At 43.7% G+C, this 60,948-nt stretch overlaps 2 protein-coding genes across 8 annotated transcripts; both read right to left on the bottom strand.

The window, feature by feature from the left end:
* Positions 1-2,825: 2,825 nt before the first annotated feature.
* zgc:77486 (uncharacterized protein LOC405808 homolog) lies at positions 2,826-18,730 on the bottom strand. Of its 2 annotated transcripts, none has more exons than XM_064935250.1 (6): positions 18,576-18,730; positions 13,046-13,251; positions 12,743-12,857; positions 12,419-12,537; positions 12,133-12,237; positions 2,826-9,858 (listed from the first exon to the last, which is right to left on the bottom strand). In XM_064935250.1, exons 1-6 carry the CDS (start codon positions 18,620-18,622, stop codon positions 9,710-9,712), a joined length of 741 nt encoding a protein of 246 aa, XP_064791322.1. In that variant the 5' UTR covers positions 18,623-18,730; the 3' UTR covers positions 2,826-9,709. The 2 variants fall into 2 exon arrangements, with proteins under 2 accessions (XP_064791322.1, XP_064791323.1); XM_064935251.1 differs by having other exon boundaries at positions 13,055-13,251; positions 18,576-18,729.
* A 320-nt stretch (positions 18,731-19,050) lies between these two features.
* Positions 19,051-30,128, bottom strand: plin3 (perilipin 3). 6 transcript variants are annotated; one of them, XM_064935249.1, is made up of 8 exons: positions 30,079-30,128; positions 23,674-23,778; positions 23,180-23,375; positions 22,993-23,072; positions 22,578-22,854; positions 20,369-20,715; positions 20,035-20,253; positions 19,051-19,855 (listed from the first exon to the last, which is right to left on the bottom strand). In XM_064935249.1, the coding sequence occupies exons 2-8, from the start codon at positions 23,740-23,742 to the stop codon at positions 19,715-19,717; spliced, it is 1,329 nt and encodes a 442-aa protein (XP_064791321.1). In that variant the 5' UTR covers positions 23,743-23,778; positions 30,079-30,128; the 3' UTR covers positions 19,051-19,714. The 6 variants fall into 6 exon arrangements, with proteins under 6 accessions (XP_064791321.1, XP_064791319.1, XP_064791318.1 ...); XM_064935247.1 differs by lacking the exon at positions 30,079-30,128 and adding an exon at positions 29,447-29,697; XM_064935246.1 differs by lacking the exon at positions 30,079-30,128 and adding an exon at positions 29,519-29,697.
* Positions 30,129-60,948: the final 30,820 nt, after the last annotated feature.

Below are 60,948 nucleotides of genomic sequence, written 5' to 3'. Positions count from 1 at the left end.
CTTATGCGACTAGCCCTGACGCTTCTCCTTTTTCCCCTGCCCCACTACAAAGTTTCTCCCTGCAGGCAGTCACTGAGTCCGTGGTGCTAAATGAGCTCCGGAAACTTAACCCCCAAAAAACATCTGGGTCAGATGGACCCTTTCTTCTTTAAGGTTGCTACCCCTATCATCGCCAAGCCTGTCTCTCCTTTCTGGGGAGGTTCCCATTGCTTGGAAGGCAGACACGGTTCGTCCTTTATTTCAAAGGGGGAGATTAAGCTGATCCTAACTGTTATAGGTCTATTTCTATTTTGCCCTGTTTATCAAAAAAGTGTTGGAAAAACTTGTCAATAATCAACTGACTGGCTTTCTTGATGTCTGTAGTATTCTCTCTGGTATGCAATCTGGTTTTCACTCAGGTTATGGATGTGTCACTGCAAGGTCCTCAATGATGTCACCATTGCCCTTGATTCTAAACAATGTTGTGCTGCTATTTTTATTGACTTGGCCAAAGCTTTTGATACAGTAGACCATTCCATTCTTAGTTAAATCTAGACTTGGTTTCCTCTATTGTAATCACTCTCTTTCACCCCATCTGCCAAACTAAGCCTGATTCAGATGACCATGCTACCAATGCTAGATTACGAAGACATCATTTATAGTAAGGGTGCTCTCGAGCGGCTAGATGTGCTTTACCATTCGGCCATCAGATTTGCCACCAATGCTCCTTAAAGGACACATCACTGCACTCTATACTCTTCTGTAAACTGGTCACCTCTGTACTCATCGCTAGACCCACTGGTTGATACTTATTTGTAAAACCCTTAGGCCTCATTCCCCCCATGCTGAGATATCTACTGCGGCCCTCATCCTCCACATACAACACCCATTCTGCCAGTCACATTCTGTTAAAGGTCCCCAAAGAACACATCCATGTGTTGCTCATCTTTTCAGTTCGCTGCAGCTAGCGACTGGAACGAGCTGCAACAAACACTCAAACTGGACATTCTCAATCTCTTCATTCAAAGACAATCATGGACACTCTTACTGACAGTTGTGGCTGCTTGACCTGATGTATTGTCTCTGCCTTCTTGCCCTTTGTGCTGTTGTCTGTGCCCAATGTTGCTACCATGTTGTGTTACTGCCTTGCTATGTTGTCTTAGGTCTCTCTCTATGTAGTGTTTCTCTTATCGTGATTTGTCCTACATATTTTAACATTTTTGTATTTTTAATCGCAGCCCCCATTCCCACAGGTCTTTTTCCTTTTGGTAGGCAGTCCTTGTAAATAAGAATTTGTTCTTAACTGACTTGCTTCGTTAAATAAAAGGTTCAATACATTTAACGTGAGTAGATTGTTTTTTTTTTTTACAATACAATTATTTAGCATCTAGCTAACAGATGTTTGGCTGATGTCACGAAAACGATGTGCACTATTCTATGGGGTATAAGTCAGTCTTGTGATTCTGGATGGCCAGATTGCTAGCAAGAATGACACTGCCATGTGGGGACTCATAAATGGCTTGTTTCATTATGTTATTGATTAATTTCATGTCAATGCCACTATTGCTAAAATTCGCTAGATAGCTAACCAAAAACGAACAATGTTTCAAATACAAGTGGTCATTGTGCAAATGTATGTTTTCAATAAACATTGGAGACAAAATAAGTGGCGGTTAAGACAGTTGAATGTTAATCAAGTTTAAGATTGACAGAACTGCTTATAAATTAAGGAATAGGGGAAATTATCCCGGATTTAACCTTTAGCTCAATTTAGGTAAAAAATTATGCCTGTTGTTCAAAGTGTGTGTGTTGGTCTGTTCGGAATACTCCATATTGCTACTGCAGATAGTATGCCATCTCTGTAATAATGTAGGAGATCCAGGAAAGGAGAACTTCAGACAGCAAGGAAGAGAGCGGAGCAGACAGGACCAAGTGAGTACATAGAGAGAGGGGAGGCCCACACAAGAAAAACATGGCATACGTTCCTGAACTCACCTTTCATCTCATTTAACTAGGCAAGTCGGTTACGAACAAATTCTTATTTACAATGACGGCCTACACCGGCCAAACCGGGAAAACGCTGGGCCAATTGTGCACCGCCCTATGGGACTCCCAATCATGACCGGTTGCGATACAGCCTGGATTCGAACCAGGGTGTCTTTAGTGACGCCTCTAGCACTGAGATTTAGTGCCTTAGACCGCTGTGCCACTCATTAACCTCGTTCATCTATGACAAACGGAAAGTGTTTTGTTTAAAATATAATCTAGTTTAGGTTAATGACTATAAATCGATCTCTGAATGTGCTACCATGATAAAACCACTACGATATAAGGATTGCAGGCATATGATTTGCCTGTGATGTAGGGTTCAGCCAGGACTTTATCAGTCGGAAGAGCATGAAGTGGTTTCAGGTCTAACGTCCTACATCACACAGGCTCAGAAAACAAAGTGTTTCTGTGAGAACCAGGGCTGTCGCTCAATTCAAGCCATTCCGATGTACGGTATCCACAGATCAATTTATAAGAACATGTCAGTCAGAACCGGTGCCAGAACCACGCAGCTGGAGACCATATATCTAAGCTTTTTTCTGAGTCAGAGAAACACAGCAGAAAAAAGTTAAGGTACGGCTGTAAAACAATAGGCTACTGTATTAAGTGTTGTCCATTGAATGTACTGCAGTACATTGGGAGGTAGTGATGTTTGACTTTTTATAGGATTAACCTGTCTCGAGAGGAAAGTCTGAACCCATGCGAGAAAATTGCTTTTGGCATCCCAGGGCTGCCTCTGCTTTACCAGATTTGTACTGCTTAACCTCAGTTGTACAAATAAATACAAAAGTCAGGTGTCAATTTAAAATAAACGTTTATTTTTTATACTTACTCTTACAGATCATACAGTCCTACATTTTAAAAACAAAAAATATCTGGTGGTGTTTCTGAGCCAAAGGACTTGACTGCACTTCTGCAATTTCCTGCAGGACAGATCTACTACTTGGAACATTCTGGAACTCAATTATTGTCCACGCTATCATTTCTCATACATCAGTGAAATGAGTAAAGTTCTTCACTGTCAGTTATGGTAAATCAGTTCTGCAGTGACATAGTAAAATATTGCCAGATTTGGTCAATCATCATCACAGATCAAATGCTTTGTAGGAATGGCCTCAAAATGCAGACAATGATTATGTTGTGCTACAAACAAGCTTAATGACAATGTTAAAAGGGTCGGACCCTTTTTCCCCAATTTTAGCCTAAAATGACATACAGGCAGTTAGATTTGGGTAGCTCAGGACCTGAAGCAAGGATATGCATATTCTTGATACCATTTGAATGGAAACACTTTAGGGTTCAAACTGTAGAACCCAGTTCCTACATTTTAATATAAAAATTGTTTTGAGGAAACAAAACTATGCTATTTTCTCTTTGGGAACCTCAGGATGACACATTAGAGGAAGATTACTGAATGCAAGTACATTATTTACCTTCAGAGGTGAATGTATCAAATCAGTTGCTGTGATAAGTTTTGTTGTGCACTCTCCTCAAACAATAGCATGGTCTTTTTTCACTGTAATAGCTACTGTAAGTTGGACAGTGCAGTTAGATTAACAAGAATTGAAGCTCTCTGTCCATATAAGACATGTCTGTCTTGAGCATGACATTGTAAGTAACAAGGAAATTTCCCAACGGGAAGACACCGATCCTGTAGATGTTTGAAATTGAAATTGTAGTGGATGTTTTCATAACATCAAGCGCTGATTCTGAGCTAGTTAAGTTGATTAATTTACATACAATTGCAACAATCCAACAGGGGCTCCTGAGTGGCGCAGCACATCTAAGGCACTGCATCTCAGTGCTCGAGGCATCACTAGACACCCTGGTTCCATTCCAGACTATATCACAACCGGCCATGATTGGGAGTCCCATAGGGCGGCGCACAATTAGCCCAGTGTCATCCGGGTTTGGCCATCATTGTAAATAAGAATTTGTTCTTAACTGGCTTGCCTAGTTAAATACAGGTTTATTTTAAAGAAATCTTGTTTGGTCAATTCCATCGCTAAAAAAAATAGCTTCATAACCTTGTTGGTAACATTCAAATTGCTCACCTTTTTAAATGCTGGGGTAGTTCGAGTAGTCAAGGTAACTATCAACCTGCGAAACATAATTGCAAAGAAGACAAAAATCAGCCAAACTGAAGGACAAGCCAACTCTGTTCCCTTGGCCTAAAACAGGGTATACTCATCAGGTAACCCCGGTGCCACATCTTTGCCCACTTTAAAGCCAGTTTACTGCATGCCCTTAAAACAGTAACATCACAATAGGGAATAAAACCTACAGCAAAGTAATATATATATATATATTTCTCTCACAGACAGGAGTCTAATCCATCATACTCGTGCCCTTCTTACATGGTATCACATGCACTGCACCATCTCCACTTAGATACTTTATATAGTGGGAACCTAAAGATCCAAGTGCCTAAATTCCAAATGAGAACCAAGAGGACTCATCTCTTGCCACAGGGGCTTTGAGCTCCTGGCTTGGCTCAGCAACAGGCAACCTTGGTGTTTGCATGCCAAGACTGAGCCATTTTAGACCTTTCCTTCACTAAGCCGTTCTTTAACTGGCAACACAACCCAGGCTAATGCTCAAATCACACACACACACACACACACATACATACATATGCGCAAATAAAGGTGATATCATTAAATATGCTCATATTTGCATAAGACAAATACATTTTTCTGGACAGTGGACGAAGTCCGAATAAATATTTTTGTTAAAGATACCCACGACCGGACTTGGCCAGAGAAGATTGTGGATAAATACTTTATCCATCTTTCTCTGTAAAATAATAAAGACATGTAGATAAATGTATTTTTGGAACATTCTTCCAAATTAAAAGGTTAACTAGATGTTGTTGTTTTTTTTTAAACGACAGCATATAAACAATTCCCTTTGGGCATGTCTGGAGAATATACACTATATTTACACAAAAGTATGTGGACACCACTTCAAATTAATGGATTCGGCTATTTCAGCCACCTTCCAACAAGTCAGTTTGTCAAATTTCTGCCCTGGTCAACTGTAAGTGCTGTCATTGTGAAGTGGAAACATCTAGGAGCAACAACTGCTCAGCCGTGAAGTGGTAGGCCACACAAGCTCACAGAACAGGACCGCCGAGTGCTGAAGCTCATAAAAATAGTCTGTCCTCGGTTGCGAAACTCAATACTGAATTCTAAACTGCCTCTGGAAGCAACTTCTGCACAACTGTTAGTCGAGAGCTTCATGAAATGGGTTTCCATGGGCGAGCAACCAAACACAAGCCTAAGATCACCATGTGCAATCCCAAGCGTCGGCCGGAGTGGTGTAAAGCTCGCCACCATTGGAAGCACGTTCTCTGGCGTGATGAATCATGCTTCACCATCTGGCAGTCCGATGGACGAATCTAAGTTTGACAGATGCCAGGAGAACACTACTTGCCCCAATGTATAGTGCCAACAGGAATGGTTGGTGGATGAATAATTGTCTGGGGCTGTTTTTCATGTTTCCCAGTGAAGGGAAATTAATGCTACAGCATACAATTATATTCTAGACAATTCTGTGCTTCCAACTTTGTGGCAACAGTTTGGGGAAGACCCTTTCCTGTTTCAGCATGACAATGACCCGTGCACAATGCGAGGTCCATACAGAAATGTTTTGTCAAGATCAGGGTGGAAGAACTTCACTGCAAAGAGCCCTGACCTCAACCCCATCCAAAACCTTTGGGATGAATTGGAATGCCAACTGCGGGCCAGGCCTAATCGCCCAACATCAGTGTCTGACCTCACAATGGTAGCAAGTCCCTGCAGCAATGTTCCAACATCTAGTGGAATGCCTTCCCAGACGAGTGGAGGCTGTTATAGCAGCAAAGAGGGGACCAACTCCATATTAATGCCCATGATTTTGGAATAAGATATTCGCAGAGCAAGTACCCACATATATTTGGTCATGTAATCTAAGGATAACCACACAACATTTGGTGAACGCAGATGCTTCTGAAGCTGAGAAATTTGTTGGCGTGTGGGAAAAGTGACTTTTGGGAAATGACAGTTAAAGGCAAATACACTGAAGACTACCAAACACCAAAAGTCTATTTAAACCCACTCAACAGTCCTTGAAAGTCCATTTTGTAAATCTCTTATGAAATGGGCTTAGAAATTAATGATGCGTGCTCATTTTAGTGGTTAAAATTAATAACAATTTTGAGGACAGTAGTATGACAAACTAAAGAAATTATACGTTTTCAGCAAGTTTGAAATTGTTTACTTTGTGAAAATACAAATAATAAATGGACCAAAAATACCAACAAATCTCAATCAGTAGATGCAAAAATGTAATTTCAACCTGTGCTGCCTGGCGTCAAGTCCCGATGTTTTCCTGTTCATATAAGAGAGCTCATTCAATTCAGACTTTCTCTCAAAAGGGCCACGTTGTTTTGCCAGGTGTCACACGTGACGTTTTTCAGTATTTGCTTTTTTCCACACAACTCTTTTTCAATGACATTCGCTATGAAACGTTTGATTCACCTAAAAATGCAAAACTGCCACTAATTATTTGGAACCAAACTAGTGTGGCCAATCCTGAAAACAACCACAGGGACACGAAGGCCCTTGGCCGAGGATTGAGACATGTCCAAATGACTGGTACTAAGGGTTGTGTATGTCTGTCTATTAATTCACCGAATGTGGGCAGTCAGGAGGAACAGGAAAGCAACCTAGAATGACACTTTAGAATAAATGTCATCCAGAGTGATTTTAGCCCTATGACTAAAATTCCACCCCCTGTTCAAAGACACAGGAATTACCTGTGGGTGAAAGAAAATACAAGGAAAAGAAAGCAGTGCCACGGCAGTTCTTTCTTTTGGGTAGTTATGAAAACATTACTACACACACATATACAAATTATTGGACTAATTGCCAACCAGTTCTGTTATCATTCAGCATATATCAGTGGTCTGCTGGTGGTTAGGGAACAAGGTGGTTCACTGTTGGCTTTATGGAACAGAAGAGGGCGTTCAAGGAGAACACTAAATTATGTCCTGCCTGGACAGGCAGAACATGCTTTATTCTCAGTAGCAAACCTGCAGAGAGAGAGAGAGAGATCAAGCTAAACTACACTGCTCAAAAAAAACAAAGGGAACTCTTAAACAACACAATGTAACTCCAAGTCAATCACTCTTCTGTGAAATCAAACTGTCCACTTAGGAAGCAACACTGACAATAAATGTCACATGCTGTTGTGCAAATGGAATAGACAACAGGTGGAAATTATAGGCAAGTAGCAAGACAACCCCAATAAAGGAGTGGTTCTACAGGTGGTGACCACAGACCACTTCTCAGTTCCTATGCTTCCTGGCTGATGTTTTGGTCACTTTTGAATGCTGGCGGTGCTTTCACTCTAGTGGTAGCATGAGACGGAGTCTACAACCCACACAAGTGGCTCAGGTAGTGCAGCTCATCCAGGATGGCACATCAATGCGAGCTGTGGCAAGAAGGTTTGTTGTATCTGTCAGCGTAGTGTCCAGAGCATGGAGGCGCAACCAGGAGACAGGACAGTACATCAGAAGATGTGGAGGAAGCCGTAGGAGGGCAACAACCCAGCAGCAGGACCGCTACCTCCGCATTTGTGCAAGGAGGAGCACTGCCAGAGCCCTGCAAAATGATCTCCAGCAGGCCACAAATGTGTGTGTGTCTGCTCAAACGGTCAGAAACAGACTCCATGAGGGTGGTATGAGGTCCCGACGTCCACAGGAGGGGGTTGTGCTTACAGCCCAACACCGTGCAGGACGTTTGGCATTTGCCAGAGAACACCAAGATTGGCAAATTTGCCACTGGCGCCCTGTGCTCTTCACAGATGAAAGCAGGTTCACACTGAGCACATGTGACAGACGTGACAGAGTCTGGAGACGCCGTGGAGAATGTTCTGCTGCCTGCAACATCCTCCAGCATGACCGGTTTGGCGGTGGGTCAGTCATGGTGTGGGGTGGCATTTCTTTGGGGGCCCGCACAGCCCTCCATCTGCTCGCCAGAGGTAGCCTGACCGCCATTAGGTACCGAGATGAGATCCTCAGACCCCTTTTGAGACCATATGCTGGTGCGGTTGGCCCTGGGTTCCTCCTAATGTAAGACAATGCTAGACCTCATGTGGCTGGAGTGTGTCAGCAGTTCCTGCAAGAGGAAGGCATTGATGCTATGGACTGGCCCGCCCATTCCCCAGACCTGAATCCAATTGAGCACATCTGGGACATGTCTCGCTCCATCCACCAACGCCACATTGCTCCACAGACTGTCCAGGAGTTGGCAGATGCTTTACTCCAGGTCTGGGAGGAGATCCCTCAGGAGACCATCCGCCACCTCATCAGGAGCATGCCCAGGCGTTGTAGGGAGGTCATACAGGCACGTGGAGGCCACACACACTACTGAGCCTCATTTTGACTTGTTTTAAAGGACATTACATCAAAGTTGGATCAGCCTGTAGTGTGGTTTTCCATTTTGATTTTGAGTGCGACTCCAAATCCAGACCTCCATGGGTTGATAAATTTGATTTCCATTGATAATTTGTGTGATTTTGTTGTCAGCACATTCAACTATGTAAAGAAAAAAGTATTTAATAAGAATATTTCATTCATTCAGATCTAGGATGTGTTATTTTAGTGTTCCCTTTATTTTTTTGAGCAGTGTATAAAGACCCGGATGCTGAAGAAAACTGAGTAAGTTAACTTGCACATTCAATATCTTATGCTCTGCAGTTAACTTTCATTGTTGTGCTTTGATTCCATAATAAATTGCATTTTCTGCACGGTCCTAATCTGAACATATTAACAGGACTCTACTCCATCACATATCAGAAGTTGTATTTTTTAAATGGTTACATAAATCAGATGGAAATGCTAAAATATCATTGAAAGGTTCAGTACAAAACAAGTGATTTTCTGACATGCTGCCAATCCTCCAGTACAAACCAACCAAATTATATAAAAAACTTCAATATTCAAAAAAACTTCAAGCTAAGGACAATATATTAATATAGATCTGATGTCATACACTCAAACAATATCAATCACTCATATCGAGGCTCTTTCATGCACCCAATATCAGTAAGTCAAAGAACATTTCTTGAAAAAATGTTGCCATGTTGTGAACTATTCATCTAAGGGTCAGAAGGGAAAGAAAAGTTACAACAAAAAGGCCCATTTGTCAGAAACTGGACAAGGGTTTTTCTCTGGGAGTAAATTAATCTCTAGCCCTCATAAGATATTGCTGATACACAGAAACTCCCAGCATGGATCTTAACTTGACCTCCTGATGTCCTTATCGGAGATGTAAGCATGCTCTTCAACATGTTACTTCCAGCTCATTTTAACCACCACACAGGGGTAATATAAAAACTAACTCAAGTCCACCCAAGTTAAGAAACAATAAAAAGGTTAAAAATGAAATGTCTTCCTTCCCCACAGTAGACTTCTAATGCCCACCAAACCATACTGCACACACACAGACCATCGCACCACAGGCATTCACTCAAGCGGTCACCCTAGGAGAGAGGGAGATGTTAAAGGAAGTGGCTGGGCAGGGGCTGTGACACCGCCACCCCACCCACCTTATCCTACCATGAAACCATTTTATCTGGTATTATTCCATGCCGCCATTGTTTCACAATTTGCACATCAGACCTTTCTACTCAGTCCTCATAACTTCTGGATCTTCTCAGCCACCACGATAGGGTTCTCCTTGCGTATGCGTGCTGCGGCAGCACCTCGATAGTCGTAAGGACAGTCATGTTTGTCAGAGTAGCGGTGAATGGCGCAGAACAGGTTACCACAGCGACAAGCGAAGCCTAGTGAGTGAGGAGATAGACAAAGTTAAATTAAAATGGCTTCTTAGCAAAGAGCAATTTCTCAAGCAAGTATTTTGCTAGGACTCCCTGGGAGTGGTTTGAGTAGAAAGGGGAAAACTGAACATGAGCTGTTACTGGTAGAGCGGTTTGGAATTCTTTATTAGTCTATTGACTAATTCACCGCATGAGGATGTCGACATGGAAGGCTAAAACTCACTCTCACCAAAACAGGCTGAAACTTCAGGCGGTCTTTTCAATCAGCTCTTACACTAAAAAGGGCATTATAACAATTTTCACAGTATTATTCAAACCTCAGTGTGGAAATACAGCACCAATCAAAGGTTTAGACACACCTACTCATTCAAGGGTTCTTCTCAATTTACCATTTTCTACATTGTAAAATAGTGAAGACATCAAAACTATGAAATAACACATACGGAATCATGTAGTATTTTTTTTAACAGATCAAAATAATGTTTTCCATTTTAGATTCTTCAAAGTAGCTACCCTTTGCCTAGACAGCTTTGCACTCTTGGCATTATCTCAACCAGCTTCATGAAGAATGCTTTTCCAACAGTCTTGAAGGAGTTCCCACATATGCTGAGCATTTGTTGGCTGCTTTTCGCTTTTAAGCATTTATTTGGGCTGCAATCTGAGGTGCAGTTAACGCTAATGAACTTAACCGCTGCAGCAGAGGTAACTTTGGGTCTTCCTTTGCTGTGGCGGGCCTCGTGAGAGCCAAATTCATCATAGCACTTTATGGTTTTTGCGACTGCACATGAAGAAACTTTAAAAGTTATTGAAATGTTCTGGACTAGCTGGCCTTCATGTCTTAAAGTAATGGACTGTCGTTTCTCTTTGCTTATTTGAAGCTGTTCTTGCCATTACTTGGTATTTTACCAAATAGGGCCATCTTCTGAATTCCACCCCTACCTTGTCTCAACACAACAGATTGGCTCAAACGCATTAAGGAAAGAAATTATACAAATTAACAAGGCACAACTGTTAATGCATTCCAGGTGACTACCTCATGAAGCTGGTTGAGAGAATGCCAAGAGTGTGCAAAGTTCTCATCAAGGCAAATGGTGGCTACTTCGAAGAATCTCAAAATATATATTTTGATACTTGATTCCATGTGTTATTTCATAGTTGATGTCTTCACTATTATTCTACAATGTAGAAAATAGTAAATATAAAGAAACTCATTCCAGGGTTTAAGTATGTCCAAACTTTTGAATGGTACTGTACATTGTACAATTATCAAACAATAGGTTTAGGCTATATTATTTGGGTACCAACTTTCATTGACGTAATTATATATATATATATATATATATTTTAAGAGTTCTGGCAAAATGTATTTTATATACCGTGTGCCCACTCTGGTCTTGGCAAGTGCACTCTAGTTGTATCTGCGTGCTATTGGCTCGAGTGCACGTACAGCCTACATGAGATTATTATGGACAAAAGAGCAAGATTTCTATTTGTCTAACGGCAGCCAAGCATTGATGACCATGTCATCAGAATAAGACCCTTGATATTTATTGAAAAGGAACATCAAGCTCATCACCTTGCACTTCCACCACCCTGTGAAGTTCATCACTTATTTTATTTGTAATAAACTGCATAAACTAATAAACTGCATGCTTTCCTGGTGAGTCGTGAGGGACCACACATGGCATTGCGTGACTCCACCTTTACTTCGATATGATGGTTTATTAATAATTGCTCATAAAAGCATTTCCACCGGCATTTCTCGCAGAATTCATTTTCCTGGCAAAAAGATTCCACCTTGTCCAGCGTATTTTGTTTTGACATTTGCAAAGTTCGGTGAAAAATGTTCCGTTTCCATCAGGGCTGTCATAGCATTATTTTTATCCGACATGTACTTTACTTGCATAAAAAGGTTGGACGAAATATGGTTAGAGATGAACTTGTAATGTAGGTGAAGAGAACAATTTATTGTCCCGAGTAGCTGCTATTGGCTGGTGGTGAGAAATGTCTCGCATCTGCTCTGAGCATTGTTCACACTTGGAGACAATGGTCGATTTGAAGGAGAATATATTCAACATGTTAAATTATTGGGAACGCGCAGGTACCCGGGAGCCTATTACAGCAATCAAACGCAATGCAAGTATTTGCTTACACTTTTACAGGCTGCAGCTCTAAGTTTTACTCCAATTTGGAAAAATGTGTCAGTAGCCGATCAGGAGCCTGTAGATCAGACTAAAAACGTGTAGTGTCCACCTAGCTTAAAACCCTCTTCAGTCTTACCCGTGAGGCCCACTTTCTTCCGGCAAGTGAAGCATCGGTTCTTCTTATTTTTGTCAGGGGTCTGATCACCATCAGACAAGGTCTGGTCTGCCTCACCCACTGGCTCTGTTAAAATACAACATCTGACTGAACTTCAAACATAGATACCCATTTAGGACTGTTGCTGCAGTGTAGTTATGTATTACAAGACAAGGCAGGAGGCATGCCACATAATGTTACTGATGATATAGACATGGGAAACAGTTTGGAAACCAAGAAAGTATTGAGCCCCCCCAGTTGTTCTAACCTGTGTTTTTGGATGTCCCCTCCTCTTCCCCATTAGCCTGGTCTGAGTCAGTGGCTCCAGTATCCTGGGAGATACTCATGGCTGTCATTTGCTGGGTTACTGGGCTGGGGGAGCTGGGACTAAAGACACACACACACTCAGACCAATAATGAGTTGATCAACTGAAACCATAACCCAATATTAAGCTCAGGAGGAAGACTAGGGAACTCCAAAACACGATGATAAACCAAAGCCTCTTGAGCAACAGCTTACTGTCAATTGAATGGCTTCCATTTAGCAGTCTGTGTTTGTTTGCAGAGACAAGCTGATTCTCTGGCAGCATACCTGGATGTCCTTTCCTCGGGCAGAGTGACCGCTTCCGCGCTGGGTTCCGCTGTCTGGCGCTTCACTGACACACCAGCTGCTCCCAGGGACCCCACTGGCGATGAAGCAACCGAGCCTGTAGACAAACCACATGTTCATTGATTGTGACTATGACTGACCTTTTACTTATGTTGAATCATGGCTTCAATAAAATAAAGTGTTTCACAAACTGATAAATCACTATTGCTTTATAATGCCAAGGTTTTGGTAGCGATTGCTACCTCCTTCTCCAGCCCCCCCCCCATTTTGTGTCCCTCTCCCTACCTTTCTCACCTGGGGGGCTGGAACAGCCCACACCCTGTTGTCTCTGCAGGTGTTCCTTGTAGCAGACTGAGCACATGCCGTTGGTGCGGGGATTACCATAGAAACCGCAGCCCATAGTGCAAAGCATTGGCACATGCGTCTGATTGGTCTCCTGAGCCATGCTCTCTGACAAAGGGAGGGGAGAGGGGGACGGGGACAGGATATTCCTGAAATGAGGTTGAAGAGTTAGTCAAACTAGTGGCCATTTGTGTACATTAACATTCTTAACGGGCTAAAGGAGCTTGGAGACCAACAGGGGAGCGGTTCTGCTAAGAGTAGGTACGAATGATTGATAAATGGTTTAGTTTATGAGTGATCAATTTGTTAGATACAATACAAATACCGTTTCTTGTTACTAGCAGGGAGGCTACCCAATCCAGAGGATGTCCTTATTCTGTTAAATTAGGTTTAGAATTTGACACCCATAACATACATTAACTTTGAAAACACAATCAACTTATTCACTTCACTTGAGTGGTCTGATATCATTGACAGTTGGAAAACCAGTAGCTACAGTGCATTTGGAAATAATTCAGAACCTTTAACTTTTTCCACTTTGACGTTACTTTGTTGAAGCAACTTTGGCAGCGATTACAGCCTTGAGTCTCCTTGGGTATGACGCTACAAGCTTGGCATGCCTGTATTTGGGGAGCTTCTCCCATTCTTATCTGCAGATCCTCTCAAGCTCTGTTAGATCTCTCCAGAGATGTTCAATCGGGTTCAAGTCCAGGCCACTCAAGGTCGTTGAGACTTGTCCCAATGCCACTCCTGCTTGGTCTGGCTTTGTGCTTAGGGTTGTTGTCCTGTTGGAAGGTGAACCTTCACCCCCAGTCTGAGGTCCTGAGCAGGTTTCCATCAAGGATCTCTCTGTACTTTGCTCTGTTCATCTTTCCCCTTGATCTTGACAAGTCTCCCAGTCCCTGCCACTGAAAAACATCCCACAGCATGATGCTGCCACCACCATGCTTCACTGTAGGGATGGTAACACGGTCCCCAAAGACACAACGCTTGGCATTCAGGACAAATAGTTAAATCTTGGTTTCATCAGATCAGAGAATCTTGTTTCTCATGGTCTGAGGCTCCTTTAGGTGCCGTTTGGCAAACTCCAAGCGGGCTGTTGAGTGGCTTCCGTCTGGCCACTCTACAATAAAGACCTAATTGCTGGAGTGCTGCAAAGATGGTTGTTGTTTTGGAAGGTTCTCGCATCTCCACAGAGACCAAGGCCCTTCTCCTCTGATTGCTCAGTTTGGCCAGCCCTAGGAAGAGTCCTGGTGGTTCCAAACCTCTTCCATTTAAGAATGATGGAGGCCACTGTGTTCTTGGGGACCTTCAATGCTGCAGAAATATTTTGGTACCCTTCCCCAGATCTGTGCCCCAACACAATCCTGTCTCGGTGCTCTACGGACAATTCCTTCGACCTCATGGCTTGGTTTTTGCTCTGGCATGCACCGTTAACTGTGGGACCTTACATAGACAGCCTTTCCAAATCATATCCAATCAATTGAATTTACCACAGGTAGACTCCAATCATGTTGTAGAAACATCTCAAGGATGATTAAAAAAAAAACAGGATGCACCTGAGCTCAATATCAAGTCTCATAGTGAAGGGTCTGAATACTTATGTAAATAACCTGCTCATAAAAATAAAGGGAACACTTAAACAACACAATGTAACTCCAAGTCAATCACACTTCTGTGAAATCAAACTGTCCACTTAGGAAGCAACACTGATTGACAATAAATGTCACATGCTGTTGTGCAAATGGAATAGACAACAGGTGGAAATTATAGGCAATTAGCAAGACACCCCCAATAAAGGAGTGGTTCTGCAGGTGGTGACAACAGACCACTTTTCAGTTCCTATGCTTCCTGGGTGATGTTTTGGTTACTTTTGAATGCTGGCGGTGCTTTCACTCTAGTGGTAGCATGAGACGGAGTCTACAACCCACACAAGTGGCTCAGGTAGTGCAGCTCATCCAGGATGACACATCAATGCGAGCTGTGGCAAGGTTTGCTGTGTCTGTCAGCGCAGTGTCCAGAGCATGGAGGCGCTACCAGGAGACAGGCCAGTACATCAGGAGATGTGGAGGAGGTCGTAGGAGGGCAACAACCCAGCAGCAGGACCGCTACATCCGCCTTTGTGCAAGGAGGAGCACTGCCAGAGCCCTGCAAAATGACCTCCAGCAGGCCACAAATGTGCATGTGTCTGCTCAAACGGTCAAAAACAGACTCCATGAGGGTGGTATGAGGTCCCGACGTCCACAGGAGGGGGTTGTGCTTAAAGCCCAACACCGTGCAGGACGTTTGGCATTTGCCAGAGAACACCAAGATTGGCAAATTCGCCACTGGCACCCTGTGCTCTTCACAGATGAAAGCAGGTTCACACTGAGCACATGACAGAGTCTGGAGACGCCGTGGAGAACGTTCTGCTGCCTGCAACATCCTCCAGCATGACCGGTTTGGCGGTGGGTCAGTCATGGTGTGGCATTTCTTTGGGGGGCCGCACAGCCCTCCATGTGCTCGCCAGAGGTAGCCTGACTGCCATTAGGTACCGAGGTGAGAGCCTCAGACCCCTTGTGAGACCATATGCTGGTGCGGTTGGCCCTGGGTTCCTCCTAATGTAAGACAATGCTAGACCTCATGTGGCTGGAGTGTGTCAGCAGTTCCTGCAAGAGGAAGGCATTGATGCTATGGACTGGGCCGCCCATTCCCCAGACGTGAATCAATTGAGCACATCTGGGACATCATGGATGCTTTAGTCCAGGTCTGGGAGGAGATCCCTCAGGAGACCATCCGCCACCTCATCCGGAGAATGCCCAGGCGTTGTAGGGAGGTCATACAGGCACGTGGAGGCCACACACACTACTGAGCCTCATTTTGACTTGTTTTAAGGACATTACATCAAAGTTGGATCAGCCTGCAGTGTGGTTTTCCACTTTAATGTTGAGTGTGACTCCAAATCCAGACCTCCATGGGTTGATAAATTTGATTTCCATTGAGAATTTGTGTGTGATTTTGTTGTCAGCACATTCAACTAAGTAAAGAAAAAATGTAATAAGAATATTTAATTCATTCAGATCTAGGATGTGTTATTTTTTTGAGCAGTGTGTTTTTTTTGTATTTAAGACATTTTCAAAAAATGAACCTGTTTTCGCTTCGACATTATGTGATATTGTGTGTAGATTGATGAAATTAAAATGTTCCTCAATTTGAGAACAAGGGTTGTAACGTAACAAAATGTGGAAAGGGGGAAGGGGTCCGAATACTTTCCCGAATGCACTGTACATATCGCAATACCCCTCTTCATCTTCTATCGAATACAACCAACTTCTTCCTCATTTGTGTCTTTGCTTGTCCAAAAATATATGCATCAATTAAGACTAGTTGACATGTCAATTAACATTATTTGACATGTTACAAGCTTGTTGACCAATCAGGACCTGAAGACACAATTTAACAAGTTCATAGATTTTTTTACATAGATATTACACATTGATTACAATACCACTCAAGTTTAATATGTCACAACGATTCACTGCTGTGATGCTGGTAAAGTTGTCTGACACCTACAGTGCTGGTCATAAAAAAAAGCTAGTTAGCTCATGAATGCAAACAATGTTCTTTCCAAAAAACGACACTGTTTCAGTAGCTATTGTTTGCTAGCTAAATATATAGCTCGGTGTCATCTAAAATAACCCTAATTTATAAGACAGTTCTTATTTGATTAATGGTGGTCAGACCATTCTATGTGAAGCTAGCCACAATAAGGATTAGCCACAAGTGGACTTTGCGGTTAGCCTTCAAAATAAGTGTCATTGACAGTGATGCGAATGAACACTAGAACTATGCCATAACTGAATAGATCATGCTAAACGAGGATGGAATGTTACACAAAATAAAACAATTTGTTAATTTGACAAATCTGTTGAAATTATGCTGGCTGTATTAGACTAGAATTGCATTGGGGGCATACTTATTTCACTATACAACCTTACCCATGGATTGTGGATCAATGACATGGGGTATCGGTCTACTCAGTGACATCCAGAGAACATCCGCGTCGTAGCCCTTATTGTGGGACTCAAACAACTGAAATGAGCCACATTTACTGTCAACCTATATGTATTGAACACTATTTCAAAGAAAAAACAATACTGTGTGGATATTTTGGAGTCTGATAACTGAGGACATTGGGGGGGGGGGGGAATACTGTTGGTGTCACCGATACCCCATTTCATTGACTCACAATCCAACCTTGTTTAACATTCTAAATATGGCATGAGTCAACCAATTAACCTTCACTTTCAAAGAGTTACTTTTATTTTGAAGCAAGACCGCATATTCCACTATGGTGCCTAAATCCTTATTGTGGCTACCTTCACAACCATTAACCCAGTCTGGTCGAGCCCCATGAAGCTAACTGGCTGCTTATAAGGTTAGCTTTGGGCAACACGGTTTAGTAGCTGGCTATCTATTTATTTTAATTAACTAAAATTCATTTCAGTAAGCAAAAAACAAGTGGCTACCAGGCTAATACTTACAAGGATTCCTAAACCATTGCTAAGAATAATGATGACTGCAGTTTCTACTGGTCATTGTTTTCAGGCTGGTTGTATTGGTGCTAGCTAGATACCAAGCTAAAGCTAACTCTACAACTAAAAGGTGTTATTTAACGTGTATCTTTGACACTCAAAGACCCAAACGACGTTCCATACTGGAGTGCCAATTGAATGTTTACATTGTATGAACAAAACAGGAGGAAAAAGTCGGTGGTTGTATTCGCTACGTTTATTAAAAAGTATGAATTTCAGCACACCGCGGAAGGACTGCAGTTCTACAGAACAAACATAGGTACAGGTAAGGGTCTTCAGAATTGACATTTTTACAAGAAACGACTAATGGTGACTTCCGGCGACCAGTTATCAAAACTCAACACTTCCTCCATAGAACGGAGTTGAGCTGTCCATAACTAGGTCTGGACAAGCAAAATTGAAAACACAAAATGTCTGCATTATTACATTTACATTTAAGTCATTTAGCAGACGCTCTTATCCAGAGCAACTTACAAATTCTTGCCAACTAGTTAGCTAGCTAGACTTGCCATAAACTGACAAAAATAGCTCTGGCTAGTAAAATTAACTAGCTAGCTAAATTAGTAACTACAGCTGACTGTCATTAACGCAGTTCGGGGTTCGTTCAAAACAATTCCTTCCTCTCAGCTCATAACGACGTCGGCCTACAAATAACTTTAGCCTGCCCTAGAGACCTGCTAACGTTAGCTGATTGAAAACAATTACAAGCGAAGTAATTTGTCCTAGTTTACTTGGGTAATGTCTGAAATGAATTAGACAGATTACCCTTAAAATATAACGACTTTCGAACGTTGCGTTAGCTGGCTAGCTATCATGAAGCTCTAAGCTAGTCGGAGAATGCATCGAATCGGTTTACATTAACGAAACCTTCCATTTTTTTTACGACGGCAAAGCAGTACCTGAAATACGAAGTGCTGTAGATGTCGACGACCTTGTTCTCCAGCATGTAGTAATACTCCTTCCCTTCTGTGCGCGCGGCCTCTTAACAAGCGCTAGCTCCCGACATTCGAGACAACGACCGTGACGTCATTATAAGCGTTATTTTTCCTCACATAAATGGCCCCCGAAATGTATCACAAAAATAGAGATTTCACACAAAACAAATATAAAGGAATGGCCCTTTCTTATATCCAAAATGCTTGTTAATGAGTCTTGTGAAATTGAACATTGGTGTCAATATCAGCAATGACAACAGGGTTATAATAAGTTACAGGTTCTTGGAAACATGTTTGAGTTACAGGAATAACGAAAAATGACAGCAAAGTACAACATAACTAATTCTAAATATTCACTAGGCAGTATGAACTATAATGAGTCTAAGATGCAGGTAAATTAAATCCTGTATAACTAAAATAATGGAATGGAAGCCCAGGACCAGAGCCAAAATGACTTTATTTAGCCTACTGTATCAGTACTCAGAAACAACAGCAAGACCCTGCTGGAGCTTACACATACAGCAGAGAGGACATACAAATGTCACACACCAATTTGTAAACTTCAGAGGACTAAAGATCAGTTGCATGTGAGGTTTATACTGCATTTCATACAGTTACAGAAACAAAATTACTGTTTGTTTTTAAATCGTTTCTCAACATTTACAGATTGGAGTGTGAGCTAGACGCCAAATATGGCAGTTTTATGTTATAGATTCCCCTTATAACACAGTATTGTGATTTCCATGTGTTACCATCAGGGCATCAGGTAGCCTAGTGCTTAGAGCATTGGGCCAGTAACCAAAAGGTTGCTAGATCGAATCCCCGAGCTGACAAGGTAAAAAAAAAAAAAAAAATCTGTAGTTCTGCCCCTGAACAAGGCAGTTAACCCACTGTTCCTAGGCTATCATTATAAATAAGAAATTGTTCTTAACTGATTTGCCTAGTTAAATAAAGTTTCAAAAAAATCAGCATAGCTTATGGATGTGGGCAGTAAGTTCTTAGAAAGCACATTTACTGCACTGTACAAAAAAATGTAGGCATGCCAGGCCTCGGAGATGCCTTTTAGGACTAATCTACTCCAACCTCTCGGTCCTCCTCTAAATCTAGTTCTGGGGGGCCCCCTTATTTGCAGCCCACCCGCCCTCCCCCTTCTCTGTGATCTGGGGTGCAAAGGGTCCCACCAGCCAGTTGAGAGGAGTGTTATTGAGCAGATACTCTACGACACCATCCAGAGACTGTCGCACCTGTGAACATTTAAAATGTGTCAATCAATACAAATAACAGATAATTATGAATCACTGAGGTGATGTACAGACAATGCGTTTGTTGAAATATTGAAACTGAATAAATAATGAGAAACCAGCAGCTGGTGTATTCATAATGAATGCACACAGGTGAAATGGAGCAACAAAGTTTGGTATACCTGTGTTAGATGGTGACGGGTCTGCTCCAGGAGGGGGGGTGTGAGGGTGCTAGTGTTGCCCAGGGAGGAGTGCAGTTCTTCAGCCGCTTTCCGTGCGTTTGCCAGCTGGTCCTGGACAGCACCGGGTAAGCCCTGGGCGCTGGACACCACCCCAGAGCATGCAGACCGCAACTGGTCACTGAGACCACGCACCATCGAGAGGGTTCGCCACTCCAACTGCTACACAAACATAGGCATTTACAGGTATCTGTGGAAACTATAAGTGTTTATAAAGTTCAAGTACATTCATTCACATGGCTACTTGGACAGAAAATACTAACTCAGGACTCCCTACCTCAGTCTGGTCTTTGGGACCATCCACCTCCCCCATCTCTACCCCTCCATCTTTAGGTTGTTTCTCCTGCCACTCCTTCCAACGCTGCAGCAGCTGCTCTGGTGCCCCTCCCAGCTGGTGGTTGGCAGTGGCCAGGGTGGAGCGGGCTTTCTCCAGCAGGTCAAGGGTGCTGGTGATCTGTGCCAAAGTTGCGTATGTGGCATCTCTGGCGTGCCGGGCTCTCACCAGGGACTGCTCCAGGGCCCGCTCCTGCACCTTGGAGGACAGCTTGCCCAGACGGACAAAGTAGCTAGAGCTCACCACTGGTGCAGTAGTCACCTCACCTGTTGCAGGCTCCGCCAAAGCAGCTGTATGCAGAAAAAAATAACGATAATCTATAAACGATAATTCACGGTCTGAGATCAGAGCTATTGATTTTAGTGTCGCCTTGTCTACATATACAGTTGAAGTCAGAAGTTTACATACACCTTAGACAAATACGTTTAAACTCAGTTTTTCACAATTCCTGACATTAAATCCTGGTAAAGATTACCTGTCTTAGGTCAGTTAGGATCACCACTTTATTTCAAGAATGTGAAATGTCAGAATAATAGTAGAGATTTTTCAGCTTTTATTTCTTTCATCACATTCCCAGTGGGTCAGAAGTTTACATACACTCAATTAGTATTTGGTAACGTTGCCTTTAAAATTGTTTAACCTGGGTCAAACCGTTTTGGGTAGCCTTCCACAAGCTTCCTAAAATAAGTTTAGTGAATTTTGGCCCATTCCTCCTGACAGAGCAGATGTAACTGAGTCAGGTTTGTAGGCCCCCTTGCTCACACACGCTTTTTCATTTCTGCCCACAAAATTTCTATAGGATTGAGGTCAGAGCTTTGTGATGGCCACTCCAATACCTTGACTTTGTTGTCCTTAAGCCATTTTACCAGAACTTTAGAAGTATGCTTGGGGACATTGTCCATTTGGAAGACCCATTTCGGACCAAGCTTCAACTTCCTGACTGATGTCTTGATGTTGCTTCAATATATCCACATAATTTTCCTTCCTCAACATGCCATCTATTTTGTGAAGTGCACCAGTCCTTCCTGCAGCAAAGCACCCCCACACCATGACGCTGCCACCCCATGCTTCACGGTTGGGATGGTGTTCTTTGGCTTGCAAGCCTCCCTTTTTCCTCCAAACATAACAATGGTCATCATGGCCAAACAATTCCAGTTTTGTTTCATCAGACCAGAGGACATTTCTCCAAAAAGTACAATCTTTGTCCCCATGTACAGTTGAAAACCGTAGTCTGGATTTTTTATGGCGGGTTTGGAGCAATGGCTTCTTCCTTGCCGAGTGGCCTTTCAGGTTATGTTAATATAGGACTCGTTTTACTGTGGATATAGATACTTTTGTACCCGTTTCCTCCAGCATCTTCACAAGGTCCTTTGCTGTTGTTCTAGGATTGACTTGCACTTTTTGCAGCAAATTATGTTCATCTCAAGGAGACAGAACGCGCCTCCTTCCTGAGCGGTATGACGGCTGCGTGGTCCAATGGTGTTTATACTAATTATCCATACTATTGTTTGTACAGATGAACATGGTACCTTCAGGTGTTTGGAAATTTCTCCCAAGGATGAACCAGACTTGTGGAGGTCTACAATTGTTTTTCTGTGGTCTTGGCTGATTTATTCTGATTTTCCCATGATGTCAAGCAAAGAGGCACCAAGTTTGAAAGTAGGGCTTGAAATGCATCCACAGGTACACTTCCAATTGATTCACATTATGTCAATTAGCCTATCAGAAGCTTCCAAAGCCATGACATAATTTTCTGGAATTTTCCAAGCTGTTTAAAGGCACAGTCAACTTAGTGTATGTCAACTTCTGACCCACTGGAATTGTGATACAGTGAATAATAATAATAATAATAAGTCAAATAATCTGTCTAAAACAATTGTTGGAAAAATGACTTTCGTCATGCACAAAGTAGATATCCTAACCGACTTGCCAGAACTATAGTTTGTTAACAAATTTGTGGAGTGGTTGAAAAAGGAGTTAATGACTCCAACCTAATTTTATGTAAACTTCCAACTGTGCATAGCTACACATAAATTAACCATCTTGCAGCTCTAGACCTGACTCAGCAGCACCCACACCAGGGATGGGTTAAACTCCATTTAAGTACAGTCCATTCAGAGGTTATTAGTTTTATTTTCTCATTCATACTGACCAAGCTCTCTGTCGCTGAGAGGCAGGTTATGGTCCACCCAGTTCTCAGAATGGCTGAGAGCCAGGCCCACCCCACTGCTGACCATCTGGCCCACACCGGTCACCATGAATGAGCTGAACAATCCACTGGCTGCTGCTTGGGTCATCTCCACACCCCCGAACACTGCCGACATTACAGCCCCAGTCATGGTTTCCTTGGCCCCGGTTACAGCCCCAGTCATGGCCTCCTTTGTCCCACTCACAGACTGATACATTATGCCTATTGTATCTGAAACTAGCTGAGGGAGAAACAATTAAAAAGCTGTTATGAATATACAAGGTATTACATCAAGTAAAGTGTTTTCTTGGGGACTTTAGTTGAATTGGATGCACGAGGCAGTATTGTTGACTAGTCAACACCAGATTTGGAGACTCACCTTATCAGCTGGCTGCTGGAGGATTTGCAGTTTTTCCACCTTGTCCAGTCCCATCATAGCATAATGATTCACCACAGAAACTGCAACAAATCATTCATTAACTCAGAACAGAAACGTTATCCACTAAAATAAATAAATATAGTTTTTTTGTGATGTCCCTCTGTGGTCACTATGCAGTAGAACTCACTCTGTGGCTCCAGTCTGTCCAGGAGTGGCTTGGAGCCGGTTGTGGCGGCTGCCCCAAGAGTGCGCACCCCGCTCTCGGCAGCCTCCATGACCCCCTTCAGCAGGGGCACGCTGTCCTTAGTGCTGCTGTAGGCGTTGGACACTACACCACACGCAGAGCTCACCAGGGGGATGCTGCCCACGCGGGACACAACACTCTGGAAACAAAACACAATGGTTATTATTTAGCCTGAGTTACTAGAGGAGAAACAGCCTTTGTGTTGCCAATTTCAGCAATTGCATGTTGCATATTTTGTTTGATTTGTACTGATCACTCAATCTGCACCTGGAGTTTGTTTGTGTACATGCACATATTATCCTTGAGTGCTTGCATATTTCCAATTTATCCACTTGAGTGAAATACTGAATGCTGGTTTCAATGTTATTTGTGTATCAGACCCTTCATCAGAGCTGTGTTGTCGGGTAAACTAATGTCGTAGTGATGGTGCTCCTCACCTGCTGGTCTCCATTAGTTGGCTGGGCTGTGGCTGTACTGGGATCATCAGTCTTCCCGCTGTCGGCCATTGTGCAGGATGTGTTTAAGAATATCTCTTTAAATTTCTGACATGAAAAATAGGAGATTCACCTCAAATTACATGGCTTATGAGACAACTTTTACTTGCTTCATAAGACAGATATTCATTATGCAGCTGAACAGCAGTGAGGGGATTTATTGCGCTGTCCCTCCATCTATCCGTTTGTAGACAACCCAGTCACGTCTGCTTCATTTGTCAAGCAACAGGATACAGCCAGGATGGAACTGGATAGGGCTGAATTATAGAATGATTCACTTCACTGGACAGAAGTAGGACTGAACAAGGACTTCCTGTCCCATCTGGACAAGAGGCATACCTATGTAAGAATGCTGTTCATTGACTATAGCTCATCATCAAGTTCGAGGCCCTGGGTCTGAACCCCACCCTGTGCAACTGGGTCCTGGACATCCTGACTGGTCGCCCCCAGGTGGTGAAGGTAGGAAACAACACCTCTTCACTGATCCTCAACACGGGAGCCCATGACCGCGTGGCCAAGCACACCTCCAACTCAATCATCAAGTTTGCAGACGACACAACAGTAGTAGGCTTGATTACCAACAACGATGAGACAGCCTAACGGGAGGAGGTGAGGGCTCTGGGAGTGTGGTTCCAGGAAAATGACCTCTCACTCAACAAAACTAAGGAGATGATCAGGGACTTCAGGAAACAGCACAGGGAGCACCCTATCCACATTGATGGAACCATAGTGGAGAAGGTGGAAAGCTTCAAGTTCCTTGGCGTACACATCACTGACAAACTGAAAATGGTCCACCGACACATATAGTGTGGTGAAGGCACAACAGTGCCTCTTCAACCTCAGGAGGCTAAATAAATTTGACTTAACACCTAAAACCCTCAAACTTTTACAGATGCACAATTGAGAGCATCCTGTCGGGCTGTATCACCGCTTGGTATGGCAACTGCACCGCCCACAACCACAAAGCTCTCCAGTGGGTGGTGCGGTCTGCCCAACGCATTACCGGGGGCAAACTTCCCACCATCCTGGACACCTACAGCACCTGATGCCATAGGAAGGCCAAAAAAACATAGCCAAAATATATCATTATGATGGCGGCAGATACAATAATTGCTAATATTACAAACAGTAGCACTAGGAGCTCCTCCACTACACATTTGTCTGGGCCCTGGCTCTGTTTCACTGCAGACCAAATTTACTCATGTAGGCCATCAATTTGATGTTTGTCTTTATAATAATGTGGCATTTTGATCATGTGATTTTCAGTACCTTAAACTAAATGCTTGGCAAAATTGTATTTTATTATGAAGATTCTGAAAAATGTTGGCAAAAAAGTCAATTGGATGACATCACAATTGAACATTTAAATCCTGTAGAACTTAATGTTATGGTAATTCTGAATGTGATCATTATTCAAATATAAAATTGGATGACATAACAATTTAATGTTTGGGCCAAGAATGTGCTGATTGATTTTGAACTCAGTTTTGGTGGTAACAAATTTGAAACCAAACTTGCTTGCTTATATATATATATATATATATATATATAGAGATCTTCCAGCAAGACCATCTACTTTCATCCATAATGCCATTTTATTCCTCTGGAGGGCAGGGCCATTGCTCATTTTTGTGTGCTGCTCAATATTCCATGTAAAAGAAATTGTATGATGATGCTGTTGCTTTGTCTAGTCTTAGGATTGTGGAATGGCAGAAGTCATTGACGTGTCATTAAGACGTAATTGGTATACAACAACCACGTTTCCATCCACAGTTTTTATGCGAGTAAAGTCATACTGTAAAAAAACTGCTATGATGGAAACTGGATGTTTCGGTACAATTTTATAAATGCTGACAGATAATTAGTTTGACATGTTGGCATCTTTTGTGTCAGTAAAATTTATTATGCGAGAAATGGCAGTGGAAACACCTTTATGCGCAAATATTGATACACTACGTAACCAAAAGTATGTGGACACCCGCTCGTCAAACATCTCATTCCAAAATCACAGGCATTAATATGGAGTTGGTCCCCCCTATGCTGCTATAACAGCCTCTACTCTTCTGGGAAGGCTTTCCACTAGATGTTGGAACATTGCAGCAGGGACAAGCGCATTAGTGAGGTTGGCCAGTGATTTTGAGCAAATAGGCCTAGCTCTCAGCTGGCGTCAACTAATCCCAAAGTTGTTAGATGGGGTTGAGGTCAGGGTTCAGTGCAGGCCAGTCAAGTTCTTCCAAACTGATCTCAACAAACTATTTCTGTATGGACCTGGTTGTGCATGGGGCATTGTCATGCTGAAACAGGAAAGGGCCTTCCCCAAACTGTTGCCTCAAAGTTTGTAAGCACAGAATGATCTAGAATGTCATGTATGCTGTAGCGTTACGACTTCCATTCACTGGACCTAAAGGGCCTAGCCCGAAACATGAAAAACAGCTCCAAACCATTATTCCTCCTCCACCAAACTTTACAGTTGGCACTAGGCATTTGGGAAGGTAGCTTTGTCCGTCGGACTGCCAGATGGTGAAGCATGATTCATCACTCCAGAGAACTCGTTTCCACTGCCCCAGAGTCCAATGGCGGCGACCTTTACACCACTCCAGCCGACACTTGGCATTGTGCATGGTGATCTTAGGCTTATGTGCGGCTGCTCAGCCATGGAAAACCATTTCATGAAGCTGCCGACGAACAGTTCTGGTGCCGATGTTGCTTCCAGAGGCAGTTTGGAACTCGGTAGTGAGTGTTGCAACCAAGAACAGACAACAGCTACATCACTCAGCGGTCCCGGTCTGTGAGCTTGTGTGGCCTACCACTTTGCGGCTGAGCCATTTATGCTAAAGCCCTTCTACTGCCAATGTTTGTCAATGAAGATTGCATGGCTGTGTGCTTCATTTTTAACACCTATCAGCAACGGTGTTGCTAAAATTGCCAAATCCACTAATTTGAGTTGTTGTCCACATACTTTTGTATACATAGTGTATAATAACCATCATATCGCAATAAACTTGGAGTTACGTGATGATATGGTGCGTGGTCCTTCTACTGCGACTCGGGAAACCACGCAGTTTGAAGCTACAGTTTAAATTATGACTTCACAAAGTGGTGAAAGTGCACGGTAATCTTGATGCTCCTGTACAATAAATATCAAGGGTCTTATTCTGGTGACATGATTACTGATGCTTGACTGCCGTTTGACAAATAAAAATATTCTCACTCTTTATAATCTCATGTAGACTAGCCTACCTGCAAGCTGTTGGCTAGAGAGCACGTGCCAAGACCAGAGTATGCACAACAGTTAACAGCATTTTTTTTGTGAGAAATCTATCAGTAAAGTTAAAAATGCAATGGAAACATATTGAACTTTAGATATTTGTTTGGTACATGAAAACTTAAGTGAAAAGTATATTTTGTGTGCACTACATTTACAAGCTGATTTTTATCCGCAACAAATCCATTTGGTGGAAATATCACCAATGGACAGTTGAAAAACGTATTCTAATGTCACCAAAATCTTAGATCTTCAAAGCAATTTGAAATCCCTACTGTCTAGATGTGTTTTTTATTTTATAGCAACAGCAATATGGATGTGTCATTTTCAGGTCAAACCAATACTGTGGCAGCAACCAGCCCCGTGGCTCTGGTACTGACCCTGTTCACCAGGCCTCACTGGTGGATGCCCTGACTTACATGGGACAGGCAAACTGCCCCCCACCTCAGAGCAGGCCCCAAAGGTAAAGGAGACCCATTCAGACACCCATATTCGATATGTGGTCATCATGAAGGATCTTCCACATGCCTCCTCTCTCTCTCATCAGTCGTCTGAGCTCACTATAGGGTCTGAAGGTCCAGCCGGATGAGCCTCTGACACTGACCTACCTGGGAACCGTAAACCTCCCTCAGGCTCCACAGCAGCCCAAGAACAGCCCTCTGCTGAGCCCACTCAAGGCCGTTTCTGACGTAGGGGAAGGAAGCAGTTGGACATCCCCAGCTCATGACCTCAGCAGGCCCCTCTCCTGGTCCATGGCAGGCCCCTTCATTCAGTCACCCAGGGTGCTATAGCCAGGAGTACAGGCAGAGGTGCATGCAGTACTACCAGCAGCTGTCTGGCCAGAGGAGGTAGAAACAGATATGCTACTACATGGACATGAGCAGAGCTCTCTACTAGGAAGTTCTACATGTGCATACTGATGCAGCTGCCTGCACTTGGCCATGCTGAGGATAGTGTAGCGGAGCCTTCTACCAGCAAGCAGCGTGGTAACCACTTTAAATAATAAATTCGACATGGATGGTGGGGTATGCAAAAATGCATACACCCCACCAAATATGGGTCAACCTTGAACACCTTTGTGTCTTGTATGTTTTTCCATTCAGGTAAAAAAAAAATACATACACATACACATATATATATATATATATATAAATTCTGAACACTGGATTTACAATGGATTTACCCTTCTGTGTGTGACCCCTGAAGCCAGTAGAGCAGGCCTAGATGGCAGTAGGTTGGTATGCAAGCAATGACTGACTGTATGAAGACAGACTTGGGTCACAGCCATATAAATGAATGGTCCCAGCAGCCTACAACGTTCCAATTCCAGTCAAATCATTTACAGTTATGACAGGTGAAAGTGTGAAAAATACTACTTCACAAAGAAGCAAAGAGGTCTGAGTGCCCAAATGACAATTTGAAAATAAGCCATCGTTAAAAGTGTTTTGAAAAATTGGGCCATAGTTCTGCTGAACTTTACCCCACAAAAGTGATTTTCCCAGTACCGTAAAATGAATAGCTTCTCTGGTAGAGAACGTGAGCAACTAGTCTACAGTAGTTTGATTAACTTCTTTCTAAATAGACATTAAAACAGGCACTGAAAACAGACATCTAGAATAACAACAAACAACAGTTTGTTAGCAAGCCTGGTCAAAGACGAAGCTCGAAGGTTACAAGTTGTTATTCTAATGTTACCGCATTATACAGCTCCGCATGCTTTTCCAAATATTAGTTTCCAGACAGGTTGTCAATTTAGTCACTGACCTCGCTGATAATAAAAATAATATATTTGGCATGCTCCTGTCCTCCGTTGACTTGGCTGCGAAGTTTAACCCAGATAGCCGTGACCCGATCAAACCCTGACAGCACACTTGGCAAAACATGGGCAGAGCAAAGGCGGGGTTGTCAAATTGTTCCTGAAAGTTAACCAATCACTGTAAACTGAAACGAAACTAGCTATACACAACAGTAGCCAATGAATGTAGTTAGGTTACATGAAACCATGTAGCCTAACAATTATGATATCAATAGTTGTGCCTGTATGATTATACATTTAGGAATATCCAGCGTTATCTATAATGTCTGTGGATTTCTATTTATGTTAGTGTTGTGTTCATGTCATATTTGATGATGAGACTGATTATTAGTATAGGCTAATACATTTAGATTATAAATAGATGGGGAACACAACCTCGCATTGCATCATCAGGTGTTGAAAAATATCACACAAACGTGAGTTTTACTGATTTCATAAAGCCGGTTAAAATCACAGAACATCTGTTGTAATTATTAGGCCTACCCTTCAATGCAATCAGGTGCCTTACATCTTCAATGAAATCTGGTAAGGGTCAATAAATGATTTAGACAAAGCAATATTTAATCATTTACATCTTGAGGACCCATAAACTGTTACCCTACAACGTTTACAAACATTGCAGTTGTGATTCTTACCTCAATTCACGTTGTATGGTATTTTGTTCTATGCAAAGTAGCTGTATATATAATTTATGTTTTATAGCCTACCTGCAATAAATACGAACATCGGCCAACCAAATATGTTACCCCTATGTCTTGAAAGCCAATTGCCTATGGGGACCGTTTATTTTACGCCTGCTACATTTAGGTTAATGTTGACGCCTTATGAACAACTTTCAACCTGCACCAATGACGGATATCGCCATTGCAGGTGGGCTAAATGCCTCGTTCAAATATTAGGCTGAACAAGGAAACTCGGACTTCCTGAATCGTTGAACGCGGCCCGTGTACAACTACAAGCGGTTAGTAAATCGGAAATGTCCGATTTTCCTAGTTCTGACTAGCATGCAATCTTAGTAATTAAGTAAGTAATTTAAGTATTTGTTTTTATGACCGTGTTTTCCTTTCTGCTTATATTTTGTATTTATACGTTGATGTGTGTACTTTTAGTATTGTATGTAATTCAGCACTCATCTGTAAAAAAAAAGTTTAAAAAAGACAGTGATCTTAATATGACTCCCTGATAAAATAAAGGTTAAAGAAAATCTAAATAAATACAATCTATCGTGGAAAGTCTGACGTGGTAGACAACGTTTCGTATTTCTCACCTCTTCCCTGCCTTGAACCTAATCTCGTAGTTAAGGTGATATTTTGCTTTGGGTTGCCGTGATTAAAATTCAAGCAAAGATTTGTATAACTAAACCAAGATAGACCACAGCATGTCGTTTCCAATGGGAACAAATGAGTCATAGTGGGCAGAACAAGTAAGAAGGTGGGCAGAGCCAAGCACGAAATAGCGAGATCCTATTTTCCTGTTCTAGTAAACATTTGCATATTTCCGTTCGGGAACGCCTACTCTGAAATGCGCGTGTGCATTAACTCAATTCGCCTTTGCACTTCTAAACAACGCGATTTTTAAAAACTTTGTCAAGAGCCAAAGTCTACAAAACTTAGTCCACTCGGTTCAAAACATATTCTAGTTATGTGAACAGAAAACTGTATTTGAGATCAAATATTTCATTGATGAGAAAAAATTCAGGGCCAAAATCCATCTCCTTTCATAATTTTCCTACCAAATTTGGTAGTGAGTTGAAACCCCAAGCGGATGCTTCACATTTATACATCTGGTGAAATATCTGTCTCATTGTTCTATCTGTGACGCAAGTAATAATTACTACAGCAACAAGAGTGGCTTTGTACAGTATTTCTGTGTAATGCAGTGTAACTGCAATGGGTAGCTACACCTGAAGAGGGCATTCTTTACCCACAAAGCGAGGCCAATGTGCTGCAGCCTCACTCGCTGTATGTGGCTGAACCTCTGCAAGGTCTTTCAAGTCTGCTTGGCACCCATATTGAAGACTTGTTTGAGAGGATCCTTTTAAACAAATTATAACTACAAGTTTATTTTTATATTTTAGAACAGAGAGTAAATCCACTATGAAGCCGATGAAAGAGAAGGGCATGTGGATGCATTTATAAATGCAAGTGTGAGGCTTACAGAAAATGTATGGGATACATATGTAGAATATCTTTTTAAAATACATCTAGTGAGGATTGTCCATAGGTAGATAAAAAGGATATGATTCCCTGACATGTGGAGTTCATATGATATAAGCTCTTCCTATTGTTTTAAATGCTAGAACAATGTGTCTCTCTGTTTGGCTGGCAGTGGAGTGTATCCATGGATGCCAAGGGAAGCCAGGTTTCCACATTTTTTTTAAAGCTTTCGTCACTCTGTGTTTTCAGAATTTTCTTCAATTCGCAAGAGGCTTAATATAACTCACTTGAGAAAGCGTCCGAGCAAGAGAAACAGCACACCTCTGTTTCTGTGTTTGTAGGCCATCTATCTGATGCTGTCTGGTCATAAAGATTATGACATTGTTGCCACTTGTAGCGTTGAATGCAAGGGAAGCCAGCGAGCATTTGGCCTCCCTTAATAAGAAAAAAATATATAAAATAATAGCCAATCAGAGTTGAGCTAAACTGAGCGAGCTCAACTGTGAATAGTCCTGGCTCACCAACAAAATGTGTCAAGGGAAGCCAGTTTGGATTTGGCTTCACTCCAATCACATCCAATCAATTGACAGAAACAACTTGAATTGTTGCACCTTGTTGTGTTGTTGTTCTCCTGTGGCTAGCTAGCTAGCTAAAATTGTCCCTTTTCTAAATTAGCCGTGGATAGAGATAGGGATTTGGACTTAATTCTCCTTAATGGAATTACTTAATTCTCCTTACTGGCCAATGATTATAACAGCGACTCTGATCAAACCATAAATTCATACACTGTGCCCCTGGATTGAGAGGATGGACGTTTAATATGTACAGTTGAAGTCGGAAGTTTACATACACTTAGGTTGGAGTCATTAAAACTTGTTTTTCAACCACTCCACAAATGTCGAGTTTTGGCAAGTCGGTTAGGACATCTATTTTGTGCATGACACGAGTAATTTTTCCAACAATTGTTTTAGACAGATTATTTCACTTACAATTCACTGTATCACAATTCCATTGGGTCAGAAGTTTACATACACTAAGTTGACTGTGCCTTTAAACAGCTTGGAAAATTCCAGAAAATGATGTCATGGCTTTAGAAGCTTCTGATAGGCTAATTGACATAATTTCAGTCAATTGGAGGTGTACCTGTGGATGTATTTCAGGGCCTACTTTCAAGCGTAGTGCCTCTTTGCTCGGCATTATTGGAAAATCAAAAGAAATCAGCCAAGACCTCAGAAAAACAAATTGTAGACCTCCACAAGTCTGGTTCATCCTTGGGAGCAATTTCCAAACGCCTGAAGGTACCACGTTCATCTGTACAAACAATAGTAGGCAAGTATAAATACCATGGGACCACACAGCCGTCATACCACTCAGGAAGGAGATGTGTTCTATCTCCTAGAGATGAACGTACTTTGGTGTGAAAATTGCAAATCAATCCCAGAACAACAGCAATGGACCTTGTGAAGAAACTGGGGGAAACAGGTACAAAAGTATCTATATCCACAGTAAAACGAGTCCTATATCGGCATAACTTGAAAGGCCGCTCAGCAAAAAAAGAAGCCACTGCTCCAAACCCGCCATAAAAAAGCTAGACTACGGTTTGCAACTGTACATGGGGACAAAGATCATACCTTTTGGAGAAATGTCCTCTGGTCTGATGAAATAAAACTGGAACTGTTTGGCCATGATGACCATCATTATGTTTGGAGGAAAAAGGGGGAGGCTTGCAAGCCAAAGAATACCATCCCAACCGTGAAGCATGGGGGTGGCAGCATCATGTTGTGGGGTGCTTTGCTGCAGTAGGGACTGGTGCACTTCACAAAACCGATGGCATCATGAGGCAGAAAAATTGTGGCTATGTTGAATCAACATCTCAAGACCTCAGTCAGGAAGTTAAAGCTTGGTCGCAAATGGGTCTTCCAAATGGACAATGACCCCAAACATACTTCCAAAGTTGTGGCAAAATGGCTTATGGACAACAATGTCAAGGTATTGGAGTGGCCAGCGCAAAGCTGGTGGCCAGCACAAAGCTAGGATTAAATGTCAGGAATTGTGAAAAACTGAGATCAAATGCATTTGGCTAAGGTGTATGTAAACTTTCGACTTCAACTGTAGCTAGATGTAGAAGTCTAATGTTAACTAGCTAACGTTGCCCATGAAAGGAAGTTAGGATAGCGAGCAAGCAATTTAGCCAGGTAGCCTAGAACAACAAAAAATAAAAGTGTGTACTGTATGACAATCATCAACTGTTTCGTCAACATGATAGAGAGGAGGATCACATTGGAATTTCTCTACAAGTAAGGTGAGTCAGCATGTTTTTCTACTTGCACATACACAAGCACACAAATCGGAATCATGGACAGCCACATCATATTTGGGAGCTCCCGAGTGACGCAGTGGTCTAAGGCACTGCATCTCAGTGCTAGAAACGTCACTACAGACCCTGGGTCAATATATATTACAACTGGCTGTGATTAGGAGTCCCATAGGGCAGCACACAATTGGTCCAGTATCGTCCGGGTTTGGCCAGAGTAGGCGGTTATTGTAAATAAGAATTTGTTCTTAACTGACTTGCCTAGTTAAATAAAGGTTAAATTAAAAAAAATATATATCCATATAGCTTACAATGATTGACTAAATTGTTTTTATCTTTTAGTTGTCACTGTATTAGACTAAGCATACAGTAGGTGATTTGATGATGTTGAAATGTTGAAGTTGAAATGGTGCTGTTTTCTTTGCAACTCGCCGTGGTTCTAAATCAATATTTGTTTAGTAGTCCGAAGATGTCAGAAATATTAACTTACTTGACCTGCTGTAGGTCATGTAACTGTTTGTTACATTGCAGCATGCTTTGTGAACTTCACTGGACAGCGGTTGCTCTCCGGTTTTGTGATGAAACAAATGTGTGGTTGAATTTATTCTGCCACTGTCTTCTTATTGTCTCGGCCTTAGGCCTATATATCACGGTTTCAATGCATATGAACTAACAAGTTTTAGAGCAAACAATGCAATTATCACAACACATATATTGTAATATGTTTTTTTTCTGGCTTGGCTTCCCCAGTGATTTTACCCACGCACGGCTACTGGTGGCTGGTAATATGTTATCCCAGCATGCCAAGCACAATCATTTCCATTACCATTATTTGTTATGCAGGATTCCATTTCCACAAAAACCCTCCATTTCATTAGGAGATTCTAATCACGATAAAATATGACCCATTATAATTTTCATTATCTGCCCTTTTATATTTTCACAGCTATTAGGCCAAAATGCAGAGAGAGATTACTTTAATATTGCTATCAGAGATGCTCTGAATGGCTTCCGCAGTTACATTTTGCTTCATGTTTGAAGTGAAATTAATTCTGTGGTTACATTTATAATCACCAACCCTTCTGAAAGTAAACATTCACACAGCATGCAGACATATTAAGGAATGAGAAATTAAACAAGTCTGATAGCTGGAGAACAGTGGGGTGTCTGTGTTCCTACTCCTCTATCATATATTTTTCAGTTATTAGTTTGTGTGTTTTTGGAGAGTGTGGGGATTTAATGTTCCCCAGTGTCCCCCTACTTCCACCTCCTTCAATTTCCCCAGACGGGGGTTACCAGCATGTGCCCTGGAGGCCCATAGTGTCATCTGTTTCTGCTTAACTCTGACTCTGCTCCATTGGATCAATTGATTGTGGGCCAAATTGTTCTGGATATTGAGTAATTGAAGATTAGGAGATAACAAGAAAATGACTGATCCCTTAGGACAATTAGAACTTTCCCTGTGTCTGAGAACAAACCATTCTAGATGAGCAGACTAAATTGGCAACATAGCCAGGTTGCTAGGGTTGTATGGTACAGCAGCTGTTAGTTTTATCAGCAAGATTGTATATTACTTTAGCATTACTGAAAATGTCTGGGTCAAATTAACCAAGCCCAGGGTTAAAAAAAAATCTGATTCTATTTATTTTACCCAAACCCAATAAACTGACTAGTGATGAGGACACATCCACCATAAAGGTTTTAAGAAGGCCCAAACGGGTAGAATTGATACACTTCTTTGCATTGGAAGATGAATTGGTCCAAGGGAGGCTTTGTGAGGGAATGTTAGTGTGATCACTCTGCAAAACAAAAATGTAATAGAATTACAAAGTAATGATTCATGTTTACATCAAAAAGATGGTACAGGTGTGTTACACGAAGAATGTAAAAAAATAAGAAGCTTTAAAAAGCTTCTTCCCCACACTTGCGTTAGAATTTTCTTTTGTAAATGCAACACCTGAATGTTGATTCTAAGGTCAAAAGAGCTGCATCTTCAATCTATTTGAATTCTTTACCCTCTCTCCATTTTATGCCCATTTCAATTCAAGTCTGTTTTTTATGTAAGATCGACCCTCTACACACCATCAGCAGAAATCCTATTTTCAATGCACTGCAACATATTTTGGGCATCCTGGCTGCAACATCAGGTATCAGTAACATGGGCCACACCATTATAAATCATCTCAAGGTTGAAACTTGATATGAGCTTTTGCCCTGGCAATTTATGGTGTAATAACACATCAATGAGGCGTAACCTTGGCTGAGCTGATGTAGGTCTTAGACATGACCAGGAACATAGCTTGTGGAAGGGATATGGAGAGCAGAGGTTGACCATGCATCAGAGGTGGTCAAGTCAACCACACACGTACTATACTGTTAGTATACTGTAGCCCTACCTGCCTCCATCTACCCTTATCCTCTAAGAGAGTACAAGGTCTTTTTATATATATCTCCTGTTCCAATGAATGAATAACCATATTGATTATTTCTCAACAATGATTCAATGTTTTTGGGGGGTTTAATGATGTGGCTTGTCAATGCACAATGAAAACTGAAACAGCTTTGAGGTTAGTGTGTCTAATACTCTCTTGCTCTTTCTAAAGGCTTTTTTCCCTATTCCACCTTTGAACAATGTGTTCAGATTAAAAATCATGTCTTAGAAATAGTGGATGGAAAAACTGTCCTAATTATGTGCATCAGGGGGCATTCAAATGTTACATTTTCGAGAAGCATGAACTCATCCTTATTCTTTTAAAATGAATACTCATCATAGTCATTAACTGTATTTGGCTCTGTGTGAGTGTACGTCTCTTGAATCTTTTCAGTTTTAACCACAACGGCCTCTGTTGAGGAAGTTGGAACAGCCTGAGACTTTAAATAAGATACATCTTTTCCAGGTTGTACGATATTGACAATATGATTCTACTGAGTCTCTGTTGGCTCTTTAAAACAACAAACTAGAAAAGCCACCAAAACAACATACAAAACTAAAAGTAACAAATAAGCCACAGTTTCCTCCCTGGGAAACAATAGCCTCCTAATTGATTACTTTTCAACATGTCTGAAACACATGCAACTGGTGTGCCTCTGTTTATTATAGTGGGATTATTTGGGCAGAGGGGGTTGCCAATGGCACAGAGGCAACAGCAGAGGTGCTGGGAACACGGGGGAGACAACTAGCCCTGAAATATTAATTGTCAGGCTGGGATATGACTGGATCTGTCCTGACAGTGATGGCCTACAACTGTGCTATCGCCAAACAAAGGACAGATGTGTTGCAGTACACTGAGTAACTATAGCAAGATGACGTACTGTAAAATAAATGGTGGGGCTATGTCCAGAATGGGGTTAAAATGGCAGCTATATAGGTAAGGAAGAAATCCAAACCAGTCTCATTGGAATGAATGGCAGTAGGGATAATCCTGGTTTTACTTATTCAGGCAAATAAAACAAAGGCTTGTGATATATCAGGAATTGTGTAATATAATTGTCAAACTAAAATAGTCATATAATCATAAATACAGTTTAGTCGGGTTTTATAAACATTTTCTGTATAAATACCCACTAAAATATGGAAACAGACCATAAATGTCTCAATTTAGTGTTCTTGAAAAGTTATTATAGTGCTATTATATGATACAATATCAGTACTTGTGCATTTACTACTTGTCTAAAGTCTTGTCTGACTCCAGCCAGTGTATGGCAGTAGATTGACTGCATTGTTTGAATGGAATGTGGTCATATTGACAGTTAATTTGAAACATGTATGGAATCATTCCTTTAAAACTGGATGGCTAGCTAGCTGACAAACTTACAGTGCAGATAAATTCTTTAAATTAATTATTTGACACTATCACAGCACTGGCAAACCATGGTTGACCAACTCCCTGACAAATATATCCAACCTTTACCCCATCATAGGAAGGTGCATGCCCATTCTATTATTCTAATTCCTAATTCTATCAGGGTGACTTCAAGGGGGACTCCAACACAATGATAACAACAAAAGTCCAGAGCCTGTTGCCCTCTTCTCTCAGCAATCATCTGTCTTCTGAGCAACAGAACACTGGCTTACAGCTGGAGGAGTTGGTAACTGAAGACAGCTGTTTCCTGACGAGAGGGCGGGGTCAGCTCCAATCATCAATGGGCCGACCAATCAGCTGCTTGGGGAAATTCAGGAAGCCATCCTGAAACAAACAAAACCACAGCAGAAACTGGGGAACGTAACACACCCACCACAAAACATGCAGTTTGCATTAACAAAAACCAACGCATCCCCAGTTACTAAACCCGTGATAGAGCGTTGGCAACCACATTCGCCGAACCCTTCACATAAGCTATTTGTACATTGTATCCTTGTACAATCAGAGCCCACCGCATAAGGAGGCGGTTCTGATTATACATTTGCGTCAAAAACACCAAAATATTATGGTCCATGGAGATCAGTATAGGCAAGGCACTGGAGCCCACAAACTTCAAATAACTATAAGGCTAGCAATAAAGCCAGCGTCTCTTGTTCAATGGTGGAGTACCTTGACTGACACGAGTTTAACTTACGGGTGAAGAAACTGACGAACTGATCCACTCCCTCTTCCTGCAAGAGAACCTTACCCACCCCCACTATACTAGCGTCTACCTCCAACTTAAAAGGTTTGTCAAAGTTGGGGGCGACAAGCACTGGGGAACTACAAAGTAGCGCTTTGGCGGACTCAAAAGCATAGTTACAGTCCTTGGACCACTTAAATGGTACCTTGGGACTGAGCAGAGATGTAAGTGGAGCTACTACTGTTGGGAAATTCTTACAGAATGTACAATAGTACCCTACCATCCCCAGGAAGCTGGAGGGGTGGGTTGAGGGTTAAAGAAGTATTCTCCAACCACTGAAAACACTCTTCAAAGTGGAGAGATGATCAGACCAAGTAGACGAATGTATCACCACATCGTCAAGGTAAGCAGTACAATTTGGCACATCTGCAAACACAATGTTAACTATGTGCTGAAAAGTAGAAGGTGCATTACACATTTCAAAGGGCATCAGTGTATTATACGAAGTTATCAGGCGTAACGAAAGTCTAAGTGTCCGAAGCGCGAGAGGTCAGAGCCACCTGCCAATAACCTTTTAGCAAACACATAAGCAGCAGAGCCAATTCTATCAATGCAGTCATCTAAGCGAGGTAGAGGAAAAGAATCAGACTTTGTAATGGCATTTACTCGACGATAGTCCGTACATAAGCGGGACGTCCCATCAGGCTTAGGGACAAGAATACATGGGGAACTCCAGGAGCTGTTCCTGGGATTTGCCATGTCATTCTGTAATAAATAAGCTACCTCACTTTTCTTTGCATTAACCCGGTACGGATGTTGACGTATAGGAGCAGCGTTCCCCACATCATCTTCCAAGATGGAAGTGCAACTTGGAACATCCTGAAACACATTGAGAAATCTGTTTATCAATAGGATAAGATCCTTAGTTTGATCGTTATCCAAATGTTCCATTTGAGAGGGTAACTTCTTCAGCATTGCCGAATTACATAAGCGTTCACACTGCTGTAACGTATGGCGTAACTCCAACCCGTCTTCCTTATCCTCCTCCAGGTCCCAGCCAGGCTTCAGCACCACCACAGCCACACTGGAGACGGCGGGCTGGACCGGCTTACCTGAGGAACTGTTGGGAGAATCACGCTCATAATATGCTTTCAGCATGTTAACATGACACACACGGGAAGAACGCCTTTGATCTGGGGTCATGTTTCGTACGCCTCTAGGAAGAGCGAACGCAACACCCTGCTACAACTCAACTCCCAGTGGAGTGAAAGCGGTATGGGATTGTAGGTGCGAGTAAGGATGACAAAAGGCAGAGAATTTACCGTTTACTGGGAATTTATTTCATCACATGGTAATTGGGGAAAAGGGGCTGAACGGAACCAAAGCAAAGAAAGTAAAATGTCAAAGCCCCCTCTCCTACCTTACCTGCCTACCCACAACTTACCTAACTAGCACCACCTGGCGCACTAACCCAAATACAGGGGGTGGTCCACCCAGGTCTTACCTAGTGTGCATAGACAGTGAATACTACAGGTTATGTATGCCCGTGGGCCTCTTGCCTAAGCACTCCCTAGGTGCCTTCCCCTTCCCCCCTGGGAACAAACAAAACAATACAAAACTACTTCACACACAGGACATTCTAATTAGCTCTCTCTTTCTGCAACAACCAACACAATAAAAACCCTCAGCTCTCTTAACCACAACCAACACACTAATCTCTCTCAACAACATGAACCAAAATACAGGACATACTAAGACTCCGCCCTCTTCTCTCAGCAATCATCTGTCTTCTACGCAACAGAACACTGGCTTATATAGCTGGAGAAGGATTTGGTCATTTAAGACAGCTGTTTCCTGACGAGAGGGCGGGGTCAGCTCCAATCATCAATGGGGCGACCAATCAGCTGCTTGGGGAATTTCAGGAAGCCATACAAACAAACAAAATCACAACAGAAACTGGGGAACGTAACAAAGCATAATGGTCCTCACGTACTTTGTGCCCCCTCAGATTTTTGGGGTGCATGACACCCCTGGCTACCATGACAATGCCCCTCTCAGAGAAACAAGTGGTCAGACATCAGAAGCAGAGCACTTTTATCAGCTCTGGATGTCTACCAAGAGAAAATCACCAGTAATTGCTTTAGCATTAGTAAAGCTCAAGTTAATACCCAATGGAGAATATATCCATTGGAAAGTGGGTCATTATACTTGTTGATTCAGTTGGTGCATGTGCTATGGGCAACAGTCAGGATAAGTCAAGGCTGTGCAATATTCATTTTGTATGAGAGTTGTGGACAATTCCCTTTTCTGTTTCTCTATGCTGTGTGTAAAGAAATATGGCAATGACATCTAGCCAATGACTTGGAACTACTCACTTCACAGGTTTGTTTACGAAGCATATGACTAATAAAATATCATTTGATTTCAGCACCTTGGCTACGTTGGCAGAAAGCAGATGTTTCCGGTTTTCAGGGAAACAGTATTCTCAACCTAACTTCCTAACGGAACTGGGGACTCTGCTCAGGCTTCTTTCTATGCCTGCTATGTTAGATTACAGTTTGAGTTTATTGGTTTCACAGAGGAAGCAGAACAGATCTAAAGTTTAACTGGATGACTTACTGTGTGACAGGGAAAGATATTTAGACTAGTGAGCAAGCCATGTTATTTGGGAGCCATCTTTCAGCAGTATCATCTACTGCAATAAAACACTGTGCTTTCTCGACAAACCATTGCAGGACCAATGCTTGATAAGAGAGAAAGACAAGGTGCATAACTTGCGGGGGGACTGTGGGATGGGATCATGAAGCCCAATGTGGTGACTGGCGTATGGGTGAGTGGGTGTGTCGAAAGGAGTGGGTGTGTGGAAAGAGAATCAGCTAATTGGGCGGATTTGTTGCCACTCAAGACTGTTTTGCGTGGCTGACTGGGCCGCATGACAAGTCGATAAGCCGGCGACCAGTGCACTGGTGTATAGACATGCCTGCTGACCTGAGGTGCCTCATATTGGACAGCTGTATCATGGGGGTGTCACCGACGATAGCTAATGTGGCCATTTTTTTCCCTCACATGATTTTATTTCAAGTAGGATAGGAGCCTACACAATAAATAACTAATATTGTGATAACCATCTAGATGTGACCTTGATAAATACATTGCCTACTACTCAATGGGGAGGGCATGAATGGCAACAACAACGGAACACAGTGCCCTTCGCTCCCGCTTGCAAGAACTACTGTGGCACACTCAGCTCCCGGCCTGTCCAGAGTGTGCGGCCTCCTCATGCTCAGGTTCTTGTGCCTCCTCCTGAACATTTTCCAACACCTCTTCCCCGCTGGTGAAATTGTCTCCCCTGGTTACCGAAACCTAGAATAGAATATAACTTAATTGTCCATCCAGAATGAAAATGTGTCTTTTGGCATCATCATACACATACACATTTAAGGTCACACACATTGAGAACAGTCAGTCCAGTATTCTGCATACACTAGCACATAAAACACCAAATGCCTGCATATTTTGTCTGTGTAATTCGCCAGCCTCTGTCTAGTGATGGGGAAGATACTGTACTGCACCAGAGAATTTTCATCCTCTCTGTGGTGTAAGCAATGTGGATAGTCCACTACAACAAGCATGGGTCACCAAGCAGCTCAGCCTGCCAGGGTCTGCCAAGGTACACCATGCACCTTGGCAGATAAAAAAAGAAAAACTGTTATTAGCAGATGAAATTCACATTCCCGTGGTATCTCATGGAAACTAAAGAAGACTCACCTTGGCAGCCCGGGGGATAGCCATCCCTGCACCGCAATCCTCCATGTCTGCTGCCTTTTTATTTTCTCTATGCTCCGGTGGGAAATACATTTTGCTAAATAACTTGGCATAATATACTCATTTTAGAAAGATAATTTCAATATGTATAAACATTTACAATTCAAAACTAAGGTATTGAAATTTGAAGATGAAAGGTCTCACAAAAAACTGAAAGTATACTCACGTTCTTTGTTTGATGTTGTTATCTGTAATTAAAATTGCAGTCACAAATAGTTTAATATTGATGCACACATTGTAGCTAACATTTGACTTAATACTGCCTCTATGTAGCTGTTGTAAGATGAAACATAAGCAACACAGTGATAGGTGTCAAAAAAGTTCATGGTTCAAAGTTCCTTCTTGCAGATTGTGCAAAACGCTTCAAATTTGAAATGGTAAAGCTTGACAACATTCAGCTGTTTTCATGATATGATATGTGTTATCTAACACTTACAATTGATTTATTTCTCATTACTAAGCAGTCCTATCAACATTGAGCAAATAAGCTATCACTTTTAGTAAAACCGTTAGCTATTTTTTAGAGGTTAAAAGCTTGATATTAAATGATTTGGGGTCTGTCGCGCAAGTCGAATTTTATGCTTTGCAGCGTGTCCCACAAAATGTCAATACATAACTTTAAAAAATACTCTCATAACCTAACTTAACTGACATAAATTGTAATATAAATTGGTGGTCAGCTCGCTTGAAGGGTGTATTTAAAACATACCATTATTTTCCAGTCCATGAAAATTGTGTCCGAAGTTAGGGGAAAATTAGTATGATTATGGAAGGGTTCAAAGACAGGCAATAGAGAGAGTGAGATAGAGAGCACTGACACTGCCCAGTGGTCCTGTCTAACTATTTTTTTTGTTGCACAAAATTATTATTATCTATCTAATAATGGGGGGCTCAAGAAAAAAATGGGCCGGTGTGGAGACCTACAGGAACAAAATGGGCCGGTGTGGAGACCTACAGGAACAAAATGGGCCGGTATTTTTGAAATGCCAGGGCCAATTTCTCGTCTCAGTCCGCCCATGTAGAGGCAGGGAGAGGATGAACAGGTCATCAGTTGAGAATGTGATTTATAAAGGCACTATCATTTCAGCTCCTCATCTTTGCTGACTGTAGCCCTATAACAAATGTTGTTGCCTGCATTCTGATTTAATTGATTGTCACCGCAGGGGTCAGAGACAGTAAAGAGAGAAAGGGCACTGCCATATTGAAGCAGGGAGAGGATGAAAATGTCATCAGGTGAGAATTTGAGTTATAAGGCAGTCTGATAGGGTACATTGCACAGCTATTTACATCGCACACAGATTGGATCTATCATTTCAGCTCCTCATCTTTGCTGACTGTAGCCCAAGTGCTATAACAAATGTTGTTGCCTACATTCTGATTTCATTTGGTTGTCATGTAGGTTGAAGACGTGGTTGCGCTCTATGACAAAAAGCAGATTGAACCATGTTGCCATCTGTCATATCCATCAGGAGAAGCGGAATACCATAGATAGGAAAACAATATGCCAGAATGTTATTGCTGGCAGTGACAGGCGTAAACAGGTATTTGGTGCATTTAAGTGAATTGATACTGAAGATCTGACCCCTCTCTGTGTAACAGGGTTGGTTATGTTTACACTTGCCTCTAAAGAAATGTGTATTTAATGTTCAAGCATTCTTATTGGTTAGTTCAACTCTGATGAGAATACGGTGTGTTGTGATTGGCCCCGCTTGCAGATAGGGGGAGATCGCAAACGTCAGGTCTTCCCAGTATGAAAATGTGATGCAAGGGGTAGGTCACGCTCTGAATACTGTTACATTGATGCTGTTGACCCGGATCACTGGTTGCTGCAGAAAAGGAGGACGTCAAAAGGGGGGGTGAGTGTAACGGATGTGAAACGGCTATCTTAGTTAGTGGTGGTGCACGCTAAATAGCATTTCAATCGGTGACGTCATTTGCTCTGAGACCTTGAAGTAGTAGTTTCCCTTGCTCTGCAAGGGCCGCGGCGTTTGTGGAGTGATGGGTAACGATGGTTCGTGGGTATCAGTTGTTGATGTGTGCAGAGGGTCCCTGGTTCGCGCCCGGGTATGGGCGAGGGGACGGTCTAAAGTTACACTGGTGCTGTGACTCGTCTTCTTGTCTTCGCCGGACGTCACGTGGAGGGACGTGGTTGCTGATGCACGCCAGAGGCCTAGGTTTCACATTCTGCACAAGTGGAATTGTCAGGGAGCTTCTGGTAGCATGAGTGAGCGGGGAATATAGTATACTGTTTATTAGTTGTCTGTGGTGTTGTGATTATTTAGTGATGTAATTGTGCTGTTAAGCTAGTAACATTCGGAAGCCAATTAACGTGAGGGTGATGCCATTTTCTACCACACGGTGGCGACAACTATTTATTAAGGCATTTCTTGTTACTTTTCTGTGTTGATTCTTGGTCTTGTTAGACAACTACTACTGAACTTTTATTTTGAGTGCATTATGTTCCAGTGTTCATATTTATTGTGATAATAACCCTTCACCGCCAGTGGGTAGGGGGGCAGCTATTACTTCCGCACCTCTGGCCAGGCCAACTAAGCAGGCAAGTGTGTGCTTTCCACATGATTTAGAGCTACCTCAACTCAGTGCTTTCGAGCCAGTTTCACCTAGTCCTAGGAAGGAGGATGTGTCTATGGATTTCCTGGCGGGCATTGTTAAGCAGATAGGTTACTCCATAGGTGAAAATATTACCTCTTGTTTGGAATCAAAGACTATAGGAGATGGGGTGTGACAGAAGGTTGATCATTTGGTGGAGCCAAGGTTGGGGCCAGCTCTAGTCTAAATGTAGTGGTGAAAAATTATGTCAGGGAACCAGTTATTTTCAGGGGGGATGGTTCAGAGGAATGCACGTGCATGAGTGGGAGGAGACCATGTTAGTGTACATGCAGAAGAAGGGCTATGGTGGGCAGGAGAGGTCAGATTAAGTTTTGGGTAAGCTGACGGGGAGGGCACGTGATGTGGTAAGAGTAAGTCTACGCAGTAACCCAGTTGACTTAAGCCAGGGCCCTAGACCGGTTTTTGACATTCTGAAGCATCACTTTAGCGACACAATCAACTCTGACATGCCCCTAGCTGATGTTTATTCTACATTGCCAATGGAAGGGGAGACTCCAATTGATTACTGGATCAGACTGAACAGAGCCATAGAGGTGGCAGAGGACTGTTTGAAGAGGCAGAACAAGGAGCTAGACAATCCATCATGTGTTCTGACTGTCATGTTCACCAAGCACTGTCCAAACCCAGAGCTGTCATTGATATTCATGTGCAAACCATTGCATGAGTGGACGGCCGCGGAGGTCCATGGCAGGCTGGAGGAGTACCAGAGGAAGTGTAAGGCTCCACATCCCTTGCGGCTGGCCCCACTGGTCACCACACTGACGCAGGAAGTAAGTAGGCCAGTGTCGGCTGTTGCAAACTGCCCGGTCCCCTTGCAGCAGCCCACAAATGGCTCATCCGAGGCATTGGATCGTGTGATGGGCATGCTTGAACGGCTCTTGGAGCAGAGGCCACAGCAACCTGTAGGTGGCTATGATAACTGTTTCCAGAGGAGGCCCAAGAGAAGGGAGAACCTGTCTTTGCAATGCAAAGTGTGTGTCGATGCGAATCACAGCACAATGGATCATTGTTATTCTAACCACCTATGCTTCCTCTGTTATGCAGCTGGGCACACGCGTCAGGAATGTCCTCGCACTTCATCGGTAACTCCCATCGCTCCATCAAGCGGCAACACGTCACACCGGCAGGAAAACTAGCTGGCCCGCATGGGGTGGGGGGAAGTGCTGGGCCTTGTGAGGTGCCCCAATCCGATAGTGTTGTAGATTTAGAGTCAATACATTCAAGTGTTTGTGATGAAGTCGAACGAAAAAGTAATTATGAAAAATACACAGAGAGTGGTCCACACTATACTAGTGTGTTACTGGAGGATGTTATAGAGGTGAGCGCTATGATTGACAGCGGTCCTATGGCATGCACATTGAGCTCAACAGTGGTGCCACGCCTTGAGAAAGCAGGGGTGCTCAAGAGTGGCTCCCTCAGTCTGACTGAAGTGGTGTTGGTTGGCTGCGGGGGGTTGAAGACCAAGCCTATAGGTGTGTGTGAATTGAATCTGTCTGTGTATGGCAGCAGTGTCTCTGTCCCTGTTCTAGTAGTGGATGGCCAACGTGATGAGCTCATCCTAGGCAGCAACGTGATAGAACACCTCATCAGGGAGCTGAAGACGACCGGTGACTTCTGGGAGAAGATGTCATCATCTGAACACAATGGAGATGACAAACTGTACCGTCTGCTGGCTAATGTAGAGAGATGGAAAGGGACAGAAGTGCCGGAAAGAGTGGGCATGGTAAGGCTGAAGCGGTCACATTGGAGCCCATGCAGGAACATTTAGTCTGGGGCCGGTTGTGTACGCCTCAAAATGTATCCCCGGGCAGTGCAGTCGTTATTGAGCCTACTAGGGCACGCTCAAGACCAAAAAACATTCTAGTGTAGCGACATTGTGGAGCAATGGCTGGGTCCCTGTCAAAGTTATCAATCAATCACCAAAGCCGATAACAGTGAGACGCAATGCCAAGATAGTGGACGTTTTTCCTTGCATGGCATTAGAGGACTTTGACACTGACTACATAGATGGGCCCACTGCCGAACCGGTCCCCCTGGTGCAGTAGGTAGACAAAATGGATGACAATCAAGACTTTGACAATGGTAGTGGAGATAGCTTGACCGTTGACAGTGCCGTAAAACCGCACCGAGTGACAAGTGAGATGTTGCACGAGTTAGGGCTAGGTGACATTGACATTGAGTCCACTCAGTTGTCGCAACAGTGTAAGGCCAGGCTAGTTCAGCTAATAGCCCGCTACGAGTGTATCTTCTCCCGGAACAAACTAGATTGCGGGAAGGCTACTGGATATGTCCATCGCATCAGACTCAGTGACACTAAGCCTTTTAGGCTACCTTACCGTAGGCTCTCCCCTAACCATTATGACAAGCTCAGACAGGCCTTGGATGAGATGGAAGAGCGAGAGATAATCAGGAAATCCAGCAGTGAGTATGCCTCCCCGCTCGTGCTGGTCTGGAAGAAGTCTGGCGATCTGAGACTGTGTGTACTTCCGATGGCTCAATGCTCGCACCTTAAAGGATGCTCACCCTCTACCTCACCAAGCTGATGCTCTGGCGGCCCTGGGTGGCAATACCTTCTTCTCTACAATGGATTTGACCTCAGGCTACTACAATGTGGAGGTACATGAACAAGACAATAAGTTTACAGTCTTCACTTCTCCTTTTGGGTTATATGAATATAACCGTCTTCCACAATGACTATGCAACAGCCCAGCTACATTCATGAGGATGATGTTGAGCATTTTTGGGGATAATTTTTTTCTAGCCTTCTACGCTACCTGGACGATGTGCTGGTTTTTGCCCCGACTGAAGAACTTGGATTGGGACCGATTGCAACGCTTGGAGTCCGTTTTTGAGTGTCTCAAGGCCCATAATCTGAAACTGTCTCCAAAGAAATGCCATTTCATGAAGAGGTCAGTGCGGTTCTTGGGACATGTTATCAGTGAAGGAGGTGTGAACACAGACCCAGAAAAAGTGAAGGCTATTGCAGGGATGACAGGGAAGGATCTCTTGGAGGATAACATGGACGTGCCCTCCCAGGGGAAGATTCGGTCCTTTCTCGGAAAGATAGTCTATTACCAGCAGTTCATTGAGGGGTGCTCCACCATCGCTAAGCCGCTGCATGGGCTGACAACTGGGAGGAAGGCACCACGCCATGGGAAAGGCAAGAGGAAAAGAGGAATACATAGAAAACTCACAGCAGCAGACTGGACTGGTGAGTGCAAACAGGCCTTTAGTCAGTTGAAACAAGCTCTCCTCGATCAGGTCATGCTAGCCCACCCTGATTTTAGTAGACCTTTCTTGCTGTCTGTAGACGCATCTAGTAATGGATTAGGTGCTGTCCTCTCCCAAGTGCCAGAGGATGGGTCTGCAGCCAGGCCCGTAGCATTCGCTAGCAAATCTCTTACTTATGCACAGTCAAAGCATCCTGCCCATAGGTTAGAGTTCTTTTGCTTTACGCTGGGCCGTCTGTAAGAAGTTTAGTCATTGGCTAAGGGGCAAACCTTTTACTGTATGGACAGGCAACAACCCATTAACGTACATCCTGTCCAAGCCCAAATTGGACGCCTGTGAACAGAGATGGGTTGCTAAACTCGCTCCATTCGAGTTTGACATAAAGTACATCCCCGGTCCCAAAAATGTCATTGCTGATGCACTCAGTAAACAGCTATTTGTGCAGCCGAGCGTTCTCCACCGTATCACAAGGGTTCCATACAAGGCCTTGCTGGAAGAAGCTGCGGGAGTACATGCTGAGAAGGTGCAAGATGTGTTCCACTGGTCGAACCACCCATTCGACCTCGAAAGCTGCTCACCATCAATTGAGGCAGATGCTTGTGAAATTGTCATGGACTGCCAAACTACCTCCTATCCTTCTCCTGGTTCTCTGTCAAAAGAAGCGGTGTCAGCAGTCCTGAGGTTGCAAGAGGAGGCTGGTCTACAGAACTGTGCGCTGCTACTGCCTCAGCTCACTCAGTCACTGGTGCCATCTGAGATGTCAGATGTGAGAGTGCTGTCCCGTGATGACCTGATATCAAAGCAGCGCCAGGATGATGCACTCGCCAGAGTTGTCTTCTACGTGGAAAGGGGACATAGACCTTCTAGGAGGGAACGTGGCCATGAACCAATCGAGGCTCTGCAGATTCTGAAGACCTGGGAGAAGCTCACTCTGAAAATGGGTGTACTATATCGCGTTACCAAAAGTTTGCTGTCAAAGAAGACGTACCAGTATGTAGTACCCACCTCCATGAGGGTCACAGTTTGAAGGGTGTCCACGATGAAGCCGGTCATCAGGGGCAACAGCGGACGTTGTACTTGACAAGACAAAGGTTCTTCTGGCATGGTCTGGAGTCGGATGTGAGAGAGTATGTCAAGACCTGCAAGAGGTGTGTGTTCAGTAAGGCCCCCGAGCCAGAGGCCAGAGCTCCACTGGAGAACATCATCACGACTGAGCCCCTCGAGTTGGTGTGTGTGGACTTCTGGTCTGCTGAAGACTCCAACAACAAGTCATTGGATGTTCTGGTCGTCACTGATCATTTTACTAAGATGGCCCATGCCTTCTTGTATCCGAACCAATCAGCTAAAGCAGTGGCCCTTCAGCTGTGGAACAACATCTTCTGTTTGTATGGTTTTCCTCGTTGTATCCACTCTGACCAAGGGGCCAACTTTGAAAGTAAATTGATTGCTGAGTTGTTGAGTGCTGCTGGAGTCCTGAAGTCGCTCACAACTCCCTACCATCCAATGGGGAACGGGGGAGTCGAAAGGTTCAATAGAACGCTGGGAAACATGATCAGGGCTTTACCTACGAGAGTGAAGCACAGGTGGCCCCAGAAGCTGAAGTCATTGACTTTCGCCTACAACTGTACAATCCATGAAACCATGGGCCATGCCCCTTTCCAGTTGATGTTTGGTAGAATCCCACGTCTGCCTGTCGACATGATGTTTGGTACGGTGCTACAAGACTCAGATGTTGTAAACTATGACGAGTACATAAAGTCCCCGACGAGAGACCTGAGGGAGGCCATGGAGAAGGTACAGGTGTCGGCAACCAAACAGCTGAAGAGGCATGCGGGCCTCTACAACGGGCAGATCAGAGGAGCTCCAGTGGAGATCGGTGATCGGGTGCTACTGGCAAATAAGGGTGAACGTGGAAAGAGGAAGCTGGCGGATCGCTGGGAGAGCAACCTCTATATTGTTACGGAGAAGAATAGTGACATCCACATCTTCAAGATCCAGAACATGTCGACTGGCCAGGAGAAAACGGTCCACCGTAATCTGATAATGCCTGTAAACTTCTTGCCTCTCCCTGATACTGCCTTGGAGACACCTAATACAGGAGTGAGGATCAGAGTGAGGAGATGGAGAACTCATCCATGAACGATATACCAGAAATTGACATCGGTGAGAGGACTAGTGTGTGGGTATCAGAACAGACCTCGAAGGAAACACAGTCGGAGCCCTCTGAAAAAGAGACCCCAGATGTGCTGGAAGATGGGCCACTGGCGAGGGACCCTCAGAACTCACCACATTCTGAGGGTGCAACTGGTGGCACAAGCATGTCAGAGCTAACCTTTGGAGGAGAAATGTCCGAACCCTCTGAGGAAGAAAGGCATTCTGAAGATGCCGCTGGTGGCACAAGTTCCAGCAACAGTCAGAAAACCCTTGACCTTGACTACCCATCGACTGTGGATAGTGACCCACCAATGTTGGTTGTAGTTGAACCGGTTAAACTTAATGATAACTCTGTTAAGACTGTCAAGTCAGGGGCTGGTCGGGTTAGGAAACGCCCAGTGAGACTCATTGAGACTATGAGACACGCATGTTTTCCTGTGGGGTCTTTGAATTCCCATAATTCTCTTTAGAGAATAGTCTTTGCACTGGAATATTTGGTGACATATGTATTGCAAGGTATTGCATACCTTATTTTGATTCTTTGTAGTATGCAAGTGTTATTCAGCAGGGGAGAATGTAACAGGGTTGGTTATGTTTCCACTTGCCTCTAAAGAAATGTGTATTTAATGTTCAAGCATTCTTATTGGTTAGTTCAACTCTGATGACAATAAGGTGTGTTACAGATAGGGGGAGATCGCGAACGTCAGGTCTTCCCAGTATGAAAATGTGATGCAAGGGGTAGGTCATGTTCTGAATACTGTTACATTGATGCTGTCGACCCGGATCACTGGTTGCTGCGGAAAAGGAGGAGGTCAAAAGGGAGGTGAGTGCAACGGATGTGAAACGGCTATCTTAGTTAGTGGTGGTGCGCGCTAAATAGCATTTCAATCGGTGACGTCACTTGCTCTGAGACCTTGAAGTAGTAGTTCCCCTTGCTCTGCAAGGGCCGTGGCTTTTGTGGAGCGATGTGTAACGATGCTTCATGGGTGTCAGTTGATGATGTGTGCAGAGGGTCCCTGGTTCGCGCCCGGGTATGGGCGAGGGGACGGTCTAAAGTTATACTGTTACAGCTGTACCATTATATGCCCACCTTTGTATAAGGTTGCAATACATGTATGAATTAATACTCCAATTAAATTGTGTAACCAAGTAAGAATTTTCTGATCTCCAATTGCCTCAACTCCAGTAAGTTAAACTGCAAAAGTGCATAAAGATGGCAGAATTCAGATATGGAGTCATTGTTTTAGCACCATCCACTGAGTTTTTAAACTACAGTCCACAATATGGTTCAATGTGCCAATAAATCAGCACAGTCTACTTTTTCTGGTTTTCAAATTGCCTGCATCTTGAATCTAAAATTGGGATCATTTATACTCTGCTAATGACCATACCAAAAAAGAGAGCAATGTACAATACGGTGAGCAAAACGATGAATTTGTGGTAAGTGCATGGGTGCCGCCATCTTTATGCACCTACGCTATTGGGAATAAGAAATTAGTTATTCAACACTATGTATGAGCCAAGGGTACAAAGGATACAAAGATAGAAAAATGTGTTCTGACATTTAAATGCACTTAAAGGGGTGTGGTGGTGACCTTCTGAACTGTTAAGAACACAGTTTAAAGTAATATAGACAGATATTGGTATTTCAGTTGTGATTGGGGTGTATTAACCAAATTATTAGGACATTTTTGGATGCATTTTCCTTTCAAATTTTACCAGAAACAACCATTTCAAAGCTATTAAAAATATATATGCAGTATTTATTACGGGGGGGGGATGCCCTAAACCACTCTAGAGAAGCCATTGCTGCTGACCCTGAACCCCACAATATCCAACACAAAGTTACACTCTACATAACTTCACCAATGTCTGAGTGGTTTTGATTGGCTCTTTCTTTATCAAACATGACATCAGTTCACAAGAGGTGGAGACAGGCAGATGGAGACTTGAGATTTGTTACACCATATAATCCAATTGAACCTGATCACATGAGCTTATTATATTTCAATATCTTTGCCCATAGTTGAACTACTGTATGCCTTTACATCTCTGAGGACAACGTGCTGTTAGTGCTCATACTACAAAATTGAGTAGGCCGATCTACATCGACAATAGCCAATGGACTATGCATCATTAACATCATACCCTTCGCCATTACACCTGCCCTATGGGTTCATTCATATCAGGCACATTCTGCAGCATTAGAACAATAATTACTGCTGTATTCAGTACTGATCTAGTTTTAGCATCTCCTCTCCTCTTAGAGGAAGCCTGCACTGCATTGCCCTGCACCTTCTCTCCATGTTGTTTAAAGATTAAAAAGCACAGTTCTCTTCGAAGGTCACGATTTTTGCTAAGGCATTTCATTTTCCCATCCCACTCAACTCTTGTCTTATCTAGCGCAATTCTACAGCGAGACACTGTGTGGGATGAAAGGGAGGAAGAACAAAACATGTTTTTGGTTTATTTATTTATTGTCCGTTCCCCATCCTCCATCCTTGACAAGAAAGCAAATAGACCAAATTAACAGAAGCTCAATTTTTCTGCTGAATTTGGCGCAAAGTTTCTTTGTCCTAATTTATTACTTTGAAAAAAGCTTAAGTCCAGTCCAGAGAATACCACAATAGACTGAGGTTGCAAGTGTACCTGTCCCTTTTCAGAATTTTAGGGAATAAAATACACGTGCACAGACTTAGTAAAACGTTTCCATGATGAAAGGCTGGCACACCAGAGCATATCCTTACAGCCATACTTTACATTTTAATTGATTTAAGTGTCCTCGAGTCACTGTAACATTTAAAGTGACTGGCCGTCATTCCAGTTTAATGGGATATTAACTTGTGGAGACCTTAGTTTAGGCTGTGATCCTATCCTCCTATTGAACCTGCTCTTCTCAGGTGTGCTGTGTGTCTGTGAGAGGAGAACTCATCACTATTCAGGCCCCGGCCCCAGCATTACACTACTTGACTAATGATGTCGCTGCTTTCCCCGTCCTCCAGTGTGTGGGTGCAGTGATCCACTGGGCTGTTTTCTATAGTTCTACCAGGAAATATACTCTTAGAGGAAATGTAGCCTGTACTTTGTGTGGTACTATGGCAGCAGCCTTTACATGGTCATGACACAAGTTGTTAATCAGGAAAAACTAGTTTACTAATGGTATACTGTGCTTTCAGAAAGTATTTATACCCCTTGACTTATTCCACATTTTGTTGTGTTACAGCAGGGGCAGGCAATAGACAGGTCAAGGCAGACAGGGGTCAGTAAACCGGAGGTGGGTCAATGGTACTGGACGGCAGGCAGGCTCAGGGTAGTCAACAATCCAGAGGTGGGGCAAAGGTACAGGTCAGCAGGCAAGCTCGGGGGCAGGCTCAGGGGCAGAGTGGTCAGGAAGAGTTGTCAGGCAGGCAGGCAGGCTCAGAGTCAGGACAGGCAAGGGTCAAAACCAGGAGGGTGAGAAAAAGAGACTGGGAAAAGTAGGAGCTGAGGCAAAAACGCTGGTTGACTTGACAAACAAGACGAACTGGCAGCAAATGAACAGAGAATTCACAGGGGATAATGGGGAAAATGGGTGACACCTGAAGGGGGTGGAGACAATCACAAAGACAGGTGAAACAGATCAGGGTGTGACAGTACGCCCTCCCCTCCAGGGGCACCACCTGGCGTCCTACCTGGGCGCATAGCTGGTTTACCGATGTGCCAGCGGTGAAAGTCGGTGATGAGGGCTGGGTATTCGATGTCTCTAGCAGGGACCCAGCACCTCTCCTCCGGGCCATAACCCTCCCAGTCAAACAGGTACTGGAAACCCAGAAGACGAAGGGCTGTGAGACATGGGCTTAATCCTAGACACATGGAAAGTAAGGTGAATATGGAGAGTACGAAGTAACAAAAGACAAACAGCGGTGGGACTAATAACTCTAGAGGTTTGGAACAGGCCGATGAAATGGGGGGCAGGTCCCGGGTGGAGAGCTATACCCTCTGCTCGAGCCGATAGCAGGAGCCCGGTGGTGATCCGCTTGTCGCCTATACCTGGAAGTGATCTTCAACAGAGCGGCCCGGGCTCTCTTCCAGGTATGGTGACAACGGTGGGTGAACATCTGGGCAGAGGGATTGCTGACTTCCTCCTCTTGCTCTGGGAAGAGCGGAGGCTGATATCCCAAGGAACACTCGAAGGGCGAGAGACCCATTGCAGAGTAAGGAAGGGTGTTGTGGGTGTACTCAACTCATACCAGTTGCTGACTCCAGGTGGTAGGGTTGGCGGAGACTAGGCAGCGAAGAGTCCTGGTTGGCTTGCTCCAACGGGCCATTGGACTGGGTTTGGAATCCGGAGGACAGGCTGACCGACGAAACAATGAGAGTGCAGAACGCCTTATAGAAACCGGGACGAGAACTGCAGACCTCGGTCGAAGACCATGTCCACCGGGAGTCTGTGGATCCGGAAGACGTGCTGCACCATAAACTGGGTCGTTTCCTTAGCCAAGTGTAGTTTGGGGAGAGGAATGAAGTGGGCGACTTTGGAAAACCGGTCGAACACAGTCAGGATGGCAGGGTTGCCCTCAGACAGGGGGAGACCCGTGACGAAATCCAGGGATATATGGGACCAGGGACGGTGATGGACAGGCAGTGGTTGGAGAAAACCAGCCGGAGCTTGACGAAGAGTCTTGTTCTGTGCGCAGATGGCAACAAACACGGCAACATCCCGAATCATAGTAGGTCACCAAAAGCGTTGTCGCATGAAGGCCAGGGTCCGACGAGAGCCCGGGTGTCAGGCAAGCCTGGAGGAATGGGCCCACTTCAGGCCCACGGAGCGGACAGTGTCCCCAATGTAGCTCTATATAGCCTTGGTCTCTGGTCCCAACAGAGAGTACAGACCTCTTTTAGTGTCGTGGTGCTAAGGAGAAGGTCAATTCCGCAGTCATAGGGGCAGTGCGGCGGAAGAGATGTGGCCCGGGACTTTCTGAACACCTCCCCGAGGACCTGGTACTCCGCGGGAATGGTGGAGAGGTCCGAGCCCCCAGGAAGACATCCCTGGGCAGGTTGCGCTGACTTCAGACAATGGGTGGGGCAGAACAGACTCCAGCCCATGATAGCACCCATAGACCAGTTGATGAGGAGAATGTGTCGCTGGAGCCAGGAGAATCCCAAAACCACTGGAATATGGGTGGACTTGATGAGCAGGAATTGAAAGGTCACGCTGTGATTCCCTGACACGCGTAGGTTGATGGGAGTGGTGTTATGGGTGACCCGACCTATAGAGCACCCATCCAGTGCTCTAACATCCATGGGAATGGAGAGGGGCTGTTCAGCTCGGAAGCCAGTGTGGTGTCCAAAGCTCTCATCGGCCCCAGAGTCAATGAGGACCCGGAGAGATTTGGGCTCGTTTCCCCACAGCAGAATGACATGAAGGGGAGTGAGTAAGGGAAGCAGAAAAGTTCTCCATATGTCCCACCAGAGTAATCGCTCCTACCGTTGAGCCTGGTATCTTACCGGGCAAGAGGACACAAAATGACCAAAAGTCACGCAATACAGACAGCTCCTTGTGTTTATCCTGTGTTGCTGTTCCGCTGGTGATAGCCCGGCTCTGCCTAGTTGCATAGGCTCGGTAAACAATGCCTCGGTCGTGACCCTCAAGGAAGGTTGGGAAATCTAGAGTGATCTCGGCAACCGGACCATCGAGGACTTCGGGGATGTCTGAGGAAACCCTGGACGTGCGAGCGAAATCGAATTTCCTCTCCATCCGTCGTTCCCACAATCGCCCATCGATGCGGATGGTCAAAGCGATGAGGGAGTCAAGATCCGTGGTTAACTCCCGAGCAGCAAGCTCGTCCTTAACCTCCTCCGAGACACCATGCAGGAACATGTCGAACAGTGCTTCCTGGTTCCACACACTCTGCTGCCAATGTGTGGAAATCCACCGCATCGTCGGCCACCCTGTTGGAGTCCCTCCAGAGCTGGATTTGCTTCCGGGCAGCTTCTCTCCCGGAGAACGGGGCATCAAAAACCTTCACCTCTCCCCCGAACCCCTGCAGACTCACGCACACGGCCGGCTGTTCCCATACGGCGGCAGTCCAGGTGAAAGCTCTCCCAGACATCAGCAGGATAAGGTAGGCTTCCGGCGCCGACAGAGATGGCCGCCTCACTTCGTGTTCCTAGGAAACTATGCAGTTTTTTGTTTTTTTACGTGTTATTTCTTACATTAGTACCCCAGGTCATCTTAGGTTTCATTACATACAGTCGAGAAGAACTACTGAATATAAGATCAGCGTCAACTCACCATCAGTACGACCAAGAATATGACTTTCGCGAAGCGGATCCTGTGTTCTGCCTTTCAACCAGGACAACGGAATGGATCCCAGCCGGCGACCCAAAAAACCGACTCCGTAAAAGAGGGAACCGAGGCGGTCTTCTGGTCAGACTCCGGAGACGGGCACATCGTGCACCACTCCCTAGCATTCTTCTCGCCAATGTCCAGTCTCTTGACAACAAGGTTGATGAAATCCGAGCAAGGGTAGCATTCCAGAGGGACATCAGAGACTGTAACGTTCTTTGCTTCACGGAAACATGGCTCACTGGAGAGACGCTATCGGAGGCGGTGCACCAGCGGGTTTCTCCACGCATCGCGCCAACAGAAACAAACATCTTTCTGGTAAGAAGAGGGGCGGGGGCGTATGCCTTATGGCTAACGAGACGTGGTGTGATCACAGAAACATACAGGAACTCAAATCCTTCTGTTCACCTGATTTAGAATTCCTCAAAATCAAATGTCGACCGCATTATCTACCAAGAGAATTCTCTTCGATTATAATCACAGCCGTATATATTCCCCCCCAAGCAGACACATCGATGGCTCTGAACGAACTTTATTTGACTCTTTGCAAACTGGAATCCATACATCCCGAGGCTGCATTCATTGTAGCTGGGGATTTTAACAAGGCTAATCTGAAAACAAGACTCCCTAAATTGTATCAGCATATCGATTGCGCAACCAGGGCTGGCAAAACCTTGGATCATTGTTATTCTAACTTCCGCAACGCATATAAGGCACTGCCCCGCCCTCATTTCGGAAAAGCTGACCACGACTCCATTTTGCTGATCCCTGCATACAGACAGAAACTAAAACAAGAAGCTCCCATGCTGAGGTCTGTCCAACGCTGGTCCGACCAAGCTGTGGATTGATGGCAGCATTCGCGTGAAACTGAAAGCGCGAACCACTGCTTTTAATCAGGGCAAGGTGACTGGTAACATGACCAAATACAAACAGTGCAGCTATTCCCTCCGCAAGGCTATCAAACAAGCTAAGCGTCAGTATAGAGACAAAGTAGAATCTCAATTCAACGGCTCAGACACAAGAGGTATGTGGCAGGGTCTACAGTCAATCACGGACTAAAAAAAGAAAACCAGCCCAGTCACGGACCAGGATGTCTTGCACCCAGGCAGACTAAATAACTTTTTTGCCCGCTTTGAGGACAATACAGTGCCACTGACACGGCCTGCAACGAAAACATGCGGACTCTCCTTCACTGCAGCCGAGGTGAGTAAAACATTTAAACGTGTTAACCCCCCTATCCACATCGATGGAACAGTAGTGGAGAGGGTAGTAAGTTTTAAGTTCCTCGGCATACACATCACAGACAAACTGAATTGGTCCAGTCACACAGACAGCATCGTGAAGAAGGCGCAGCAGCCTCTTCAACCTCAGGAGGCTGAAGAAATTCGGCTTGTCAACAAAAGCACTCACAAACTTCTACAGATGCACAATCGAGAGCATCCTGGCGGGCTGTATCAACACCTGGTACGGCAACTGCTCCGCCCACAACCGTAAGGCTCTCCAGAGGGGAGTGAGGTCTGCACAACGCATCACCGGGGGCAAGCTACCTGCCCTCCAGGACACCTACACCACCCGATGTTACAGGAAGTCCATAAAGATCATTAAGGACAACAACCACCCGAGCCACTGCCTGTTCACCCCGCTATCATCCAGAAGGCGAGGTCAGTACAGGTGCATCAAGGCTGGGACCAAGAGACTGAAAAACAGCTTCTATCTCAAGGCCATCAGACTGTTAAACAGCAACCACTAATATTGAGTGTCTGCTGCCAACACACTGACTCAACTCCAGCAACTTTAATAATGGGAATTGATGGGAAACTATGTAAAATATATCACTAGCCACTTTAAACAATATTACCTAATATAATGTTTACATACCCTACATTATTCATCTCATATGTATACGTATATACTGTACTCTATATCATCTACTGCATCCTTATGTAATACATGTATCACGAGCCACTTTAACTATGCCACTTTGTTTACATACTCATCTCATATGTATATACTGTACTCGATATCATCTACTGTATCTTGCCTATGCTGCTCTGTACCATCACTCATTCATATATCTTTATGTACATATTATTTATCCCCTTACACTGTGTATAAGACAGTAGTTTTGGAATTGTTAGTTAGATTACTTGTTGGTTATTACTGCATTGTCGGAACTAGAAGCACAAGCATTTTGCTACACTCACATTAACATGTGCTAACCATGTGTATGTGACAAATAAATTTGATTTGATTTGATTTGGCTATCTTGGAGCAATTCGAGGGGAAGGAGGATTGCTGAAGCTCAAATGAGGGCACACTAAGCGAAAAAACACCCCTCAGTAGCTTGGCTCTCGATTAAAGCATTCCGGGGGAAGTAAACGGGGCTGCCGGGAAGGTGGAGTTCGTACTAGTACTATCCGTACTATCCGGTATGAAGGTAATACCCAGATGCAGACAGCTTCAAATTAACAAAGGTTTAATAATCCAACAGGGGCAGGCAATAGACAGGTCAAGGATGGCAGGGGTCAGTAAACCGGTGGTGGGGCAACGGTACCGGACGGGAAGCAGGCTCAGAGTCAGCAGAGGTCAATAATCCAGAGGTGAGCAAAGGTACAGGTCGACAGGCAGGCTCAGATTCAGGACAAGCAAGGGTCAAAACCAGGAGGGCGAGAAAAAGAAAGACTGGGAAATGCAGGTGTTGAGGCAAAAACGCTGGTTGACTTGACAAACAAGATGAAACTGGCAACAGAGGAACAGAGAACACAGGTATAAATACACAGGGGATAATGGGGAAGATGGGTGACACCTGGAGGAGGGTGGAGACAATCACAAAGACAGGTGAAACAGATCAGGGTGTGACAGAAAACATGTCTTTAGACATTTTTGCAAATTTACTGAAGCACCTTTGGCAGCGATTACAGCTGTGAGACTTTCTGGGTAAGTCTTTAAGAGCTTTCCACACTTGGGTTGTGCAACATTTGCCCATTATTATTTTCAAAATGCTTCAGGCTCTGTCAAATTGATTGTTGATCATTGCTAGACAACCATTTTCAGGTCTTGCCATAGATTTTCAAGTAGATTTATGTCAAAACTGTAACTCAGCCCCTCAGAAACCTTTACACTGTCTTCTTGGTAAGCAACTCCAATGTAGATTTGGCCTTGTGGTTTAGGTTATTGTCCTGCTGAAAGGTGAATTTATATCCCAGTGTCTGGTGGAAAGCAGAGTGAACCAAGTTTTCTTCTAGGATTTTGCCTGTGCTTAGCTCTATTAAGTTTATTTTTTATCCTGAAAAACACTCCAGTCCTTAACGATTACAAGCATACCCATAACATGACGCAGCCACCACCATGCTTGAAAATATGGAGAGTGGTACTCAGTAATGTGCTGTATTGGATTTGCAAACATAACACATTGTATTCAGGACATAAAGGTCATTTCTTTGCCACATGTTTTGCTGTATTACTTTAGTGCCTTGTTGCAAACAGGATGAATGTTTTGGAATATTTTTATTCGGTACAGGCTTCCTTCTTTTCACTCTGTCAATTAGGTTGGTATTGTGGAGTAACTACAATGTTGTTGATCCATCCTCAGTTATCTCCTATCATAGCCATTAAACTGTAACCGTTTTAAAGTCATCATTGGCCTCATGGTGAAATTCCTGAGTGGTTTCAATCCTCTCCGGCAACTGAGTTAGGAAGGATGCCTATGTAGTGACTGGGTGTATTGATACACCACCCAAAGTGTAATTAATAACTTCTCCATCCTCAAAGGGATATTCAATGTCTGCGTTTTTTAAAACCCATCTGCCAATATGTACCCTTTGTGAGGCATTGGAAAACCTCATGGTTTTGTGGTTGAATCTGTGTTTGAAATTCACTGTTTGACCGAGGGACCTTAAAGATAATTGTATGTGTGGGGTACAGAGATGAGGTAGTCGTTCAAAAATCACATTAAACACTATTATTGACAACTGTGAGTCCATGCAACTTATTATAGATAAATCTTTTCAGTCTCTTGAGGGGGAAAGGTGTTGTCGTGCCCTCTTCACAACTGTCTTTGTGTGTTTGGCGCCGACAGAGATGGCCGCCTCGCTTCGCGTTCCTAGGAAACTATGCAGTTTTTTGTTTTTTTACGTGTTATTTCTTACATTAGTACCTCAGGTCATCTTAGGTTTCATTACATACAGCCGAGAAGAACTACTGTATATAAGATCAGTGTCAACTCACCATCAGTACGACCAAGAATATGTTTTTCGCGACGCGGATCCTGTGTTCTGCCTTACAAACAGGACAACGGAATGGATCGCATGCAGCGACCACAAAAAACGACTCCGAAAAGAGGGAAACGTAGCGGTCTTCTAATCAGACTACGGAGACGGGCACATCGTGCCCCACTTCCTAGCATTCTTCTTGCCAATGTCCAGTCTCTTGACAACAAGGTTGATGAAATCCGAGCAAGGGTAGCATTCCAGAGGGACATCAGAGACTGTAACGTTCTGTGCTTCACGGAAACATGGCTCACTGGAGAGACGCTATCCGATGCGGTGCAGCCAACGGGTTTCTCCACGCATCGCGCCGACAGAAACAAACACCTTTCTGGTAAGAAGAGGGGTGGGGGTGTATGCCTTATGGCTAACGAGGCATGGTGCGATGAAAGAAACATACAGGAACTCAAATCCTTCTGTTCACCTGATTTAGAATTCCTCATAATCAAATGTAGACCGCATTACCTACCAAGAGAATTCTCTTCGATTATAATCACAGCCGTATATATCCCCCCCCAAGCAGACACATCGATGGCTCTGAACGAACTTTATTTAACTCTTTGCAAACTGGAAACCATTTATCCGGAGGCTGCATTCATCGTTGTTGGGGATTTTAACAAGGCTAATCTGAAAACAAGCATATCGATTGCGCAACCAGGGGCGGAAAAACCTTGGATCACTGTTACTC

Source organism: Oncorhynchus masou, chromosome 24 (genome assembly GCF_036934945.1).
Source record: "Oncorhynchus masou masou isolate Uvic2021 chromosome 24, UVic_Omas_1.1, whole genome shotgun sequence".
NCBI lineage: Eukaryota > Metazoa > Chordata > Actinopteri > Salmoniformes > Salmonidae > Oncorhynchus > Oncorhynchus masou.
Note: the sequence above shows the minus strand (reverse complement) of the source record. Positions and strands in the feature narration are given on the sequence as shown.

Coding starts and splice junctions, on each gene's coding strand:
- zgc:77486 (XM_064935250.1), bottom strand. CDS start 18,622: ATGCTGGAGAACAAGGTCGTCGACATCTACAGCACTTCGTATTTCAG. Junction 12,858..13,045: donor CAGCCCCCCAGGTGAGAAAG/GTAGGGAGAGGG, acceptor GTTTGTCTACAG/GCTCGGTTGCTTCATCGCCA. Junction 12,538..12,742: donor CCCGAGGAAAGGACATCCAG/GTATGCTGCCAG, acceptor GTGTGTCTTTAG/TCCCAGCTCCCCCAGCCCAG.
- plin3 (XM_064935244.1), bottom strand. CDS start 27,720: ATGAGCTGGGGATGTCCAACTGCTTCCTTCCCCTACGTCAGAAACGGC. Junction 20,716..22,577: donor TCTCAGCGACAGAGAGCTTG/GTCAGTATGAAT, acceptor TTCTGCATACAG/CTGCTTTGGCGGAGCCTGCA. Junction 20,254..20,368: donor GTCCCAAAGACCAGACTGAG/GTAGGGAGTCCT, acceptor ATGTTTGTGTAG/CAGTTGGAGTGGCGAACCCT.